Source organism: Dendropsophus ebraccatus, chromosome 3 (genome assembly GCF_027789765.1).
Source record: "Dendropsophus ebraccatus isolate aDenEbr1 chromosome 3, aDenEbr1.pat, whole genome shotgun sequence".
Lineage (NCBI taxonomy): Eukaryota > Metazoa > Chordata > Amphibia > Anura > Hylidae > Dendropsophus > Dendropsophus ebraccatus.
In genome coordinates, this window is record NC_091456.1 from 55,833,064 (window position 1) to 55,905,152 (window position 72,089).

A 72,089-nucleotide genomic window follows, 5' to 3' on the forward strand; every position below is an offset into this window, starting at 1 on the left:
AGACTACAGAACAGTACACAATGTCAGTCAGCTGCTTCTAAGGCCAGCAGGATATTGTCATGCATTAAAACAGGCATGGACTCTTGGGACAGGGATATATTATTACCGCTTTATAAAGCTTTGGTGCGGCCCCATCTGGAGTATGCTGTCCAGTTTTGGAACCCGATTCATAAAAAGGATGGAGAGGGTACAAAGACGGCCAACTAAACTAATAAGGGGAATGGAGCATCTTAGTTATGAGGAAAGATTAAAAGAATTACATTTGTTTAGTCTGGAGAAGAGACGTTTAAGGGGAGATATAATTAACTTATTTAAATATATAAATGGCCCCTACAAGAAATATGGGGAAAAGATGTTCCAGGTAAAACCCCCTCAAAGGACAAGAGGGCACTGCCTCCGCCTGGAGAAAAAAAGGTTCAATCTCCGGAGGCGACAAGCCTTCTTTACAATGAGAACTGTGAATCTGTGGAACAGTCTACCACAGGATCTGGTCACAGCAACAACAGTAGAGAGCTTCAAAACCGGCCTAGACAAGTTCTTAGAGCAAAATAATATAAATGCATATGTATAGAACCTATCACCCCTCCCCCTTCCCTGTATCCATCCCCTTCTTGGTTGAACTTGATGGACATGTGTCTTTTTTCAACCGTATTAACTATGTAACTATGTTTGAACCTAAATGAACGATCAGCCGATGACACGATCATCGGCTGATCATTCTCTCTATTCCACAGAGCAATGATCGGCCGAGTTATCGCTCCATTGAATAGGCCCCTGAGGGGGCCTTTGCACAGAGAGATTTATCTGACAGATTTTTGAAGCCAAAGCCAGGAATGGATTTGAAAAAAGGAAAAATCTCAGTCTTTCTGCCATGTTCTCTGTTTATAATTTTTTCCTGGCTTTGGCTACAAAAATCTGTCAGATAAATCTGTGGTGTCCCAGCACATGGTGCTGTTCCTTGGCACCTGTATAAAGTTTTCTCTCAGGTTAACCAGTGTGAGTTGTAGTAACTTATTTTCGCTGTGCATTTTTTTTTAATGCACAGCTAAAGAGTATAAGGGTTAACTGTGTTATACCATGAGTTGTATGCTGACCAGTCACAAGTGCTAATCTTTCCTATCCTATCCCATTGTTCCTTTCTCTAACACACACACACTCAGCTCCACCATTTACAGGAGAGTTTAGATTTACCCCTGTAGGAGGAGCTCTGGCCAGGACCCCTGACAGGGACCAGAGACAGTTACAGAGACTTTCTTCTATGCAAGCAACTACCAGAGTTATGCAGTACTAAGTTTACTTTTAGGGAAGAAAAGCCACCTAGGATAACCCTAGCCCACGCAAGGAACCCCTCTAAAACATGCAGGGCGGTCTCCTGAAACAAGAGGAACCAGACCCCTAGTAGGACAAAGCTTCCAGAGTAAAGGTCTACATATCCTATTGTGCATCGCAGGACGACTGGGTAATCTCAGAAGTCTGCTACACCTAGATGACCGACGACTGGGGCTTGTGCTACTAACCTAGGATGGGTTCTATGCAACTAAGTGGCAGAAGGCAGTCAGAATATAGTCTATACACGAGTACGAGAATCACTTACTACTTCTTATCTACACTTTATTTCTGGCTGAGTACAGATTATACATTGGGCAGGGCTCCTCTGGCAACTCCTCCTTCTCTTCACAAAGCACTTACTACTACAAGTACCTATTTCTACAAAGCACTGGTTTACTCTACTGTCAACAACAACATGTAACAGTTGACCTGCAACTTCATTTAGTAAAGTGTTCTATTTTTTCATTAAACTCACGGAACTCTGTCTTATCTTCCTGCACCTATACACACACACACCACCACCATCTACCTTGGGTTATTTTTTCCCTCTCTGCAAGGCACCAGAGCAAAGTTTCTAGACACATATTAGGTGTTTCTTGTATTACAGCTAGAGAATCGGGCCAAGGTTCAGGTTCATACAAACCAGAACCATCTGCATTTGATTCCCACTGTGTTCCTTTTTCTGTGGGGAAGGTGGAGACAGCCCAAGTCCCCCCTGGAAAACAGGGATAACAGCTTATGACGTAGGCTGTATTCCTGTTTTCTAGGGGGACTCAGGCTGTTTGCACCTTCCCCATGGAACAGGAAGACAGCAGGATTCAAATGCAAATGCCTATGGTTTGGGTTCATATGGTTTGCTCATCTATAATTACAATTCTTAGCATAAGAAAACCTCTATATAAACTTTCCGGTGATGCAGTTCATATATTAGCAATACTAACAACACAATGTGTGAAGGTTATTACATTGTTACTAATAGTTTAAAAAAAAAGTTTGATAAGTCATAGAGGCATGTCAAAAGTTTTGATCAGTTGGTATCTGGGTGTTCAGATCCCCACCAATTAGAACAAGTGGGGGAAGCGCTAGGCAGAGTGCAGACTCCGGCAATTCTCTAGACTGTGTTAAGGAACTGTCGTCCTCTCACTTTGTACAACATTGACAAAGGGACGTGAACCCTGTGATGTCATAGAACATGAGTGGGCACCATGTGATTTAATTACTTTTTATTATTTAATGATTACATTTTATTATTTAAAAAAATACATGTGATAATTTAATATAATTCTGTCTTAAGTGAAATAATAATATTACAATACATGGATATAATATAGTTTTAAGGTAGCTTCACACATACCAAATTCGCAGTGGATCTCACGCCGCGAGTTTGCAGCGGAATCCGCTGCAAATCCTAGTACTGTGAGGTTCAATGGGGTTACATACCCACAGCAGAATTTTCATTCCACTGCAAACATGTAACCCAGCCCCTTTAACCACCGCTACCCACAGCATACATTACCTGCTCAGCACCATGGCTGCATGTGAGGCTCCCGCCTTCCGTCTGTCCCGCTCAGCCAATCAGTGCTGCCATGTACTGATTGGTTGAACGGGACCGAAAAGAGCTGGGAGCAGGGCTGGCGTCAGCACAGGGCTTACCTGGGCAAGTGCCAGGGCCCACAGCGCCTCTAGGGGCCCAGAGAGGGAGAGGGGCCCGTGTTTTAATGTTAAGCCTGCTCACTGTACTGCAGGATGAGGGGCTGAATATCAGAAGACAGAGCAGGACCTGTCAGGAGACGGAGCAGGACCTGCACAGAGAGAAAGGGGTGAAGGACCTGATCAAATGACCTGAAGGTCCTCAATCTTACAATGTGGAGAGCACCCCGAGAGGAAGAGGGAGAAGACTGAGTTGTAAGTGCTGTGTGTCAGTGTCAGTCAGTCAGTGCTTTAGTGTCTGTCAGTCAGTGTCAGTTAGTTTGTGTATGTTAGTGGTATTTAAAGTAATTGTGCATAGTGTGTGGATGATGGTCCATAGTGGATGGATGAGGGGCCTGCTGAGGCTCTGTCACCCAAGGGTCCGCAAAAACCTGGAGCCAGCCCCGGCCGGGAGCCTTGCGTGCAGGCTGGGTAACATAATCGCAGCGAAATGAAAATTCTGCTATGGGTATGTAACCCCATCGAACTTCACAGTACAAGGATTCACAGCGGATTTTGCGGAACACACATCTCTGGGACACTCTGTCACGTATTAAGAGATGCAGATAGAGCCCACCATCTTTTTTTTGTCTGATTAGGTTAATTAGGTTGATTTCCAATTGTTTTCTTGCTTAGTCGCCTACTATGAATATTTGCTTTGATGTAGTATTAGGGGATAAGTATTACTTTAGGCAGCCAGCTATGAAGGTATAAATAAAACCCAATTGTTACTGATTACTAATGCTGATTACATGTGGAGTGGTGATTTATACAGGTTCCCCCCTTTGATTATACAGCATATAACACTGCAAGATACCATACAGAATGATGAAAGTCACTTTCACTAGCTGTACTTCTACTTTGAACACTAATAAAACTTTAAGAAAAAGTCTAAGTATTATTAATAACATCTAAAAGGTTTAAATGTAGAGGTTTCTCACCCGTACAGCCTCAACTTTGTATTGTAATCATTAATCATAGGAGGTAGATGCAATCATAGCGGTCTAATTCATGACATTGTTAAACTGAGATGTATGAAGAAAGAAAGTAAAGGGAATGTTTAAGACTAATCTCATATATCACTACTAATAATGAATTACTCCATATTTATTTGAAGAGATATATCACTTATCTGCCATTAACATAGTGCAATCTGTTTAATTCTCAAGAGTTTTTCAACAGTATGTCTGCAGAAAGTGTATTGCTATGCATACAAAACAAATGGAACTATGATGACAGTAGTAGTTAATGGAGAGATTCCAGATGATTTTGTTAAAGGTGGAATATTTATAGCAAACTTGGAATACAGTTTGGACTTGATAAAATACTTTGGGGGATATTTATCAAACATGGTGTAAAGTGAAACTGGCTCAGTTGCCCCTAGCAACCAATCAGATTCCACTTTACATTCCTCACAGACCCTGAAAAATGGTGTGGCCTTAGGCCTATGTTCACGCATAGTATTTCGGTCAGTCTTCTGTACAAGGGGTATTAATTCTAATTACAGAGAGTCCGTCATAAAGACTTGTGGAGACTAAGGGCCCTATTGAAGAGTAATCGCTCCATGTAATAGAAACTACGATCAGACGATCAGCTGATTGTTGGTTCAGGTTTAGACCTAAAATCTCCAGGCGCCGACTGCCCATTGCTATGTGTAATAGCGATGTATGGCCAATAGCTGAAGATTACCTAAACACCTGATACCTCCAGGAAGCTGCAGAGCACAGGAGAGAAGACCGGACAGTGTCCATGCAGCCGGACAGTATCCATGCAGTCCTTACTGTCCGATTATTGGGCCGTCTAATAGGTCCTGTAAACGGGCGCAGATCATATTTTCATCATTTCCATGATAAGGACATGTGCAGCATTTAGGTCAGTCTTTTTTTTAACCACAATCAGGAGTGGGACTGACAGGGCAAAATTATAATGGGAAGATTTACACAGCTTTTGTGTTTTCAACACACTCCTGGTTTTGGTTGAAAAAATACTTACCAAAAGACTGACTGAAATACTATGTGTGAACATAACCTAGAAGTGACACTGTATACAAAATAAAAAGCCAAATTCTGGAGACGTTTAAGCCAGGTCCTATTTACTGCAGTCATGCCCTCTTTTTAGGGTGCATATTTTATTTTATTTTATTTTTTGGCACAAATTGAATTTGGTTGCATTCGCAATACTAAATTGGGGGGTTGGGGGGACTGAGATAAATCTGATACATTCAAAAACTGTTTACATTTACACTGGATTAGGAAATCTGGGTTATTGCTTCAATGCATAGCAATATTTCAGGAATTATCTTATGTCAGTTAGCCAATCACTGACTTACTGAGAACGGACTGTGCCACGGCCAGTGATTGGCTAAGCGGGCTGTCACTCTTGTGTCTAGAGAGTGACAGCCCGCTTACTCAACCACTAGATGCAGAGCTGTCAGTCAGTTAACGATTGCCTGAGCGGGCTGGAGGCGGTTGAAGACATGAAAGATTACATCGTAGGAGCGCGGACAGGTGAATAACCCTTTTTTTGGTGAATATTATTAATGAGTTTAACAAAAATTTGCTTTGTCAACTAATCACATTTTTGCTACATTTGCTTTGTTGATTTGCTTTGCTCATCTCTGATTTTTCCTAGAATATTTGGCTTTGGACACCTTCAACATTGTACAGTAACCTGATAATACATGTTATTTATGCCACATGTTAGTAGTTATAATGTTATATGCTTTAGGTTACTCTTACACAGTGCAGTACATCATCAAATAAAGCTCAGAGGTGCAATGCCAGCAACAAAGTATGCTCCAGTAATTCTTCACAAGTAGAAGAACAGTAGTGGCACACCGATTCACTGTGTAGAGCCTTTATTCGTTACAATGTGTCAGTGAATTGAAGAAGGATACATAGCAGAAAGACCACTAATAATACTTCGGAAAATAACCTTTCCTATTCGCCATCCGGCAGCACAGAAGGGTTTATAGCTCCTCCTACTTTATCTCCTAGGATCGCCCACCTAAAAAAACTCAAGACAATTGATTAGCCAATAGCCATGGAGTAACCCCTATAATAAGGCATCAACACCAACAGACACTGTGTTTTTTTCTATCCTCCTTTCTCTGCAAGCTTGGACATAGTCCTTGCTTGTGGTTGCCCACCATTGTATTTTAATATATATATCTTTATTTTCCAGGATGGCCAGTTTTACTTGGCCACAGCACCGTTACCTTTGGGTAATTCATAGGGATACAGGCCCCATTGGTGCTGTCGGGACAAGAAGCCTGTATTCCTTAGGACATTGGCCTGTGGGGGACCCAGGTTATATTGTCTGTTCCCAGTAATGGGGATATTACAAGAAAGCACAGGTCTTGGGGGACCGGACCGAACTGCTGTGGATGTTACCCAGGTATGAGTCTACATATTCCTCATTAGATACTCACTGTCTGTGTGGACCGCCGTAAGACGGTAATCGTTACCGGATGTAGTGTCTGGCGTCCTGGCTACTACCGCGCGGCGTTTGAGCCGCAAACCGGATGTGACGTTCGCGGTGTTGAACCGCAAACCGGATATGACGTTCGCGGGTTGAACCGCAAACCGGATGTGACGTTCGTTGCGTTGAACCGCAAACCGGATGTGACGTTCGTTGCGGTGAACCGCAAAACCGGATGTGACGTCACGGCAGTCACCCGCGAACCGGAAGTGATGCCTCATTGCGGCCGGAAGTTCGGCAAGCGTGCGTCCCGCACGCCACAGGTGGCGTAGAGTCAGGTGTCCTGGGTTATGGGGTATTTAAGCAGGAGAGGTCCGGCGCTCTGCACCTTCTGAGCTGGGCAGCCGGACACCTTGTTTATTAAGGTATTCTTTAAAGGGCTTCTGGCGGGGCCTATTGGTTCATTTACCTATGCATATGTCTATATGGCTAGTAGTCATATATATATTACTTGTTGGCGCTGGCACTAATTTTTCTACACATCTTTTCAGATGTCAAGCCATTCTTCATCTGCACGAAAGAGAAGGGCCAAGACAAGGCATCGTATTTGTCCCTTATGTGAACAACCTATCCCTGAGGATATGGCAGGATCTATCTGTGAAACATGTATAAAACATGAGATTGCTAAGAAAAGAAAGAGAAGAAGAAATGCATGTGCGGAATGCTTTGAAACATTACCAGCTGATGCAGTAAGCAATCTATGTGAAGACTGTGATTCTCCTGCTAAAGAGGAACAATCTGGATTTATGAAAGATGCAAAGAAATTCTTTTCCTGGTTTAAAAACCAAACTAAGTCTTCAAAGGGGAAGCGTAAGAAACATAATAAAGGTCATAGACATGATGTCGCTTCTGATTCTTCAACTTCCAGTTCAGATTCGTTTTCTGATTCTTCTGATTCCGATGAGCCAATTTCAGAGGATTATTACCTGTTTAAAAAAGAACAAGCTGATAAGCTTATCAAGGCAGTAAAGGACATTATGGAAGTCAAGAAAGATAAATCATCCGCACAAGATAAAGGAAGTTTATATTACTTTCCCAAGAAGAAATCAAGAGTACTTCCAGGTCACCAAGTCCTAAGAGCAGTGATGGATAAAGAATGGAAAAGACCAGATAAGCGTATTGAGTTGGGATCTCGATTTAAGGCAGTTTATAAATTGGATCCTACAGAAGCAGAAGACTGGGAAAACCCCGGTGTAGTAGACCCAGCAGTTGCAAAATTGTCCAAAGATATGCTTCTTCCTTCAGATGATTCTTCATTATTAAAAGATGCAATGGACAGGAAGGCGGACATATTGCTCAAAAGAGCTTACAGTCATTCGGCAGATCTATCTAAGGCATCAATGTCTACTGTTCCAGTAGCCAGAGCATTGAGAGTTTGGCTCAGTCAACTGAGCAGGGACATTCAGGATAAAGTGCCTCGGGAAGAATTACTTGATCAAGTGTCAAACCTTAAACTTGCCTCTGACTACTTATGTGATTTTCCTGTGGACGCTTTGAAAATATCTGCGAAAAACCTGGCATTGGTGAACTCTATCCGTAGGTCTATCTGGTTAAAACCTTGGTCAGGAGACTCAGCTTCCAAAGGTAATTTCTGTGCTCTACCCTTTGAACCAGGACATCTTATAGGATCCAGATTGGACAAGATCCTGGAAGCCGGCAAGACTGGGAAAGGTCATAATTTTCCTCAATCGTTCAGACGGAAAGCATTCAAGTCCTTTCGAGGAAGAGGAAGAAATAATTTTCGAAGAAAAACATTTCAGGACAGATCTGAAAAGAATTTTCAAAAGAGAGGCCAAAACCGCAACAAGCCTAAACAGCCAGAGTCAAGTCACAATAAAACAGAATTCTGACGCCAGATGTTTTCCAGTTGGAGGAAGGCTGCAATTTTTTCTTCCCTTATGGCAGGAAGTCACAGGAGATTCATGGGTGTTAGACATCATAAAAGCAGGTTACAAGCTGAATTTTTTGAAAAGACCTCCTCAGAGGTTTCTTCTCAATCATCCGAACAGCCCTGTTGTTCCTCGTCTTCTACAAGAATTCGTAGAGAAAAAGGTACTAGAAGAAGTACCAAGAAGTCAACAAAGAAAAGGTGTTTACTCCCGTGTTTTTCCGGTGCCAAAGCCCGAGGGAAAATGGCGTCTTATAATCGATCTGAGATTTCTCAATCATCATTTGAGGAAAGAGAAATTCAAAATGGAGACCATCCGTTCGGCCATAAATCTGGTACAGTCAGAAGACTATATGATTACAATCGACCTCATGGACGCTTACTTACACATTCCAATTCACGAAGAGTCAAGGAAGTATCTAAGGGTGGCGGTGCAGTTGGGAGCCAAAGTAAAGCATTATCAGTTTCGCAGCCTGCCGTTTGGCCTGTCCCCGGCTCCAAGAATATTCACAAAAGTCACTGTAGTCTTGGTAGCTCATCTTCGTCTCCAAGGTATTGAGAGCAGTCCGTCTAGCGTTGACGCATTTTTCACAGATTCTGAGGAACAAGTCAGTATTGGTCCAGTCCGACAATGCTGTCACAGTGTACTACCTGAACAAATAGGGAGGCACAAGAAGTCCAAGTCTGCAACAGGAATGCAAGATACTCATGAAATGGGCGGAAGAAACAGTTTCCAACATCTCAGCATTGCATATAAAAGGTTGCTTGAATACCAAAGCGGATCTGCTGAGTCGGAAGAAGTTGAGCCCGAACGAATGGAGCCTGAACGACCAAGTGTTCCAACAGATATTGAGCAAGTGGGGTTGTCCCACCTGGGACATGATGGCCACTCGAGCCAACAGGAAATTAGAGAAATTCGCATCACTGAACCCAGCAGATCACCCAACCATACTGGATGCGTTCGCAACAACGTGGAGGGATCGTTACATTTACATCTTTCCCCCTCCAGTGATTCTTCCAAGAGTGCTAAGGAAGATAATGCTGGACAGGCCAAAAGTAATCTTAATAGCGCCTTACTGGCCACGCCGAGTGTGGTTCCCGCTATTGTTGCGGCTTTCGAAGGGCGAATATTGGAAACTGCCACAACGTCCAGATCTTCTGAACCAGAACGGGTTCTTCCATCCACATCTAGACCACATGCACTTGACTGCATGGAATTTGAAAGATCTAAATATAGAGCAAATGGACTCTCGGATGATGTAATAGATACCCTTATGTCTGCCCGCAAAGAATCTACTAATTTACTATATGCCAAGCTATGGAGAAAATTTACTTCCTGGAGGGAGCAAAACAATCATCCGGAAATTGAGCTTCCTGTTATACTTCAATTTCTTCAGGACGGTTTCAAAAAAGGCCTGAAAGCCAATACTCTCCGGGTACATATGACCGCTATAAATGCGTTCACGGACGGCAAGTTTGCGGGTCAGTCTATTATCACAAGATTTTTCAAAGCCTTAAAAAATTTGACACCTGTAATCAAACCTCCAGTTTCGGCCTGGGATCTGGTCACAGTACTAAGAGGTCTTACAATACCACCCTTTGAACCTCTTTCAGAAGTGGACTTGAGATGGTTGTCCTATAAAGTGGCATTCTTAGTGGCCATTACAACAGCCAAGCGTTTAGGAGAATTACAGGCCCTGTCTTCCAGAGATCCGTATATTAAATTCGTGCCGAATGGTGTTCTGTTAAGGACTGTACCATCCTTTCTTCCAAAAGTGGCTTCTGTGACTAATATTAATAAGGAAGTGTTACTTACCGCGTTTTTGCCAGATCCTGAAACCGATGAACAGCGGTCCTTACATACTCTGGATGTGACAAGGGCTTTGCGCTGTTATTTAGACAGAGTCAAAGACTTCAGACAAGATGAAAATCTGTTTGTACAGTTTGCAGGAGCCTCCAAAGGTAAAAGAGCATCTAAAGACACTCTGGCCAGATGGTTGAAATCAACAATCTGTGAAGCATATAAAGTTGCTGGTAAAGAACCACCTTTTTCCATCAAAGCGCATTCCACGCGATCGACTGCCACCTCATGGGCAGAAAGAGCTCAGGTTCCTCTACAAGATATCTGCAACGCTGCCTCCTGGACCTCCAGTTCCACGTTTATTCACCATTACAGGCTTGATATCCAAAACAAGGATCCAGCCTTTTGCTCAGGAGTCTTGAGTGCTGCAGTTTAATCCCCCCCTTATGTTGCTATTCAAATCCCTTCTGTGCTGCCGGATGGCGAATAGGAAAGCAAAAATTTTTTTACTTACGTAATTTTGCTTTCCTTGAGACAGAAGGCAGCACATATATACCCTCCCAATAAACTGTTTTTGTTAAGCATCAAAGGAGTCTAGTTATTACACAGTGTCTGTTGGTGTTGATGCCTTATTATAGGGGTTACTCCATGGCTATTGGCTAATCAATTGTCTTGAGTTTTTTTAGGTGGGCGATCCTAGGAGATAAAGTAGGAGGAGCTATAAACCCTTCTGTGCTGCCTTCTGTCTCAAGGAAAGCAAAATTACGTAAGTAAAAAAATTTTTGCTATTAATGTTCCGTACCAGTCCACTGTCCACAATTTTATGGTTCATGTTAATGCATACTGCTTTTATGGTTATTTTTACTCCTAGCTGTGTATTGTTATAGCTATAAGTTTTAGTTTATTTTCATTCAGTTGTGATTTTTCTACTACCACAAGCTCAGTTTTAGTTGTGAAGATTCCTCTAAGTGAACACAAGTAATCTGTATAGTAAAATATAACCTAGCATGATGTGTAATTGTATTGAAATGATGAGGTCGCTATATCTTGTGCACATGGGTAACATTTTCATGTTGTTTTCAAGTTTATTACAGTATATGCTTGAATCATGCTGTGATCAGTTCTGTCTCCTTAACACTGGCTCTAATTTAGGATGAGCAACTGCTCACATAAAGAAAAACTACAGCTGCCTCTGTTTATTAGGCTACAGAAAGGTCTCACTGACTAATGTCCCTGGATTAAATTAATATGAATAATAAGAGATGATTTATTGGTGCTCTGGTAGGATAAAACTGCCTCTGATTTCCAAAGAAACTATTCATCTGAGGTTTGTTGTAGCTTGTAAATTCTAGGCGGTGATAGAATTAGTCTTATGGCATCTAAGTAATAGGATGTAGAGTCAGAATAGCAAAGATGTACAAAACATTAAAACCATATAGTAGCCAACATAAAATGCAACCTGTACGGATAAACCACAATATATCTGTAAAGGCATGTTCACACTCACTACTTTTAGGCTATGTTCACACAACAGGAAAATGATGGCCCTGTTTCTAGACGGCCATTCTTTTTTTTTTCTACTAGGAAACGGTTGTCTATTGATGATGGCCGCAAACAATGATCATGATCATTATTTGTAGCCCTCATTATCAATAGTCGGCCACATTTTGCTGCTAAAAGGATGACCCCCAGAAAGATGACTGTCATATTCCTGTTGTGGGCACATAGCCTTTATGTGCTACTATGAGTATCTATAGTAGTGCAATGCATATTTTTGGCATATCTGCAAGTTTTAAATCAAGGTGCGGACCTTATGGACACATTTTTGCGAGCATTATGGACACTACTTCCGTAATGTCCATAAATTATGGCTGCTCCCTCAGACTTCTATGGGTAAACCTTTGTTGCAATTATGGCCTGTACTAGGGGTTGTCAGTAAATTCTGATGATCCTTAATGTTAATGTAACACTAGGTACATTGCTTTGTTTTTTTACATGAACAGACCAGCATGTTGGTGTCACTGGCCTTTGTTTTAAAATAAAGGCAATTATTTGCTATTAAATGATGGCCACCCACTATACTTCAACAGTGTGTGAACAGAGCCTTTCTGTGTTTTTAATCCATTCCTGGTTTTGGTTGAAAAATACTGACCAAAATACTGAGCAATAAAATTGTGTGAGAACACAGCCTAAAATTAGAACATGTAAGCAAACCACACCTTATATATTTTAGTTTTTTGTGCGTTTTTATTATTTCTTTTGATTTTCTTGAATTTCTTTTCACAGTTCAACATAAACTATTTTAATCATTACCTGTTGTATTAAGAAAAAAATAAAAATAGTGCCTACAAACGGTCCAAATAGCTTAAGTCCATAATACAAATAGCTCAAAGGGGTAGTGCAGCGCTCAGCAATTATTCACAGAATAACACACTTTACAAAGTTATACAACTTTGTAATGTATGTTATGTCTGTGAATCACCCCCTTCCCGTGTCCCCCCACCCCCGCATGTGTGGTGCCCTATACATTTACCTGACCCGTGTCGACCAACCCCGTCCGCCGTCTTCTTCAAAGATGTCATCATCTGCCGGCCCCCCTCTGCCGCGTCATAACTCTGCTCAGCCGCGATTGGCTGAGCACAGTTATGCTCAGCCAATCGCGGCTGAGCAGCGGATGGCGCTGCAGAGGGGGCCAGCATGCGGGACGGCTGCAGCGAATCAGCCGGCCTCCCGAAGATTGCATCGACAGAAGACGGGGGTCGACACGCGTTAGGTATGTATATCGCACCACACGTCCGGGTACACATGCGGGGGTTGGGGGACACAGGAAGGGGGCGATTCACAGACATAACATACATTACAAAATTGTATAACTTTGTAATGTGTGTTATTCTGTGAATAATTGCTGAGCGCCGCACTACCCCTATAAGTCCATGCTCATATAAACTACCTATAAAATAATATCAATGAACAGAGGGTTGGACAAATAATTTACCAATTATATGTAAAATAACAGATAATTTATTAATCCAAAATACAATTAAAATGAACGTAAAATCAGTTGGTTACAAGACAGAAGTGCAGAACAACTCATGTCAAGAACACATGTGACAGTATTTAATATATATGTATCTGGCACATATGGGTGGTCACAATACAAACATTATGCTATATAAAGGAATAAGTAACCCAATAACACTAGTCAAATAATGATTCTACTAAGTAAATACCAAACCAAAACATCCTTTGAACAACCTATATATGCAAGTTAAACTATAGTAAATACCCCATATAGCTATGTTCACACAGTATTTTTGCTCAGTATTTTGGCCAGTATTTTTCAACAAAAACCAGGAGTGGATTGAAAACACAGAGAAGCTACGTTCACACACTGCTGAAATTTAGTAGAAGGCCGTCATTTAACGGCATAGAATAATATAAAAATCACACCAGATGCACATATAGGCTATGTTCCAACAGTGTATGAGACCGGCCGGGTCACGGAACGACTGGTCTCTGAAAAGATCATCCCAGCTGGTACTGCAGTACCGGCCGGATGATTTTTCGGGCCGCAGAGTTTTGATGAGGGTGCATCCCTGCGTGCCCGCATCAGAACTTTCCACTGCACACTAGTGAGCGAGCGGCAGGAGCTGCTTGCTCCACAGAGTGCGCTGACATGGTTTTCTACAGCCACTATTCACTGAATAGCTGCCGCAGAAAACTGACATGTCAGTTGTTTGCGGCACCGCTAGGGATCGCGGCCGGAGCGTATACTATGTGTGTACGCTCCGGCCGGGATCCCATAGACTGAGAGGTAACGTATATTTTCATAACGTATATTTTACGTTACGAAAATGTTTTACGAAAATATACGTTGTGTGAACATAGCCATACGATGGCCTTGGGGACACCAAACTAAGACTAAAGTGAAAGAAGCACAGGTAAGTATAAGGCTATGTTTTCACATTTGGCACAGTATTTTTTTCTACCAAAACCAAGAGTGGATTGAAAACCACATTATAGTTTTTCTCTGTCTGTTCAACTCCAGATTTTGCCTACAAATGCTGACCAAAATACTGACAGAAACACTAGCCAAAATACTATGCGTGAACAAAGCCTAAAGGTGAAGTGAAAAAATGAAAACCACAAGTGAAAAACCACTGCCAATGAAAAAATGTGCAAAGTGCTAAGTGACATACTTACCTATAATTTAAAAAACACAAGGGTGGTGAAGAATACTTCATGTATCTAAATATAACTTGATCAACATGATTATAGAGACACCCGTGATAAATAATGCAAGAAATAACATATGAACATGATAATAAACATCCAAAGTATAACCACATAAAGAAGGTCCAAAATAATATCTAATTCTATTGAAACCATACACATGACATAATTAACATAATAAACAAATAAACATTTTTTTTTATTAATCAAACATATCACAAGAATTATAGTGTGACATATAAATATACACCATGTTAGTTAGGCATATATTAACTAATATCAATTCAAGAAAGAAGTACATACTGTATAGATGGACATGTACAAAAATTGCATGTATAAAATATAAAGAAAGAAAAGTGCATGTGTAGAATAATATTCCAGTGAAAATAAAATGAATTAGATCCGGTTATATTGATGTGCAAACATGGAGAGCTGGCTTCCTGATAAAAAGAAATCAAATCAACCAAAGGTAGGCTAAACATACATAGCCATCACTATATATAAATAAAAAAAAAAACCCTGAGGCTTCATTCACACATAGTATTTCTATGAGTCTTTTGGTCAGACTTCTTTCAACCAAAACCAGAAGTGGGTTGAAAACACAGAAGCTGTGCAAATCTTTCCAATATAATTTTCCCTGTCAGTTGCACTCCTAATTTTGGTTTTAAAAAAAGATTGACCAAAAGACCAATGGACATACCATGGGTCAACATAACTAAGTATAAAAAGCTTTTTAACAATTAAAAAAAAAAATCTAAAGCCAGATTAAAAACAAAATTGTTAAAGTCCAGGAACCTGGTACACACTAACTGTAACAAAAGTACAGAGTTATTAGAACAATTATATAGTTGGGTATTTTTCTAACAGCCCCCCCCCCAATATGGGGTACACTATATAAATCCCCCAAACCTTAAAGTGAATGTACAATTAGGTGCATTCACTTTAAGTAGTACCCATGTATAGAATGGTGCTGGTGTGGAGAAGCCGATGCCGCGGTCCTTTTTTAAAATTGCAGCACGGTTCCCATGTACGGCATCATTAGAATCAATGGAGCCGCGTCATAGAGGGGCAGGGGGTTACTCCCACTGGGGTTGGGCCAGACCGCCTCCAGTGTTTCACCCCCGGTACTCTTGAATAGAACGTCACCGTACACACGAACCGGGCCACAGTTCGAAAAAAGAACTGCAGCACCGACTGTTTTATACATGATGGTACATGATGTTTTGGACCTGATGGTACATTCACTTTAAGGGTACAAACCCACACACCGTATACGCAGCTTATATACTGCTGCGATACGCAGCAAATACGCAACGAATACGCAGCAGATTAGATCTAAATAACTGAACACAGCATCAAATCTACACCATCAAATCTGCTGCAGATCTGCTGCGTATCTGCTGCGTACACGGTGTGTGTGTTTGTACCCTGAGGGTATAAACACACACACCGTATACGCAACAGATATGCAGCAAATACGCAGCAGATCTGCAGCAGATTTTATGGTGCAGATTTGATGCTGTTTTCAGTTATTTAGATCTAATCTGCTGCGTATTTGTTGCGTATTTGTTGCGTATCGCAGCAGTAAATACGCTGCGTATACGGTGTGTGTGTTTGTACCCTAAGGAGTCAATCTTCCAATCATCAGAATTGTAAACCAACCGGAAATGTCTTGGAACAGCCTTCAAACTATCTATTTCCAAGGCTTCTTTTGCTGCTCTTATATCCAGTACATGTTCCTGTACCCTTCTTTGAGGTTGGTATGATGTCATCCCTACCTATATTTTCTCACACAGACAGGTAGCAAAATAGACAACCCCTTTTGTTTAGCAAGATATTGCATGGCAGATGTTAAAGGAGTACTCCACTTAAACATAACTTTTCATATGTAAACAAGGTTTTATCTGCAACTTTGTGGCAACTTTGTAATGTCGAGAAGATTAATCACAGTGAGATCATTAGCAACTTGACCTCAGATTAACCCTGCCAGCATTACAAAGAAGCAACAAAGTGGCAGATAATGCCTGCAGTTTACATCATCTGTCTCAGAAGGGAAGGGGAGGAGGAAGAGATGGAGAAAAAAGCTTGTACACAGTTTTTTGTGTTGTCAGCAGAAAGCAGCAGCAGCAGCTCAGAACTGGGAGAAGACAAAATAGATAATAATACGTATGGAATGAATTGTTAGTCTCACCATGGGCCTCAACATATAAATCATAATGTTTGAGTGGAATAACCCTTTGTCATAGTTGAATTATGAAAGGTGGATGACGTCTCCATGTTTGGACATGCATTTACTGCAAGGGCTTTGATGCTCACTTTGAACCTTTTGTGCCAAAGATGCCAATCGATTTCTTAGGGGAGTAATGGCTCTGTACCAATTGGTCCCTTAAGTTCTTCTGTATGTTATAGACGCTGTCAGGCTTAGAATACATCTCAATAAGTCATCTGTCAGCAAGATTGGCCAGTATTTATTCAAGGCTTCAATCATTTCTTGATTGTACGCGTTAGAGTCAAAGATAAATCTTACCTGGGTCTAACTCCAAATGTGGTCCTTTATTTCCTTTATTAGCTGTAATAATTCCTTGTGGTTGGCATTATTGGCTCTCTAAGGTGGATAATTTGTGGATTTTGGGAGAAAAGATTGGGAAATTGTACCTACTGTTGATTATTCAATATCCTGCTCTTGTTCTGATAGTAAATCCACCAAAGTCTGCACTGCTTCTCTCTCTTCTTTAGACACCACATCATCATGCATGTTTTTGTTAAACATTTTCTTAATAACCTTAGAAGAAACTTCACATCGTTCATCCCCCTCATTCTGTTTGGGGAACCTATAAGAATGGCTTTGTCGTTTAGAATTGTAATCTTCGCATTTTCACCACCTGGAAAAAAACGTACTGTATGCTGACCTATAACACATTGCAGTAACCCCCTACTGATGACATAGATGTTATAGAAGCTGTCCGAGTCAAATTGGGTCCCTGTTGTTTCCTGCAGTAGGCTTTGTTGGTTGTAAAGTCCGTCAAATCTTGTTGAAATTTTTTTTACCTTTACGTCTTTATTTCCTTCCCCCAGTCATTTAGCCTCTTACTCTTACTCTTCCTGTAGTTGATCTTTAACCCCTTAAAGAGGACCTGTCCCCCCCCCCTTGCCGGGGTGACAGGCTCCCGACCCCCTGTTTGATCCCCCTATACTTACCTCATCGCGCCGGGTCCTGCCAGGCTTCGGGTGCTGAAATCTCAGTCACCCGACCGGCTCAGGAAGCGGGACCCGGCGCGATGAGGTAAGTATAGGGGGATCTAACAGGGGGTCAGGAGCCTGTCACCCCGGCACGGGGGGTGACAGGTTTCCTGGACAGAGCAAATTTCGATTTTTGCGTTTTCGTTTTTTCCTCCTTGTGCTTAAAAGGCCAAAGCACTTGCAATTTTTCGCCTAGAAACCCACATGAGCCCTTATTTTTTGCGCCACTAACTCTACTTTCCAATGACAGGCTGAATTTTTTTATAAAGTACACTGCAAAAGCATAAAAAAATAAATATGTGGTGAAATTAAAAAAAACAAAAACACATTTTGTTTATTTAGGGGTTATTTGTTTTTACGCTGTTCGCCCTGGGGTAAAACTGACTTGTTATATATGTTTCTCAATGACATGTAACATGTATACGTTTTATATTATGAGATGGCTTGTAAAAAATTCAAACCATTGTTAATATATGTTCCTTAAAATCTCTCTATTCCCAGGCTTATAGCACTTTTATCCTTTGGTCTATGAGGCTGTGTGTCATTTTTTGCGCCATGATGTGTACTTTCTATCGGTACCTTGATTGCACATATGCGACTTTTTGATCGCTTTTTATTACAATTTTTCTGGATTTGATGCGACAAAAAATGCGCAATTTTCCACTTTTGTATTTTTTTGCGCTTATTCTGTTTACCGTGCGAGATCAGGAATGTGATAAATTAATAGTTCAGGCGATTTTTATTTTTTTATTTTTATTTATATCATGGGAAAAAGGGGGTGATTCAAACTTTTATTAGTTGAGGGGGCTCTTTTATTAACACTTTTTTTTACATTTATACTAGAAGCCCCCCTGGGGGACTTCTAGTATAAGCACACTGATCTCTCATTGAGATCTATGCTATATAGTTATAGCTGGAAGCAATCCAGTGCCGAGCCGGGATCAGCGCGATTACGGCGCAGACACCCGACTGGTAGAGACGTGTGGATCGCTCCTCCGGGACAACGTCCCGGGGGGTCGATCCACCCCACTAGACACCAGAGATCAGCTGCAACTAGTAATCAGATTCAGCTGTCAACTTTGACAGCTGCATCTGATTACTTGATTAGCGGGCACGGCGATTGGACTAATAGCCCGCTAATAGCCATGGTTCCGGGCTAAATTTATGCCCTGTGTCGTTAAAGTGACACTGTCACCTTCTTTTTGCATTCTGACATCTCTACACAGGTGTAAAGGGTAAATTTAGCGTTTTTCATACCTTATTTTATATCATACGTCATGGTGCTTGTTCTAGTAAAAAGTCATCTTTTATCAACTGCAGCTTGTGTTAAGTGGGTGGGGCCTCGCGGCATTAGCGCCACTTAGCCCCGCCCACAACGCCACAGTTGGCCCCGCCCCCTCACCGACCATTGGAACAGGCTGGCCGAAAGGTCTAGACCCCACCCCCTTTACATCGACAAACCAATGGGCGTCAAGGGGGCGTGGCCAATGTTGCTGTTGTGGGAGGGACTAAGTGCCACTAATGCCGCAAGGTCACGCCCACTTAATACAATCTGCAGTTGATAAAAGGACACTTTTTACTTGAACAAACACCATGATGTATGATATGAAATAAGGTATGAAAAACGCTAAATTTACCCTTTACACCAGTGTAGTGTTTTTAGAATGCACAAAGGGGGTGACAGTGTCACTTTAAGGGGTTAAAAAATTCAATTTTAACATTGTCAATTTCTTCAACCACTTTTTGGGCGAATAATCAGATCCACCCCCGGCCAGCCCACCGCTTCTAATGAATATGAACAAAGTGGGTGGATTGGTGCCTTGGGGTGTTGTAACCCCTCTCCCCCACTGTGCACTAAAATGCCTAAATAGCATAGTGATGAAACTCCTTTTATCATGAAAACGGTTCTAACCTTCTGATAGTTTACCTTTAAGAGCCAAAGCGAAGGTCTACTTTTATTCAGGATTACCTTTATAGGGTCAATGAACTCTGGCTGCTCCTAAAAGGCCAAGAGGAATCGTGGATGGAAGAGAAGTTACTGTATAACATATTCATAGCAATTTGTTACTGTCCCTTCATATTGTGCTGGCTCTCTTAAAGTTTAGAAATGGAACACGATGGGGGACATTTATTAAGACCGGTGCCCTGCCCTCTTTTCACCTGCCAAATTCACTAAGTGGCACACGCCTCTTACTGAATCTGGCTGGCCATGTACTCGAGCCTGTGCCTGGTGTACTAAATCTGCCCCTGCTTTCAGCAGATTTGAGGTGCAGGATAAAGCCATGCCTCCTCCCTTCCTTGCTGAGCCCCCCAGAGGACACCCACCCATCGAGAAAGAGGGGGATATGACAGACGTACAATAAGAAGGGGTGAACATCCTGGCCGTAAGTTTCATAAATGTCCACCTATATACAAAGGAAGCATTAAAGTGTAAATCGTACTGGGATAAGGACTGATATTTAGAGAATTAATTTTCTGTACAGTGCTATATATAGGTAATGCAAAATGTTAACACATTATAAATAATGGGAGATAAAATAATGACAAATATTATGTCTCAATTTTCATGGTGTCTTTATAATTCATAAGAATAGAAAATTGGAAAGCTGGAAATATAATGGCATGTAATTACTTAATTTACTATATTCATCCAGGAATACCCCACAGCATTTTTCCACTTAGTAGTGATATACTTAGAAAAGAATCTCATGCTAACATTAGAGAATTTACTACATATATGTCAGCTCTATAACTATATATCACATTAGGGTTAGAAAAGATATCATTAGATATGAACAAACTTTTTTAAACACTTTCCTAATGGATTCTCCTTCCCTGTGAATTTTGAACCTTGCAAATTATTTCTACCATCTTTAGACACAAGACTATGGGAGAAGTTATCAAAACCCGCATACCTGCTTGCATAAATAAGATTTCACACTGCTTTTGCTAGGGTTTGCCAAAGGTATATGTCAGAGGGACTCCCTGAAAAATACTTCTGGTGTATACCCATTACTACAATTTAACTAAAACAAATTCCCCAAAAATCAAATTCCGACTAATCTGTTATTTTAGTTAATTCAGAAAATTGTGTTTAGTGCCAAATCAGGCTATAGAGTCATCTCTATAAAATACAGTTATCATTATTATTATTATTATTATTATTATTATTATTATTAGTTATTTTTAAAGAGCCCTTGATTCCAACGTGCTGTACATATGATAGGGGGTTAAAATATAGGATGAACACTTACAGAATGTAACACAAAATCAAGAAAAAGAAGCATGAGTAAAAAAAATCACAGAATCGTAGGGGTATTTTTTTTTTTTTTTACTGTATTCAACTTAATGTAATAGCAGGAAAGTCTCTGCTATTCCATCCAGCAAACCTCGTAACAGAGACCAAAATTCACACTATTAGCCTTCACTAGGTAATGGGGGTGATTGAATCCATCTACATATGCCATCTAGGCTGGGTTCACACTACGTATATTTCAGTCAGTATTGTGGTCCTCACATTGCAACCAGAACCAGGAGTGGATTGAAAACACAGAAAGGATCTGTCCACACAATGTTGATATTGAGTGGATGACGCCATATAACAGTAAATAACGGCCATTATTTCAATATAACAGCTGTTGTTTTAAAATAACAGCAAATATTTGCCATTAAATGGCGGCCATCCACTCAATTTCAACATTGTGTGAACAGAGCCTTTCTGTGTTTTTAATCCACTCCTGGTTTTGGTTGCAATATGAGGACCACAATACTGACTGAAATATACGTAGTGTGAACCAAGTTAATGTTGATGTGTAGAGATATGGGGGAATTATAAACGGATTTTTTTGTGTGTAGGATTTGGTGTTAAATTGTTGAAAATTTTTGTGACTTTTTATGTATTATATGCATATAAAGTTTAGAGCATTGCACAAAAACTTACAAGGTTGTGCCTTTTTAGATGATTTTCAGGTGAAAGCATTGATACATTTTGTTATAGGCTATGTTCCAACACAGACTTTTTTGTCATTTCACAGTCGCATTTTAAGGCCAAGTAACAGACAATCTATATCATAAAAATCAAAGTCTGTCTGTCTGTCTGTCCCAAATAGACTTCCAAACGCCTGAACCGTTTGACCCCAAATTTGGCACACAGATACATTGGGTGCCCGGGAAGGTTTTAGCAAAGGTCCCGTCCCCGCCAGATGTACAGGAGGGGAGGGGGAGGGGAAAGAGCGGCGCCCCATAGAGATGAATGGGAAAATCTCCACACTGCACACATAGGTGATATAATTAGCTGCAGCAGAAACTGCAGTTGGGAGCCTTAGCAACCAATAGGATTACTGCTTTCATTTTCACAGGGAGTTGTGGTTGCTAGGGCAGCTGCCTCACAACATCCACAGTAATAACTGGTAGACACCCCTACTCCATCTATACAGTACATGTATACAGGACCCCCTACTCCATCTATACAGTACATGTATATACAGGACCCTCTACTCCATCTATACAGTACATGTATATACAGGACCCCCTACTCCATCTATACTGTACATGTATATACAGGGCACTACAGGTATACCAAACTGTGACTGGGTAACACTGCCACACCAGACCTGACCAATACCACCATACTTTGCTGGATAACACTGTCATACCAGACCTGACCAATACCGCCAAACTGTGACTGGATAACACTGCCATACCAGACCTGACCAATACCGCCATACTGTGACTGGATAACACTGCCATACCAGACCTGACCAATACCGCCATACTGTGACTGGATAACACCGCCACACCAGACCTGACCAATACTACCATACTGTGACTGGGTAACACTGTCATAACACACCTAACCAATACCACCATACTATGACTGGAAAAAACTGCTATACCAGACCTGACCAATACTGCCATACTGTAGCTGGATAACACTGTCATACCACACCTGACCAAAACCGCCACACTGTGACTGGATAACACTGCCAGACCTGACCAATACCGCCATACTATGACTGGATAACACTGCCATACCAGACCTGACCAATACCACCATACTGTGACTGGATAACACCACTATACCAGACCTTACCAATACCGCCACATTGTGACTGGAGAACACCGCCACACCAGACCTGACCAATAACGCCATACTGTGACTGGATATACAGGACCCCAAAACTTTACACTACAGGTGCACGGGACCTCCACCAACTATATACTACTGGTATACAGGACCCCAAACTTTACACTACAGGTATACAGGACCCCAAAACTATACACTACAGGTATACAGGACCTCCACTAACTATACACTACAGGTTTACAGGACCTCCACCAACTATATACTACAGGTTTACAGGACCCCAAACTATACACTACAGGTATACAGGACCCCAAAACTATACCCTACAGGTATACAGGAACTACACCAACTATATACTACAGGTATACAGCACCTTCACCAACTCTATACTACAGGTATACAGGACCCCAAAGCTACAGTATATACTACAGGTATACAGGAACTCCACCAACTATATACTACAGGTATATAGGACCCCAAACTATACACTACAGGTATACAGGACCTCCACCAACTCTATACTACAGTTATACAGGACCTTCAAACTATGCACTACAGGTATACAGGACCCCGAACTATATACTACAGGTATACAAGACCTCCACCAATTATACACTACAGGTATCCAGGACCCTCAAACTATAAACTACAGGTATACAAGACCTCCACCAACTATACATTACAGGTATACAGCACCAACTATATACTACAGGTATGCAGGACCCCCGAACTATACAGTACAGGTATACAGGACCTTCACCAACTGTACACTGCAGGTATACAGGACCTCCCTCAACTATACACTACAGGTATACAGCCCCCCCAACTACACATTACATGTATACAGGACCCCCCAACTATACACTATAGGTATACAGCCCCCCCAACTATGCACTACAGGTATGCAAGACCCCTAAAAACTATACATTGTGGGTATACAGAACCCCTCCAACTATGCACTACAGGTATACACTAATTTCACTGATTGACTCAAACAATACCTTTAGCTTGGCCTCCTGGGCACCTTAGAACAAATCTAATTAACACACTGATACTTTATACCCGGGCAGCGCCGGGTACATTTTCTAGTATTTCATAAAGGTGTCTGTTATTTGTAGTGATGAGCAAACATCCCAATGTTCAGTTTGGGTCCTGAACACAAACAGAAAAAAAAAATTATCATGATCGGTTCGTGTTCACCGAACATTCGTTGAACATTATGCACATGCGTAGAGATTGCAAAACATAAAATATGTAAACCTAAAAAGGACTGTTGGGTTTTTGAGTTTTTTTCATGGAGGAGAGGGTTAAGAAATAAATTCTGTCACCCTCCCTACACTGACTAAATACCACTGTGAATATTGCTGCTTAACTAAATTCAGATACAGTCCCTGCTCATTTCACTCTCCCTACTGAACCACACAAGAATCAGGAATGCGTGAGAAAATTTGCCTCAGCATCATGTTTTTATCACATGTACGTAAGTTACATGTCAGGTAGGGGTCTGGGAAGACAAAAGAGTGCAGCCCTAGAACTGACACCCACCCCAGCTGACCCTACCTACTTGACACAACAGCTCTAAACAGCTGTGGACAACTTGGCGGCATTCCCTATACTGTAGAAGGTGTAAACATAAAACAAGACAAGACAAAAACTCACATAATAATAGAATGGTCAGCAGTCAAAGTCGGCAACGTACAGGAAGCTAAAGTACAAAATCAGAATCCAGAAGCGGGGTCGAGGTCACAAAAGCCAAAGGTCAGAATTCACAGAGTACACACAGTCAGGGAAAGCTAGGTCAAGGCACTATTAACTAGACGCTATCACAGGCAGAGAACTAGAGACAAAGTGAAAGACTTATAGGACTAGAAGTCCCAGCCCAACCCAGATACTGACAGCTAACTGGGCGAGTCAGCTGTCAGTCAAATCACTGTGATTGCAAACAGCTAATGCTGATCAACAGGTGGAGTGTAACACTGGACACTGCTACAGCCAGGAGCAGCAGAGCAAAGCATAGCAAAAACAAGAAGCATTCTGGTTGCTATGGACGCCGAGCCAAACGCACAGCCCGAGTCCTAACAGTAAGTAATGACGCTAATCGTACAGCCAATCACAGTAATGCTAGTAGTGAACATGGCTACTACATAACCTGATGTGCCCTTCCTTCCCCACACATTCATTGGCTCTTTCAAATTGGTGGGAGAAAACTTAAGCAGTTGCGTACATTCGCATGTTAGAAAATGATCATTATAAGGCTATGTTCACACAACGTTTTTTTCAGCTCCGTTTAAAATGATGTCCGTTATTTTGAGTCTAAAATAACGGACGTTTTTCGAAGCCTGGCATTATCTTAGTTTGTGGTTACTAATTGCCCTTTGGTTGTGGCTTAATTTAAAAATCCATTGAATTTAATAGTAAAGACAGAGAAAGAACGGTGACAATGAAAGAACTGTGTGTGAACAACTAATACAAAACGTCCGCTATTTGCAAAAAACGTCCGAAAATAATGTTCATGTTAATTATTTTGACGTCCGCGGCAAAAATGTCAGTTTTTCAATGCATTGTGTGCATAGGACGTCCGTCTTATCATTGACTTCAATGCAATTACATTGAAGTCAGTTAAATTGCTGCAAAAACGGACGTTTTTTTTAAAATAGCGACGTTTTGACGTTGTGTGAACATAGCCTAACCATTCAATAATTGAACAAATTGTTCGTGATTGGCAAACATAATTAGTGGCATGTTAGTATAAACTAGCTCACTCATCACTAGTTATTTGTACAATAACAGCTGTCATTTGAAATTATGGCCGTTATTTGGCCTCAAAATTACAGCCATCCTAGAAGACAGCCAGAAAAAGATGGTATGGGAACAAAGCCATATACTGATTATTAGTGATGAGCGAATAGTGAAGTATTTGAATATTCGATATTCGTACGAATATCTCCCAAGTGTTCGAATATTCGATCCCATTACAGTCAATGGGAGTATTCGATGACTGAAAAACATCTATTCGACCACTTAGAGGCAAAAACCTGAAGCCGGGGGATCTGAACGCTTATCGAATATGTTCCGAATATTCAGCGAACTATTCAATAATATTCGATAGATCGAATACCTTACTATTCGATCGAACAATATTCGCTCATCACTACTGATTATATGATATATATTATATATTAAATATAAATATGTATACCATAGCTATATATACACCAGCCAGACTACTACTTTTGAACAGAGCAATGGTCTGCAACCAAGGGAGGAAAGTTTGCTAAATAAATGTACAGTATTTGCATAAATACTTAACTTAAACAAATTTAACTATATTAGTTAAGATGGGAATACCCCTTTGATGTTCAATGTTCTTTGATAACCACATTTTTCATAAATAAATTTAAGTGTTTATGTTGGAGAATCGTTTATTAAATAAACCTTATCATGTCAAATGCTACAGCAACAGCATATTCTAAATCAGGTGAAAGTCTAAAAATAAAATGATATTAACATTACCAGTTGTCCTGGAAATGAATTCAAAGAGCTTAGTTGGCAGGATGTGCCTATTCATAGAAACTAATTTTAAATTGTACCTCATGCTTTTTATTCATGACGCATGTAAAATAATGGGAAAAGAATATTCTTTTTAATAGGCTAATGTCAAGAGTCTTCTATCTGAATTCCTGCCGTTTGTAGGTCAGGTGTTACTTTAAGGCTTTACTATAATAGGTGATGTAAAGCTTATTAAATACTTAGTCCTAGGGCTAAACTCCATTTATTAGATAATTTCTTTTCTAAACAGTGGAAATATTGGTAATAATAGGCCTGTGAATTAATATAGCTAAACTTACTCTTGAAGGGAAACTAATGGCAGGTTCATACACACAAACCGGCTGCTATTTACCTGGTGGTGATGTGATTGATGCAGATTCTTTCCTAGATGCAGTTGTTTCCTCTCGATCCATTGTGCAGTTTTTCGGTTAAAGATAAAAAAAACAATAGTGATGAGCGAGCATGCTCGTCCGAGCTTGGTACTCGAGAAAATCTCATCATCCATTTCCTGTAAGTTTGGACGCTATTTCTCAGCCAATAAACATCCAGGAGACTCTTTGGTACATCCTGCGATCACGTGGGACCCATACATGTCGATAGCAGCGATTGGTTGGCCAGATCAGATGACTCTGCCATATAAAACGTGAAGCCGGCAGTACTCGCTTAAGACGCATGCTGTGAGAGATTAGGGACAGAGCTGCTGCATCTCAGGGAGAGTGTCAGTGTAGGATTTAGCGATCCAGTAGGCAGGGAATACTAGCAAAACAAACAGCCCTCAAATTGTTTTTTAATAGTAATACTACAGACTGCTGGCTGGGACTTGCAGTGCTGCCACACTGTGGTGATCGGCTGCTGGCAGAAAGGGGACATTAGGTGTTACATACAGACCCCTAAGAAGTGCTCAGTGTACTCTTTTTTTATTTTGGGGCTGGGGGTCCTGCTATACTACATTGGATTGCTGGGATTTGTAGCACATCTGCATAGAACTTCACCGCTCATTGGATGGGGGTATCACAGCGTGTATCTAGGTCCAGCCACTACCAGATTGCACTGTACAGCCCCCCTAAACTAGTGGGTACTACACTGTATTGCTGGGATTTGTAGTACACCTTTGTAAAACTTCATTGCTCATTGTAAGGGGGTATCACAGTGTGTATCTAGGTCCAGTCACTACCAGATTATACCGTACAGCCCCCCCTAAACTAGTGGGTACTACACTGTATTGCTGGGATTTGTAGTATACCTTTATAAAAGGCTACTGCTGGGCCTTAACTGGCATCCATGTTGACTACTGCTGGGCCTGCCCTTGCATCCATGTTGACTACTGCTGGGCCTTCCCTTGCCTCCATGTTGGCTACTGCTGGGCCTTAACTGGCATCCATGTTGACTACTGCTCACTACTGCTGTTCCTGCCCTTGCCTCCATGTTGGCTACTGCTGGGCCTTAACTGTCATCCATGTTGACTACTGCTGGGCCTTTACTGGCATCCATGTTGACTACTGCTGTGCCTGCCCTTGCCTCCATGTTGGCTACTGCTTGGCCTTAAATGGCATCCATGTTGACTTCTGCTGTTCTTGCCCTTGCCTCCATGTTGGCTACTGCTGGGCCTTAACTGGCATCCATGTTGACTACTGCTGACTACTGCTGTTCCTGCCCTTGCCTCCATGTTGGCTACTGCTGGGCCTTAACTGGCATCCATGTTGACTACTGCTGGGCCTTTACTGGCATCCATGTTGACTACTGCTGGGCCTGCCCTTGCCTCCATGTTCTCTACTGCTGGGCCTTAACTGGCATCCATGTTGACTACTGCTGGGCATTCACTGGCATCCATGTTGGCTACTGCTGCTCCCAGGAGTTCTCTGTGTGCTCAATGCCATGCAGTGTCTGGCATAATTTTGGGAAGGCTCACTTGCTTGCTCACTCATTTAATGGTTCTCTGTGTGCTCACTGCCATGCTAGGTCTGGTATAATTTTTGGAAGGCTGACTGGCTACCGCTTCTACCTTGTTCACTCTGTCCTCACCGCCATGCTGTGTCAGGCTGAAATTTTTGGCTGGTTCATGATATGCTACCTGTGTTTTAATGGTTTCCTGTGTTCTCACTGCCATGCTGCGTCAGGCTGAGTTTTTGGGTGGTCCATATGCCTACCTCTGTTTTAACCAGGCAGTTGCACAGAATTAGGCATAATGGTGCCATTGGGCAGCCTCAGAGGCATGCATACATGCTGCCCCTGCTGTTTCCTGTCCATTTCCGTGGTGTTTCCATCATTTTCTGAGGTTGACAGGTTTTCACACGACCTTCCCCCTACCGAACTTGGGTCCCCTGCAAAAATACTCGAGTCTCCGATTGACTTCAATGGGGTTCGTTACTCAAAACGAGCACCCGAGTATCGGGAGATATTCGTCTCGAGTAACAAGCACCCGAGCATTTTAGTACTCGCTCATCACTAAAAACCAAAATGTAAATGAGCTGTTTTGGTGCATTGATGGGGTTTCTTGGCCCCTCAGTGCTCCGGCACATTTGCCTGCTGGATTGTTCTTCACTAGAGATGAGCGAACCGGGTTTGGGTTAGAGTCCATCCGAACCCGAACAATCAGCATTTGATTAGTGGTGGCTGCTGAACTTGGATGAAGCTCTAAGGTTGTCTGGAAAACATGGATACAGCCAATGACTATATCCATGTTTTCCACATAGCCTTAGGGCTTTATCCAACTTCAGCAGCCACCGCTAATCAAATGCCAAAAGTTCAGGTTCGGATTGACTCGAGCATGCTCGAGGTTCGCTCATCTCTATTCTTCACCATCTACTTATGCATATGCACAAAGTATTGATGTCTTCTTCTCCGGCTAGATCCCACACTTGTTTAGTAATAGCGCCCAGGATCTGGGCCAGGGAAGAAAACTTTAGTACTTTATGCATCACAGATCAGACAACCCCTTTAATCATTTTATTCAGGGGTGCAGTGAACTTCTTAACCCCACAAGTGTTATCCGGAATTAGAAGCACAGGCACAGTAGATGCAGAGTAAAAATTACTATTTGGCAATTCAATGTACAATATTATTAATGCAGCTTGTGCTGCTGGAGACACCCATCCCTTAAATTGTTTAACAGGTGTTACCATAGTGGTACCACAATTATGGCCATAGTCCGCTGCCTGGATATATGTCTGGGCTCAGGAGGGAGAGAGCACAATGATAAATCTGAAAATGTAAAACCTACTTCAGTGATATCAATAGCACGATTAAAGGGTTATTAAAAGGACAGTGGGACAGAGGTATTGAAATATTAAAACTAGAGATGAGCGAACCGGGTTCGGGTTCGTGTCGATCCAAATCTGAACATTTGGTATTTGATTAGCTGGGGCTTCTGAACTTGGATAAAGCTCTAAGGTTGTCTGGAAAACATGGATACATCCAATGACTATATCCATGTTTTCCACATAGCCTTAGGGCTTTATCAAACTTCAGCAGCCACCGCTAATCAAATGCCGAAAGTTCGGGTTCGGATCAACTCGAGCATGCTCGAGGTTCGCTCATCTCTAATTGAAACCTTGGAAAAAAATAATTTTCTTTTTTTTTCTAAAGATATGCCATTTTAGAATAAAGAAAGATTTGTTTTATGTTTTTGGTAAGCTGCACACTTTGATTTCACCACAAAAACGCCATCTCTCTCTTGGGAGAGGGGGCCTAACTGCCTTGAAGTCCTGCCTAGGTGACACTGTTCATAGATGCGATATTAAAGCAGAAAGAAGAGACAGACAAGTTTTATATTGAACATGCAGCATCTAAACTTGTGTATGTTGTGTAGAATCGCACATAGAGTAAAGGGGGGGGGGAGAGATTTCACTTTAACTTGCATTTTCGCTTTCTCAACAAAAAAAAACCTATAACTTGATTCCACTCACTTATACTTAAATGGGTTTTCCAAGTTATTTTAATATTTGTCTAATAAACTTGTCTTGCTATATAATTAATATGTGGCTTCTGTAGCCAATTTTGGCTCCTTCTCGTTTTCTAGATTCATTACATGGTGCGGTGGCATCACCGACTCAGCTGGCCTCTATCTAAGTATGGGCTTTCAGAGCCTGACAAACAGCTTTCTGGATGGCCCACCCCGAGCACAAGGCATCACAGTGATGCCCCAGTGTGGGGTTGACCTACACTGTTAGTGGAAAGGAGGTTTCTCCCTGAACATAGAATGTACCGCTGAATATATAATCTAGCTCTTTATTCATGTTGAGCACAAATTCCTCCTCCACTCCCACTCTGGTCTATTCACTCATAAATATAACCCCCATCCCCTGTCCTCCCAGTGTGGCACTGATATACAGAAAACTCACAGCTGTGATCATCTGACAGACGCTCTGTGTGCAGGACAGGAGTTAAATCTCCTGTCCTGCACTCAGAGCCATTGTCAGGGGTGCTGCAGGGTGCTTGGGATTCACTCATCCCCATCCCAAACACCCTCCACCATAACCCAGCTCCTTCCTCAGTCCCACCCCAGGTCACAGACTCTCGTTGCCTCTTCTGGCATCTGTGCTCAGCTGACAGGCGCTCTGTGTGTAGTACAGGAGATTCAATTCCTGTCCTGAATACACCATAGTGGGAGGGGGAATTTTGTGCTCAACATAATTAATTATATATTCACACCCCAGAGCGGGGCATCAGCAATACATTCTATGTTCAGGAAGAAACCTCCTCCCACTAACAGTGTAGGCTTGCTTCAGACCGAGGTGTCCCTGTGATCCCTCTTGTTTGGGGCGGGCCATCTAGAGAGCCATTTGTCAGGCTCTGAAAGCCCATAATTAGATAGAGGCCAGCTGAGTCGGTGACGTAACAACACCATGTAAATAATCTAGATAACAAGAGAAAGAGACAAATTTAGCTATAGAAGCTAATGGCACATATTAATTATATGGCAAGACAAGTTTATTAGGCAAATATTAAAATAACTTGGAAAACCCCTTTAAGATGACCCAGCTTTCTTGTTTACAATGTATTTTACTTACAATATCATACACATAAATATATTAAACACAGGTCCCATGCTAGGCCCAGCGTGGCACCCTTACCTTAATATTTGGATGCACACCCTTTGGAAGAAACAACTGAAATCAAGCTTTTTATTCCTCCCAACTGGAAATTTGGACCACTTTCCTTTTGTAAACTGTTCCAGGTCTTCAGATATTTGAATGGTGCCTTCTCCCAATAGCAATTTTAATATCTCTCTACAAGTGTTCAATGGGATTTTGATCCAGACTCATTACTGGCCACTTCAGAACTCTCCAGCGATTTGTCCGCATCCATTTTTGGGTGCTTTTTGTAGCATGTTTGGTGCCATTGTCCTGCTAGAAGACCCATGATCTGGGATGTAAATCAAGCTTTTTAACATTGGACCCTACATTGCCCCAAAATCTTTTGGTAAGGTTCAGATTTCATGATGTCTTGCACACAGTCAAAGCACCCAGTACTAAAGACGGGAAAACAACCCAAAACACATTTAAAACTCCACCATATTTGACTGTAGGTACTGTGTTCTATTACATGTAGGCTTTATTTTGTTTTCGGTAAACAGTAGTATTATGTGAATTATCCGAAAAGCTCTAATTTGTTCTCATCTGTCCACAAGACATTTTCCCATAAGGACTTTGGCTTACTCATGTACAGTGTGGAAAACAGCAGTCTAGTTTTCTTAGTGTCTCAATGGTGTCCTTTAGGGTCTCCTGTCATAGGCTTTGTTCAAAAGCTGTACAAACAATGGCCATTCCTCATGAACCGCCATTGTTTAAAGCAACCCATGGGCAGAAGAAATGATTGTGTTAATTAATTACAACCGTAGGTAGTGTTAAACAATGGCTGTTCACATGGAATGGACGTTGTTTATACAACATGAGAACATAGCATTTCATTTTACGCAAATGTTGACGGAGAGTTGGCACTGACACTGATGCACCCATGTGCTTGCAGAACAGCTTGAATTTATTTGGAAATTGATTGAGGCTGCTTATCCATCATCCAGACAATCCTGCATTCAACTTCCTTCCTCTTCCGTCCATGTCCTCTTCCCTTTTCCTTTCTCTGTTCTACATGCTTGGCGTGGCACACACAAACAAAAATTTATGAAATCTCCTTTTTATGCAGTTTCAGGTGTAATTTTTATGTTGCCCACATCTGTTTCTTGCCACAGTTGAGTGGCATGGCATGACATGCTTGAAAAAAAAGTTGTTTAACCACAGTATTGAAAAAGGGCAACAATTGTGTTTAGCCCAATTTTGGAGTTTTACATGAAATTATGTACTGTTTGTGTCAGGAATGTGCAGTAACCTGGTGTCAACTGGGCCTGTTGTTGCTTTTGTGTGACACACCCGCTTGCTTCTCAGCTTCCTGGCAATGCAGGAGTTAAGTTGAGAAGCTGCTGGGCTTGATTATTGCAGCTGATTAATCTGTGTGATGGACTGGTTTCTCTGCCTGTCTGGGGCCTAGGAGATCCGAGCACCGGTCCAATGAGGATTCGGACCAGGCTCTTGGTCAGCAAGAAAAAAGAAAAGCTGAAGCCAGTTTTTTACTGCTAGCTATTTAGGCTCATACCCTGATCCCGGCTCCCCTTGTCTATTCCTGCGATCCCCGTACCTAATCCCTCTGCTTGCTCGACTTTGTTACCTGACTTCTTGCTTGACTTTTTGACTATCTGATTGTTGCCTGATTTTGTACTCCGCTATCAGTTTGGTTCCGACCTTGCTTGTTTGACTATCCGCAATTGTGTTTGTTTGTCTGTCTTGTTCTGTGTGCACTTAACTAGTACAGGGAATGTCTTTGTGGTTTTCCCTAGCCACCTAGGTCCATTTGGGGCAAGTAGGTAGGGACAGTTGGTGGGTTCAGCATCAGGGCTCACTGTTGTGTCTTGTCCCTGCCTCCCCTGTCCTGACAGTTTGGCTTTTTTTCTCTATTTTTTGTGTTGTTCCAATACACACAAAGTAAATAAAAATGTGTATAACAAAATATGTGTAACCACAATAATCCAGTAAATTTTTGGGAGAAATACCTATCTCAAATTTCAAGGGTGCAAACACTTGCAATGACTGTATCTAAGTTGTACACATCTGATTTTACATTTTGCTGCACTCTTCTTTGCTGCACATCCCTTTTAAATGCATTTATTCATATGCTGAGGACTAGACACAGATATATGTATATCAACCTAATTAGCTGGGGAGAGGGACAAAGTACCATCCCTAAATGACTTAACCACTCAAAAAGTCATTGCTCTTTCACTTAACACATATAATTATCTGGGCTTATTTGTATTTAGCTTGTAATTAGTTTTTTTTTTCTTTTCTTCTTCATAAATTTGCAGTTTCCCAGTATTAAATCCTCCCATATATATGATTACCAGACTCCCTGTTGTTTGTTTTCCTTGCAAATATAACACTGTGTTACAGAGTACAGAAAAGCTTGTGTTCATTACCATCAACCAAATGAATTATGAGACAATCAATTTGAGGGCTCTACAATTTCCCCTGAAGTACCCTACTGCTGGTAACCTCTTTCAAGGACTGCATGTCTTATAATTCTACTATCCCTTCTGCCACAGCAAGTACTTGAAAATTTGCTATCTCGTTCTTCTGTCCCTTTTCTTTCGGAGCACTAGTACAGAAATATAAGCGTTTGGAAGTATGCTCATCACAATACAAGAAAACTGGTCATAACAAAATAGAAGCAATGGCTCATCATAGTCACAAAAGCAAAATTCTTTCTAACGCCAAACGATAAAAAAAAGAGCATAAAATGTTATCAAGTACAACATTGTTATTACTTCCATCACACATGCCAAAGACAAAGGTTCAGTTTCTTACCTGTTTAAGCAGCAGTTTATTTTGGCTTAGACTATAGGGGGGGTGGCATTTATCAACATGTGCCCCTAGCGTATGGCATGGAAAAGAGTCACATTTTCCCAGCGTATTCCCTGCTCACCTAATGGGCGGGCAAGGAGGAGGTGCAGCAAGACAGGGAGGCCTCCTACCATGCCTGATTTATCATGATTTACATCCTCTTGCAGGCATAGATCATGACACAAATCTACACCTACTCCTAAGGAGGTGTAGATCTGCTGCGCAATGCCAGCGCCGAGCACAGGGCCGGCTGGCTTTACTAGGAGTCATGTGCCTCTTAGGAAATCCGTCCAGAAAAAAGTGGCAGTGCTTTATCTAAGACTGTTATACGCCAGTTTTGATAAATGTCCCTCCGGGTGTACATTTAAAGTAGGTGTGTAGTTGAGGGAAATGACATGAGGCATGAAGCTAAGTTGTGGCTCATAGGGGAAGGGGACAAGGAAACCTAGCTGTGTCTACATGCAAATTTTAGATCACACATATGTCCAAAAAATAACAGATCTGGTTGAGACATCAATAGTCCTCATTTGCATTAATTTTCCTAATGTGCCCAGAGAAACCTTAAAGGGGTTGGCCACTTTATAGTAAAATTGCTCAGTGTACAGTATTAGTAAGTGTACTCACTGTTTATACTGACAGCAGCTCCCTGTGTACCTCAGACTCCCCTCCACCAGGCTGGGCTGCTCTGCTCTGTGGTGTTTTGGTCCATAAGATTGCTGACATGGAGGAGCATGTGACCAGGCGCCACCCCCCAGTGTCCACCACTGAGCCTGTATATGTCTATGGAGGACACAGGGGACAGGGCATGGTCACATGCTCCTCCATGTCAGCCATTTTATGGACTGAAACAAAACAGAGCAGGGCAGCCAAGTCTGGTAAAGAGGAGTCTGATTTTTAGCTCTATGAGGTACACAGGGAGCCCCTGTCAGTATATACATTGAGCAGACTTACTAGTACTTTGCACTGACCTTTTTTACTATAAAGTGGCCAACCCCTTTAATGTTGTATGTCCTATGTCCTAATTTTACTTTTTCCCACTGGCATGTAACGCTCGTATGGGAAAAACATCTGAAAAATCTTGAGGAAAGCTAAATTACAAAGATTACAAAGAAAACAAATGGTTAGAAAAGAACTTCCTTCACAGAAAAATATGAAACACCAAAAGAGAGACCAGCAGAAACTAGTCAGCCCCACAGATTGGCCAATGGCTAAAAGCTACAGAGCATACACATGACGTGGTAAAGCAGAAAGTGCCCCCATAAAAATTGATGGTGCCTTTTACACACACATCCAATAATGTTATCTTTAAATTGATAAAAGTGGACTTGGCACACAATGTCTCCTGGCCTGGCAGGGTCAGTGCTGGGAGGATCCAGGGTGCAATGCACTGATTAATCTCAAACTGTTTGGTTGGTGGCTTTTCAAGTAAGGTTTTGAAAAGTCCTTGTATAGTAAGTATGATGTTACGGCAATTGTAGTTTTATGCATCCTATAATTTGTCTCAAAATACTGAGCATGGAGGTTCAGCTTTTGGCAATTATACAAATGACCATGTTTCTGGTCAGCAGTGGATTTTAAGAGCTGCATTAACTTGCTGTTAACATGCTGTTTCCAGAATAAAGCGGCCATGTTTTTCTAAGCCTAGATCACCCCTTCATTTATTTTAGGTAATGAAATATAGAAAAGAAAGAAAAAAACTTGGGAGCGTTAACGTCTTCTGTGTGAACTAGTCCTTAGAAATGGTGAACTTACACTTGGTGAGTGGTGAGGATTTCACCACTCCTAAAAGCAACACCCCCAAAGATAATTATGCAAGGCTTGCTGTGATCCTCCCGGTGTGAACTCCCAGTTCACCGGTCTCCGAAATACCAAACAAAAAAATATAAAAATAGGAGATATTACTTAATGATACATATTTATGATTTCATCAGGTAATGAAATATGTAAGTTGTCAATTGTACACGTACATAAAGATAGGGTAGGAATGAAATAAATGAAAGTAAATAAGGTACTACTGTATATTTGGAGCAAACATATGGAGTACATTATGATATAACTACAGAAACGGTATATAAGGAAAATGGTCGAAGAAATTAACTATGTAGGAACGGAAAGATTCCACATAACTATATAGATAAAAAGTAACTAGAATTCGGTAAATCTAGAATCTGCGTGGTTGAAACTGCTGTAACTGCATCCTCTATTGCTAAAGGCCCTATTACAATTACCCAAAGTGATTATCGGCCGCATTCGGCCCATAATCTTCTTGTGTAATAGAAGACAATAATAGGCCGACACGCACAATGGTTGTCTCTTAACATGTCGAAAAATCAATGATCACAATAGCAGCGATCTGCTGCAGTCTGATGCAATAGGAGCGGCGGCAACAGACCGCGGACGATCTAGCGATCACCTGGCAGTGCGTGGGGAACGAGGAGCAAGCGAGCGCTGACCTGACAGGTCGGTGCCTGTTTGCTCCTCTGAATCGCCTCGTGTAATAGGGGCTTAAGCCCTTGTGTGGATGACATAAAAAGGGGTACCCTACTTAGGATGTCAATGTTGAGCAACTTCTACTTGCTTGCTAACCCATTTATTCTAACTGGCATAATTTAACGAAAGATAATAATAATTTTTATTTATATAGCGCCAACAGATTCTGCAGCACTTTAAGAATTCCACTAGAGTGACTACAGAGGCTACTGGCAGCTTCATTCTAAACAGGGGCTCTCCAGATGGGACAATACCTTTAAATGTAATAGAAAATGTAGGGATGTGAACGACGCATGGGATAAAAATAAGGGAATTAGAAGAAGAAAACATTCTTCAGCACTATTTTAAAATTGTTCTTTACAAGTAGATGAGCACTAAAAGTAAGGCAGGGATAATATACTTTTCTGTGCTGGCAGGAAAGTTCAGGATTGAGTATAAAAATACATTTTACTCTCACTTTAGGCAATCATAGTTTTTGAAATGCAGTAGATTCATGAAAATGCACATCAGCAATGTTCTTTTGACAAGAACATAGTCCACTTATTAACTTTTAGGTATTTTCTGAGCACTGAGTCACATTTCCTTCTTTTAAACTTAGAATTTCAATCCCTGTAGGTGGAATCGGTGTACCCTGCATATATTATTTGTGTCCTTGGTTATATGCAGAGATGTAAATTTACAGTACATGCCAGGTGAGTGAATGATAACTCAGCAAGCATTTTTTTTTTTTTTACATGTCAAAAGTTTTTAAGGTAAATTTAGTTAAGCTGTATTTTTTCTTATAGAAGAATTGAATTTTGTGTTAGGTTAAGTTATGGAATGCAATTACAATTTAAGAGAATATTTATGTACATTAGTTAACATCATTGGAACACAGCACTCGCATATCAGCACTTAATTGCTATAAGCATAAGTGACATAATTGCTACAAGGCATGCATTTCCCATAATATGAGGTAATTTCATGCACTATGAACATTCTAAATATCCACTGTGTGTGTTAGAGCAGAAGGAAATTTTTAATCATTGGATGTCTTGATACATTTTAAAGTTGGTTAATTTCTGTTGTGATGCATATGCATAATATTTTACTTTAATTAAGTCAAACTTAGGTATGGTGCTGTAATATCCCAGGAAAGCTTAGCTGTGATTTTTATTTTTAATAAATGTAATCAAGTTTTTCAATGTTAATCAGAAAAGATGTGTCTAGTTATGATAGTTAGAAACTTCTTTTAAATGAAAATCGATGGAGTGTGCCAGCCTTCAAAACCCATTAGGTACATAGAGCTTCTTGAGAACATTAAAAGGATAACAACCAAACAACTAAAAACTGATTGTCGAATTGAATAATTTTACAAATGGTGTGCATTCAGGTGATCTTTAAATATTTTACTGACTGGTAGCCGTGCAGTTAGAACATTGCCAAAAAAAAAAAAAAAGGCGTATAGGTGAAGCAGAGCTATATTGTTAACATACACAGTTCAATCAGATACCATAATTATCTAGTTATTATTACTAGAGCTGCAAAATGGGAAACATTTTTCAATCCTTAAGAATGCATTAATTTATGAGGTGACACTAATTATGCTAACCTTAGCATTTAATAATATTGTCATGTATCATTGCACATACAAAAATGCAAATGCAAAAAAACATTCATTAGTATGGTTACTAGTAAACATGTTAAGGCTGGGTTCACACTATGTATATTTGAGGCTGTATTTGTGAGGCTGTATAGCAACCAAAACCAGGAGTGGATTGAAAACACAGAAAGGCTATGTTCACATAATGTTGTAATTGAGTGGATGGCCGTCATTTAATGGCAAATTTTTGCTGTTATTTTAAAACAACGGCTGTTATATTGAAATAATGGCAGTTATTTACCGTTATATGACGGCCATCCACTCAATTTCAACATTGTGTGAACAGATCCTTTCTGTGTTTTCAATCCACTCCTGGTTTTGGTTGCTATGAGGACCTGACTTGAGGACCAAATACTGCCTGAAGTATACAGTGTGTGAACCCAGCCTATAAATATAATAAAACAAACTCTGAATGGAAAAATACCTGTAGGAAAAGTTTTAATAATTATATTAACCCCTTCCCCCAATATGACGTCCAGGGACGTCATGAAAAGCAGTGGCAGAACGCATCATGACGTCCCTGGACGTCATGGTTTCCCTGCCTCCCCCCTCTGTCTCTATCTAAGATCGAGCAGCAAGAGGAGGATGTGTGACACAGCCTCCTCCTGCTGCCACTGCCCGGAGGGGAGCCATGCTTCCACTCCCCCGTGCTTGTGCTCCCCCGTGCTTCTGCTCCCCTGTGCTCCCCCTTGCTCGGGCTCCCCCTCCCCCCGTGCTCTGCTCCGGTCCCTCTCCCTCCACTTGGCCCCCCTCTCCGGATTCGGCTCCCCCCTTTCTGAACGATCAAGTCCCTGCACTGATCGGTTCAATCAGCTGCTCGTTTGATCGTTTGAATGAGTGTCAGTGTGTAACACTGACACTCATTCTCTACATAATGCATTACAGCACAACTTATGTGCTGTAATGCATTATATACACCTGCAAAAGTAAAAAAAAAAACACACACAAGTACATAAATACATAAATAAAACAAATAAATTAAATAATTAAATAAATAAATACATAAATAAATAATGAAAAAACACATTCCCTATCCCCCTTTATAAATGATCCCCTATAAATAAGATACACATATTTGGTATCGCCTTTTCCGTAATGACCCCATCTATTAACCCGTTACATTAATTACACCGCCAGATTAACGCCATTTAAATAAATAAATAAAATAAATAAAAAACTAACCAAAATGGCAATTTTTTTGTTAATCCCGCCCCCTAAAAAATATAGAAAAAAGATCAAAATGTCACATGTACCCAAAAGGTGTACCACTAAGAACGTCAGCTTATGCTGCAAAAAAAAAAAGCCCTCACATAACTCCATTGGTGAAAAAATTAAAATATTACTGCTCTTTTAATATGCAAGACACAAACAGTTTTTATAGTATAAATGCCATAAATTATAGCAAAAGCTATATAATATGGATATCACTGTAATCGTACCGACCTGACGAATAAAAATAATGTCATATGTGACGTATAGTAAACAGCATACAAAAATATGGTGAAAAACAGCTGCTAAATTGTGTTTTTTATTCATACCACCTCATAAAAAATGTTATAAAAAATGATCAGGGTGTCACATGTCCCCCTGAATGGTACCGATGGAAACGTCAACTTGTCTTACACAAATATTTTGGCACCGCAAGACCCTGTGACATGGTGTAATGGCTCTAAAAAAACCTTATACAAAAAGACCTCAAAATTCCCCAGGTCTCTGTCATGTCTGCTGCCTGTGGTTGAGTCAGGGGACGCACTGCGGCCACATATGGGGGATTTCTAGAAACATTGGAATATGGGGAATAAATACTGAGTTCCATTTCTCAGTTAGTATTTGTTGTGTTAGAGGAAAAAAAATGGATTAAAATGGAATATCTGCCAAAAAAATGAAAATTTCAAATTCCCCCTCCAACTTGCTTAAATTTCTGCTAAACACCCAAAGGGTGAACAAACTTATAAATTGTTACTTTGAATACTTTGAGGGCTGCAGTTTTTACAGTGGAGAGATTTATGGTGGTAACTAACTTACAGGGTCCACAAATCCACTTCAGAACTGGACTGGTCCCTAAAAAAATCAGAATTTGACATTTTCCTGATATTTGAAAAATCGGTGCAGAATTTCGAAGCCCTCTAACATCCTAACAAAGTAAAAGGACGTTCACCAAATGACGTCACCATAAAGTAGACATGATGTAGATGTTGCAGTAATAATTAGTTCATGCAGCATGACTATCTTTCTCAGAAAAAGAGAATTTTGAATATAAAGGATAGTAAATTTTTCAAATTTTTGCGCAAATGTTGTGTTTTTTTTTTACAAAAAATACTTACTGTATCAACCAAAGTATACCACAAACATAAAGAGGAATATGTCAACATAAAGTAGACATGATGTAGATGTTGCAGTAATAATTAGTTCATGCAGCATAACTATCTTTCTCAGAAAAAGAGAATTTTGAATATAAAGGATAGTAAATTTTTCTAATTTTTGCGCAAATGTTGTGTTTTTTTTTACAAAAAAATACTTAGTGTATCAACCAAAGTATACCACAAACATAAAGAGGAATATGTCACAAAAAAACAATCTCAGAATAACCGCGATAGGTAAAAGCATCGCAAAGTTATAACTACATAAAGAGAGACCGGTCAGATTTGAAAAATAGATTGGAAATAGTTTGGAATACTGTTAAGGCAACAATTGAAACATATAGAATAGCATAAAAACACACTGTCAAAATTGTTATTGGAAAGCCATCATTTACCAGCAAATAATGGCCGATGTTCCTATAATATATAATGGCCATTATGTGTCATTAATTGATGTTTGTCTAATAAAAAAGTATGTTATTGTGATGGTTTGTGAGTATAGCCTAAGGCTACGTTCACACAACGTACTTTTTATGAATAGAACAGCTGTTGTTTTAAGTGACAAATCACGGCCGTTGTTTATACGTTGTGTGAACATAGCCTAAATCTGCTTAGTCACAAATAGTGATGAGCGAACATGTTCATAAATGTTCGCATGTCCATATGAACATGATGCTAATTGTTTGTGTTCCCGTTAATGAACAATTTGTTTGATGAGCGGAAAGGTTATAACAATAATTTTCAAACATATTCAAACTTGCAAATGTACGCAATTTTGTAATTTTGTAATTTTGTAATTTTGTACGCAATACTCTGAGGCTATGTTTCCACAATATTGTTTTTGATAATGACGTCTTCAAATAATGTTCATGAACATTATTTGCAGCAGTCATTATAAAAGACCGTTACTTGCCTAAAAAGATATTATGGAAACATGTCCTTATTGTGTATTTATCGGTTTTTGGGAAGAAGCACAAATACAAAATTATGCCTTTTTTCACAAAGCTCATTGACCAATATTTGTAAATTAATAATTTTGAAGTTTGGCTGTTATGAATATGGCAATACCAATTATGTGCTTTTTTTTCCTTTTTATTTTTTCAACAATAAAGCAATTTAATGAGAAAAAATTTTTTCCTCTTATGTTCAATTTACAATCATTTGATGTCATCTATACTCTGCAATACTCCATTGTTAAGCAATTTATGTGCTGCATTCACTGGTAAACATGGCATTCAAGTGGAGTAACATCTGCTCTGGGCTTGTTTCAAAACACCATAAAAATATGTACTAGGTGCAAAAAGCTCCGTCAATGACAACATAAAAATATGTATCGGTGGGCCACTAAAAGGATTAACCCTTTAAGGACCAGGCCCAAAATGACCCAGTGGACCGCACAGATTTTGATCTTTGCACTTTCGTTTTTCCCTCCTCCCCTTCTAAGAGCTCTAGCACTTTCAGTTTTCTATCTACAGGGCCATGTAAGGGCTTGTTTGTTACAGGAATAGTTGTCCTATGTAATGGCTTCTTTCAGTTTACCATAACATGTATGACAGAATCCCAAATATATTATTTATGAAGATATAAATAGGTAAAATCGTAAAAAGAATGCAATATGGTAATGTTTGGGGGGTTCCTGTGTCTACGTAATGCACTATATGGTAGAAGCGACATCATACCATTATTCTATAGGTCAGTCCGATTTAATGAAATCCTTTTTTTTTTTTTTTTGGCAATTAAATATTACTAAAATGGGCCTATTGTGACGCTTATAACAGTTTTATTTTTTCACCTACGGGGCTGTATGGGGTGTCATTTTTTCCGCCATGATCTCTAGTTTTTATTAATACCATATTTGTGAAGATCGGACGTTTTGATCACTTTTTATTAATTTTTTTTATATATAATGTAACATAAAATCGGTAATCCGCGCACTTTTTTCCCTCTTTTCGTGTACGCCGTTCACCATTCGCAATGACGCTTGTTATATTTTAATAGATTGGACAAATAAGCACGCTACGGTATATTATGTGTTTATTTATTTATTTTTATATGTTTTATTTATATAATGGGAAATGGGGGTGATTTAAACTTTTATTGGGGAAGGGGTTTTCGGGCAATGTGTTAGTGATTTTAACTTTTTTTTATGCATTTTAAGTCCCTTTGGGGGACTTGTACATACATTACTTTTATTATTCAAACTGATCATTGCTATGCCATAGGCATAGCATTGATCAGTGTTATCGGTGCTCTGCTCATTGAGCCTGCCTGTGCAGGCTCAGTGACCAGAGCGCTGATCGGACCGCACGGAGGCAGGTGAGAGACCTCTGGTGGTCCGTTTTAACGATCGGGGCGCCCGCAGTCATTTAATCATTTAAAAAAAAATGATGCAGTAACACAAGTAAATGATGCAAAACGGCAGAGAGGATCAGAGCCAGCACTGCCAATCCCACCTGGACAAAAAACAGGCATAAACAGTATATCCCATGTAAGATAATATGGGATAAAGTCCTTATTGTGGGGCTCAACTTCAAAGATAAAAGATAAAAAGATCATAATACAGTATGTGCGTGGAGATGAAAAGAAAAAAAATGTAATTCTAAAAGTTCTTTATTCCAATATCAGCGTTACAGGTAGAGAATGCAGTGTGCTGTGTGGTGTTACAGGTAGATAATACAGCATACAGGTAGTTGTGTGCTGTGTGGGTGGGACCACAATGAAATGATAAAGTACTGCAAATAATTCAGTAACACAATAAAACTGCAATGTGTGAACATGCCTACATGTTCTGCGACAGATTTGGGCGGGGAATGGCCAAGGTGGAGGACTGTGATGAACAGCTGGGGAATAGCATTGCATTCAGGAACCAGTACTGCATTCTGGGAAATGCTCAACCAGGAGGTACAGAATAAAACACTAAGGCCAGACCTAAAAGATTGCAACTAGAAAGCCCTGCAGGAAAATTATGGGCAGGGGAAACATTTAAAAAAAATTGTTCTGTTGCCTAGACTCAATTTCTAAAGCACAGAATAATGTTTGTCAGTAAGAGCCCAAACTATCCATGATTTATTTCCATCAGCATTATGACTGCTGTTTAAAAAGCTTTTTAGCTCTACAAAACTGATACCCTACCTTTAGAATAGGCCATAAATATCAGATAATTGGTGGATCAACTCTTGACTAGTGTTGAGTAAGCATTTAAATGCTTGAGTGCTCATTGCTTCAGTCAAGCATTTTCAATGCTCGAGTGCTCAACTTATGAAATGAACCCGATTAAAATCTGTGGGAGACTCGATCATTTAACAAGGTGCCTCCAGTAAAGTGGAGGGTGGCTAGTTAACTTTGTATAAAAATTAGAACAGAAAAACTATATAGATTTCTGCAACACATTGGTAATAGGTTTTTGCAATTTTACAGCATACCAATAGAGTTCTAGTATATCTAATGTGACCCAGAATATCATGCACCAGTGAGGTGCAGTCTAGCCTTGGGAATCAGTACATCAGAGGAGATTGTGCTTCAAGACTTTATATACCCCTTTTTCTGTATGAGTATTTCTCTACTTATCTGTAAAGCCTAAATTCTGCAGTTTTCATACCTTACTTTATAATAGATTTCTTGGCGCTTGGTCCATTGAAAAATACTTTTTATTGTTGGTGGTTTGTGCCACCTGGGCGGGGCTTGACAGCCTCAGTGACACTTAGCTCCAACCACATCTGCACTGTAGCTCACGCCCCTGTGTGACGTAATTGTTGTCTAGGCCCTGTCCCCTCAGTTGCCATTGGAATGGGCAGACCTAGATGGGGTGGGGCCTAGACCTCTGACGTCGCGGAGGTGGCACAAACCACCAACAACAGAAAGCCTTTTTCACTGGACCAAGCACCAAGAAATCTATTACAAAGTAAGGTATGAAAACTGCAGAATTTAGGCTTTACAGCTGTGTAGAGGAATCCTCATACAGAAAGGGAGTGACAGTATCACTTTAAAGTCTTAACGCACAATCTCCTCTGATGTACTGATTCCCAAGTGTAATGGGTAGCTACAGCACAACACAGAGGAACATAGAGCAGCACTCTACATAACCTGGTCCCAGGAGCGGCTAGCATTGATTACCTTTGTGGCTAGAATTTTTTATATCTATCTGCAATTTTTGTGGCTTTAGCTAAAAGGTTTACCCTTATTTTTATGCTATTGAGGGAGTTCTGCTATTTCTATTAAATCTGCTAAATCTGCTAGTGCATATTGTACATATATATCTCCTAAAGAATTTTGTTAATCTGCTAGTCTTACTATCTCTGCAAATTATATACCATCTAGGGAACACTGATAACATATATTAACTCTCCCAGAAGTGTATACACAAGCACTATGTACATAAGTGATTAAACCAACTTGAATATATCATCATCAGCCATACAGTGCACTCTATTATATTAAGTAATATTCATTCTGCATTTATCTATATACATAACAGTCTTCTTCTGAAAGTTACTGTAATTTTGATATCCATGTTATTCCCACATCCATTTTGCTATTTTTCTATACTGTTTATTATGGATCAACTATGGAGTAAATTTAACTAATAGATTTTGGTATATACTATGAAATAATTTTGTTAGAATGCATTGTGGTATAGTTTAGGAATAAACTTGTAAAAATGACCTTTTCTTTTAGTTTTGTTTGCACTTTTTAATCTCTAAAGATGGATACATAATATTTTTACATTATTCTTTCATAATGGATGTACATTATCCTTAAATATATTTTTCCCCCAGTCCTTTATAATATATGTATTTTAATGATCAATTAACAGTGATAACTTTTTTTAACATTGTCAGTTAAGGGCACCTTGAGAGTCAACACCTTTATACAGGGCCGCCATCAGGAATTTCGGGGCCCCATACAACCAAAGTGTCTGGGCCCCCCACATTAACCTCTTAAGGACATAGGACGTACCGGTACGTCCTATGTCCTCACTTGCACTTCAAAGCGGGGCCGCGCGGCGGCCCCGCTTTGAAGTGCCGCGATCCCGGGTGCCGCGTGTAGCCCGGGACCGCTGCTATTAGCGGGCACGGTCTGATCGCCGTGCCCGCTAATCAGCTAATCGGAGGCAGCTGTCAAAGTTGACAGCTGCCTCCGATTACCGGAGGCAACGTTTCCCTGGTGTCTAGTGGGGGAGATCGCTCCTCCGGGACCTTGTCCCGGAGGAGCGATCTCCGTTACTGATGCCGGCCGGGGACGCGTCCAAGATGGCGCCGTCCTCGGCTCGGCACTCGTTCGTTTTCGGCTGCAGCAGCCGAAAGCAAACGAGTGCCGATCTCATGGATCTCTGCAGCATATCTATGCTGCAGAGATCTCAATGAGAGATCACAGTGTATATACTAGAAGTCCCCTAGGGGGGCTTCTAGTATATGTGTAAAAAAAAAAAATAAAGTGTTGTTAATAGTAAAAAGCCCACTCCCCTAATAAAAGTCTGAATCACCCCCCTTTTCCCAGGTTTTAAATAAAAGTAAACAAATAAATAAATAAATAAACATGTTTGCTATTGCCGCGTGCGTAATCGCCCGAACTATTAATTAATCACATTCCTGATCTCGTACGGTAAACGGCGTCAGCGCAAAAAAATCCCAAAGTGCAAAATTGCGCATTTTTGGTCGCATCAAATCCAGAAAAAATTTTATAAAAAGCGATCAAAAAGACGTATATGGGCAATCAAGGTACCGATAGAAAGATCACATCATGGCGCAAAAAATGACACCTCGCACAGCCCCATAGACCAAAGGATAAAAGCGCTATAAGCCTGGGAATGGAGCGATTTTAAGGAACGTATATTGGTTAACAACGGTTTGAATTTTTTACAGGCCATCAGATACAATATAAGTTATACATGTTATATATCGTTTTAATCGTAACGACTTGAGGAACATGCATAACAAGTCAGTTTTACCCCAGGGTGAATGGCGTAAAAACACATTTCCCCCAAATAAAAGAAATGCGTTTTTTTTTTCAATTTCACCACACTTTGAATTTTTTTCTGGTTTCGCAGTGTACTTTATGCAAAAATTCAGCCTGTAATTGCAAAGTACAATTAGTGACGCAAAAAATAAGGGGTCATGTGGGTTTCTAGGTGGAAAAATGCAAGTGCTATGACCTTTTAAACACAAGGAGGAAAAACCGAAAACGTAAAAACGAAAATGGGCCATGTCCTTAAAGGGTTAATTAAAAAAAAAAAAAAAATTGTGTGTTGGCCCCACGCCTTGCTGGGAGGTATAATTTGGTTCAGATTAATTCTAGAGAACTGGCTCATATACCCCATTTTTCCCAGTGGCTTAAAATGTAACCTCTGTTATACAGTTATAAAATTGTAGAAACTAAATGTGAACAAGGTGCAATGTAAATGTCACCATACAGACACTTACTTGTATAGCTGCCTCTTGTGCTCTGTATGCAGTGCATTATATTCACCCTTGCAACGTACAATTTATAGCGTGTCTAGAAGCCCAGCGGGGCTCATTATGATGGAGACTAAAACTTATACAAGAGTGGGGTAGGGGTTCCCCTGTATTCAGAATGCTGTTGAGTACTAGGCAATGCCCCGTTTGGGGTTATTGAATTTTGAGGGTCTGGGGGGGGGGGCTGTTTGATTTGTATATGTTCACCAATATCCCCTCCCCGGTATGCTCACTAACATAGAATGTTGATAAGGCTAATATAATGAGGCTGTTCCATGTTAGTGAGCATATACAAATCACCCCCCCCCCCCAGGCAGACTAGTTTAGCTCACCCAAGCCAGTGATAGCGAATACATGGCGGTGAGCAGGTCTGTATTTAGAGTTCATGCTGCCCTAGGCACTTTGCACGCAGAGGTGCCCCCCCCCCCCACGTTGCTGTACATGCATGGTATATACCCTGGCACTTGGGTGCCGCTCTGTTTGATGCCCGCTGTTCTCATCAAACAGACGTGATGGAGGAAGGAAGGAGGCCGGGGACATCTTAGTTTGGGGACTGGTTCTGTCCAGTGTTGGACTGGGGTACCTGGAGCCACCAATATACAACCAGTGAGACACGACATGCTGACCCGCTTCTTTCCTGAATTCATCTGTATCTGTGACAAATCTCAGAACACCCTCCATTTATACAGCTCTCAGGGTATGCTGGGAGTTGTAGTCTCTGAGAGGACAACCCTTTAATAAATCACTGTGTGCAGAGTCTCCTGGTGGCTGCAATCTGTGGGTGACAACCATCAGCCCTGAAGGTCCAGCAAAACATCTGTCTACGCTGTACTACAACTCCCAGCATATCCTGAGGGCTGCAGACTGTCAGTACATGCTGGGAGTTGTAGTGCCTGCAGCTGTTGTAGTTGGATCCTAGGTGCATCATACACTGGATGCTTTGTGGCACATAAGAATACATAGATCTGTGGGGGCTCAGTGCAGGGAAGTGACCCCAGAACAGCACTAATAGGGGATAGAACAAAAACATCTCCCCCTATATCTTATTAGTGATGTTCTGGGGTCACTTCCCTGCACTGAGCCCCCACAGATCTATGTATTCTGATATGCCACAAAGCATCCAGTGTATGATGCACCCAGGACCCAACTACAGCAGCTGCAGGCACTACAACTCCCAGCATATCCTGAGGGCTGCAGACTGTTCTGGGAGTTGTAGTGCCTGCAGCTGTTGTAGTTGGATCCTAGGTGCATCATACACTGGAGGCTTTGTGGCATATAAGAATACATAGATCTGTGGGGGCTCAGTGCAGGGAAGTGACCCCCAGAACAGCACTAATAGGGGATAGAACAAAAACATCTCCCCCAATATCTTATTAGTGATGTTCTGGGGTCACTTCCCTGCACTGAGCCCCCACAGATCTATGTATTCTGATATGCCACAAAGCATCCAGTGTATGATGCACCTAGGACCCAACTACAGCAGCTGCAGGCACTACAACTCCCAGCATATCCTGAGGGCTGCAGACTGTTCTGGGAGTTGTAGTGCCTGCAGCTGTTGTAGTTGGGTCCTGGAGGCGTTGTGGGAAATCAGAATACATAGATCTGTGGGGGCTCAGTGCAGGGACGTGACCCCTGAGCCCCCACAGATCTCTGTATTCTGATCTCCCACAAAGCCTCCAGTGTATAATGCACCTAGGACCCAACTACAACAGCTGCAGGCACTACAACTCCCAGCATTTACTGACAGTCTACAGCCCTCAGGATATGCTGGGAGTTGTAGTGCCTGCAGCTCTTGTAGTTGGGTCCTAGTTTAAAAGTTTGGGTTAGTGTACTGTAGTGACCGCAGGGCTGTGTCAGTACACTACCGCAAACAATACACTGACCCATTGAGACCCCAATGGTACACAGGCTCTGCACACTATAGAAGTGATTACAGTGCAGTTACTAATGACTCACAGGTGACGTCTTCTCGAATTGCTGTCGCTAACTTTTTGCTCTCTTCTCCATCTGGCGCAGCATCATGAAGACTTCTCTGACCATAACTCGTCTGCAGGCGGGCAGCTGGGGGTGACTGGGGCAGGAGGGCAGCTGGGGGTGACTGGGGCAGGAGGGTAGCTGGGGGTGACTGGGGCAGGAGGGCAGCTGGGGGTGACTGGGGCAGGAGGGCAGCTGGGGGTGACTGGGGAAGGGAGGCAGCTGGGGGTGACTGGGGAAGGGAGGCAGCTGGGGGTGACTGGGGAAGGGAGGCAGCTGGGGGGAGACTGAGGAAGGGAGGCAGCTGGGGGTGACTGGGGAAGGGAGGCAGCTGGGGGGAGACTGAGGAAGGGAGGCAGCTGGGGTGACTGGGGAAGGGAGGCAGCTGGGGGTGACTGGGGAAAGGAGGCAGCTGGGGGTGACTGGGGAAGGGAGGCAGCTGGGGGGGGGACTGAGGAAGGGAGGCAGCTGGGGGGGGACTGAGGAAGGGAGGCAGCTGGGGGGGGCTGAGGAAGGGAGGCAGCTGGGGGGGGGACTGAGGAAGGGAGGCAGCTGGGGGGGGACTGAGGAAGGGAGGCAGCTGGGGGTGACTGGGGAAGGGAGGCAGCTGGGGGTGACTGGGGAAGGGAGGCAGCTGGGGGAGCCAGGGAGAGCAGCTGGGGGAAAGGGAGAGCAGCTGGGGGGCAGAGGAGCAGCAGGGAGGGGCAGCTAGGGTGGCAGGGGAGAAGCTGGGGTTCAGGGGGAGCGGTAGGGAGGCAGTGGAGAAGCTGGGATTCAGGGGGAGAGGCTGGGGGTCAGAGGGAGAAGCTAGGGGTCAGGGGGAGGGGCTGGGAGGCAGGGGAGCAGCTGAGAATGCAGGGGGGAGAGGCTGGGGTCAGGGGGGAGAGGCTGGGGGGGCAGGGGGAGAGGCTGGGGGCAGGGGAGAGGCTGAGGGTTAGGGGAAGAGGCTGGGGGGTCAGGGGAGAGGCTGGGGGGTCAGGGGAGAGGCTGGGGGGTCAGGGGAGAGGCTGAGAATGCAGGGGGAGAGGCTGGGGTCAGGGGAGACGCTGGGGGGCAGGGGAGAGGCTGAGGGTTAGGTGGAGAGGTTGGGGGGGCAGGGGAGACGCTGGGGTCAGGGAAGATGCTGGGGGGCCGGGGAGAGGCTGGGGGGGCAGGGGGAGAGTCTGGGGGGCAGGGGGAGAGTCTGGGGGGCAGGGGAGATGCTGGGGGGCAGGGGAGAGGCTGAGGGTTAGGTGGAGAGGTTGGGGGGGCAGGGGAGAGGCTGAGGGTTAGGGGGAGAGGCTGAGGGTTAGGGGGAGAGGCTGGGGGGCAGGGGAGAGGCTGGGGGTTAGGGGGAGAGGCTGAGGGTTAGGGGGAGAGGCTGGGGGGGGCAGGGGAGAGGCTGGGGGCAGGGGAGAGGCTGGGGGGCAAGGTAGAGGCTGGGGGTCAGGGGAGAGGCTGGGGGGTCAGGGGAGAGGCTGAGAATGCAGGGGGGAGAGGCTGGGGGGGCAGGGGAGAGGCTGGGGGGGCAGGGGAGAGGCTGAGGTCAGGGGAGACGCTGGGGGGCAGGGGAGAGGCTGAGGGTTAGGGGGAGAGGCTGGGGGGGCAGGGGAGAGGCTGAGAATGCAGGGAGGAGAGGCTGGGGGGCAGGGGGAGAGGCTGAGGGTTAGGTGGAGAGGCTGAGGGATCAGGGGAGACGCTGGGGGGCAGGGGAGAGGCTGGGGGGGCAGGGGGAGGGGCAGGGGGGAGTCTGGGGGGCAGGGGGAGAGTCTGGGGGACAGGGGGAGAGTCTGGGGGTCAGGGGAGATGCTGGGGGGCAGGGGAGAGGCTGAGGGTTAGGTGGAGAGGCTGTGGGGTAGGGGAGAGGCTTAGGGTTAGGGGAGAGGCTGGGGGGGCAGGGGAGAGGCTGGGGGTTAGGGGGAGAGGCTGGGGGTTAGGGGGAGAGGCTGGGGGGGCAGGGGAGAGGCTGGGGGGGCAGGGGAGAGGCTGAGGGTTAGGGGAGAGGCTGGGGGGTCAGGGGAGAGGCTGGGGGTCAGGGGAGAGGCTGAGAATGCAGGGGGGAGAGGCTGGGGACCGGGGGAGAGGCTGGGGGGCAGGGGGAGAGGCTGGGGGGCAGGGGGAGAGGCTGGGGGGCAGGGGGAGAGGCTGAGGGTTAGGTGGAGAGGCTGAGGGGTCAGGGGAGACGCTGGGGGGGGCAGGGGAGACGCTGGGGGGGCAGGGGAGAGGCTGGGGGGGCAGGGGAGACGCTGGCGGGGCAGGGGAGACGCTGGGGGGGCAGGGGGAGACGCTGGGGGGGCAGGGGGAGAGGCTGGGGGGGCAGGGGAGAGGCTGGGGGCAGGGGAGAGGCTGAGGGTTAGGGGGAGAGGCTGAGGGTTAGGGGGAGAGGCTGGGGGGGCAGGGGAGAGGCTGGAGGGGGCAGGGGAGAGGCTGGGGGGTCAGGGGAGAGGCTGGGGGTTAGGTGGAGAGGCTGAGGGATCAGGGGAGACGCTGGGGGGCAGGGGAGAGGCTGGGGGGACAGGGGAGAGGCTGGGGGGGGCAGGGGAGAGGCTGGGGGGGGCAGGGGAGACGCTGAGGTCAGGGGAGAGGCTGGGGGGGGGAAGGGGAGAGGCTGGGGGGGGGGCAGGGGAGAGGCTGGGGGGCTGGGGGAGAGGCTGCCCCCCAGCAGGGGAGCAGCTGAGGATGCAGGGGGGCGGGCGGCCGGGAGAAGGATAGGCAGGCAGGCTGGTTCCCTCCCCCCATGCAGCGCCGGGGTCCGGGGCAGGTGTTGAGCTTCCGGCACACACAATGACAGAGGCCGGAAGCTCACAGCTGCAGCCCCGCGTTCCCGGATCTTCTCTCCTGCTCGGCGATGACGTCACATCACGTGAGCGCCGCCGAGCAGGAGACAAGATCCGGGAGCGCGGGGCTGCAGCTGGGAGCTTCCGGCCTCTGTCATTGTGTGTGCCGGAAGCTCAACACCTGCCCCGGACCCCGGCGCTGCATGGGGGGAGGGAACCAGCCTGTCTGCCCATCCTTCTCCCGGCCGCTCCGTCACCCCCCCTCCCCCCCCCCCCCCTCCCGGCGCGGACTAGGCACCCGTGGGCCGGTGCTCACCCCCATCAAAAACAGGTGGCAAGGGGGGCCGTGCGGGCCCCCCTAGCGTAGCGGACGGGGGGCAGCGGCCGGCGGGCCCCCCCCCCATGTCTCTTAGGGTCCGGGCCCCGTACGGCAGTACCAGTTGTACTGCCTTATCGGCGGCCCTGCCTTTATATTTTCCATAGAAACAAATACTACTTTTCTATATAGATCTGGTCTCACAATATAATACTTCCAACTTGTAATAATTATCTTTGAAGCAATTTTTACTTACGGGATCACTGTTCTTTTTTATTATTCATAATCCTTTCTTTTGGATGCACTACATCATCTGTTAGTGTGGTCAAAAGGGGTCTGCAGGGGTTAAAGTCGGGGGTCATCTTATAGATCCGGATATGGTCGCCCCATACGGTGGGGGGGCTCAAAAAAGGCCCCATCCCCACTGAATGGGGCGACCACTATAAAAAAACAAACAAACCTTTAACTCATCTAGGGCCCATTCCCAGCCTCCACGTGCCTCCCGTACCGTTCCCGACGCAGGCAGTGTGACGTACAATACCTACGCTAGGGACGGAGATCGCCGAACCTCTCCCGGGCAGCCGAGTGTCTCATCTGAGAGACTCGGAGACACTTGGCTGCAGAGAGAGCTTTGGGAGAATGAGAGAGGCACCGAAAGTTCCCGAAGCCTCTCTCATTCTCCCGAAGCTCTCCCGGCAGCCGAACGTCCCACTGCCTGTACCAGGAACAGTACAGGAGGCGCGCAGAGGCCGGGACGGGCCCTAGGTGAGTTAAAGGTTTTTTTTTTTATTTAGCTGCAGTTAACCCCTGCAGTTTATTTAACTGCAGCTAAATTAAAAACATTTTCTGGCGTATAAGGTGAACCCCTGACAATCTGCTTAAAAGTCAGCGGTCGTTTTATACGCCCAGTCGCCTTACACCCCGAAAAATACGGTACTTAAAATGTAAAAACATTTAAAACTTGTTCAACCTAACCATTTACTATATATACAGTATGCTGAGAATCCGAGAGGAACATCAACATTCCTAGTGATTTTTTAATCATCAATTCAATATGCAAATATTACCATACAAATGATTTTGGATAGTCAACCAGCTGTTCAGGAACCGTGTCATTAAAGCTAATATCAAGAAACAATTAAAGGGGTTGGCCACTTTATAGTAAAATTGCTCAGTGTAAAGTATTAGTAACTGTACTTACTGACAGCAGTTCCCTGTGTACCTCATAGAGCTAAAATCAGACACCCCTCCTCCAGGCTGTGCTGTCCTGCACTGTGGTGAGTCTGCCACTGAGCCTGTATATGTCTATGGAGGACACAGGGGTACGGGGCATGGTCACATGCTCCTCCATGTCGGCCATCTTATGAACAAACTCCCCACAGAGCAGGGCACAGCCTGGAGGAGGGGGGTCTGATTTTAGCTCTATGAGGTACACGAGGAGCTGTCAGTAAATTCAGTGAGTACACTACTTATACTGTACACTGAACAATTTTACTATAAAGTGGCCAACCTTTTTAGGCTGGGGTCACACTGCGTTTTTCGTATCCATTCAACGTATCTGTTTTTAATTGGTTACTTTTAACGAACAGAAAAACGTAGTCAACCCTATTTTGTGTACGTTAAAAAAACGCATCCTTTTTTATCTTTTTTTTTTTTTATGGATGTCAATAGAAAAATGGATCCAAATGGATGGCACACAATTGCATCCATTTTTTCATCTTTTTTTTTTCATAAAACGTTTATGTTAAACCGATTGGAAAAATGCAGTGTGAACCTAGCCTTTAAGTTGGTTTAAGTATTTAACAGGCAAAAAAAAAAAAGTCTATCTGGATATTTTGCAATTTAATTGCTAATTGTTGCATCTACTCTACTATCACTATTGATATTATGACAATGCCTATTGGCTGTCCACATTGTATTCCCACTAAAAATGGAAATCCATCTCTTCTTTCTTGTACATGTATAATGGAGAGCAACAGTCTTCTATGTCTTCATCCCATAATTTGGCTTTTTCCCCTATAAATTTAGTAGGTCTATTTTGTCTGCTTTTATAGATTACTGTTCTTTGAGAAGCACATTGCATTCAAGATTTCTTCCATCTGTTTTTTAAAAAGAAAAAAATAATAATGTCTTTATTGCATTTGCCTGTTACAGCCTACAGACAAGTAAAGCTGAAGAGACCTTTGTCCTCAGCTCACCCTCTTCTGGAACAGATCTTGATAAGTAAGTGAAAATTTAGTTAGCAATTGATCTAAGCAGCTGTGCTATTTTTTTCTCTCTTTGTTTCCAACATCAAAATATTAGTTTATATTTTTTAACCAACATCTTAGGAAATGCATAGAGATCTAACAGTGACTACTTTTCATGCAACCGCAATCTCTTTTAAAAGGAGAAGTTCAGCGTTTTCTAAAACCTAGAATCCTGCAGGGGGAGGGGGGAAATTGATCACAATTACTAACTTACCACTTCTCGTGTCCGCAGCGAGCGGCGGCAGCATCACTGTCAGGTCTTGATGTGGACACCACAGAGATCTCGGAGCCGGGGTCTCGCAGCCAGTCCCACCGAGGGCACAAGGAGAGGTAAATTAGTAATTGTGATCAATTTTCCCCCTCCCCTTGTAGGATTGCGGGTTTTAGAAAACACTATACTTCATTGCTTCTTAACCCTTTCAGGACCAGGCTAATTTTTAAATGAATGTGATTAATTAATAGTTTAGGCGATTACGTACGCAGCGATACCAAACATGTTTGTTTGTTTGTTTATTTATTTATTTTTATTCATAACATGGGAAAAGGGGGGTGATTCAAACTTTTATTAGTGGAGGGGCCTTTTTATTAATGACAGGAGGAGCGATCTCCGCCACTAGACACCATGGAAGTGCTGCATCCGGTAATCGGATGCAGCTGTCATCTTTGACAGCTACATCTGATTACCTTATTAGCGGGCACGGCGATCGGACAGTGCCCGCTAATAGTCGCGGCCCCGGGCTACATGAGGCACCCGGGACCGCGGCGGTTCTGAACGCCCGCACCCGTTACGTCCTTGTGCGGGAAAGGGTTAAATTGTGAGAAGAGCTGCACAGTCCTTTGTCTGCTTGCAACAGTCTCCTTCAGTTTAGCGACATTATTGACTTATTATTGACTTTATGTTCATTTTAATGGTTTTTGAAACAATTGGCATAACTCAGTGGGCAGTCCCTGCCCCAACACCATGTTTTAGCATTTCAGAAGCAGGGAGAAGAGACGAGCAGCGAGGGGGGCCAGAAGGAGCTGCAATGGGACCTGCAGGAGACTAGTGTGGGTATGTCTGTACATTTTTTTCCCCAGTCCCAATATATTATATTTAAGAAATGTTCTTATACTAGAATACCCCTTTAATATAACACATGTTCTGCTAATGAATCTGCGGCCTGTTCATGAATCTGGTATTGTTTCCCGGCACTTTTTAACCAGGCTAAAGCAACGTCCCCAACAAGAAAGTGATTGGGCCTATGCAATGTACATTAAATGTAAGGAATCAACATCAAACATTTTGGCAATATACTTACTTAATTTTTTTTATTTTTTTTTAAGTTTTCTATATGTAAAGACATTATGGATTCTGGCCTTAAAGGGGTTGTTCACCAAAAACTTTTTCTTTCAAATCAACTGGTGCCAAAAATGTACTTCTTTTAAAAAATCCTAAGTCGTATAGTACTTATTAGCTCCTATATGTCGTGCAGGATGTGGTGTATTCTTTAAAAACATTGTGTAACCAAAACATTGTAGAAACCCTATAAGTAGGCTCTAAGTTGACGGCCATAGCCCCGTCCCATTGGGCAAAACGCTAATTAACTTGTATGATGGTAGATATGGATATGTAAAAAATATAAAAAGTATGGAGATAAATAAAGAATATACCAGGGGACGTAAAAGAAAATGTGCCCATTAGAGTGGAAGATACAATAACAGCAACAGACCGCACTCCCTTGTCGAAGATGTTGGGTGCCAGTGCAAAAGGATTCCTCAATCCCACGATATATATGAAGACAAAAGCACTGCACTTCCAATTTTATAATGTTCGTGAAAAGAAATTTATTTACATGAAAATAAGTGGTTTGCCACAATCCAACCAGATCAGGATACAAAGCAATTATGCGGGTAAGTAGCCAGTAGCATATCTTACCCGCATAATTGCTTTGTATCCTGATCTGGTTAGATTGTGGCAAACCACTTATTTTCATGTAAATAAATTTCTTTTCACGAACATTATAAAATTGGAAGTGCAGTGCTTTTGTCTTCATATATTAGAGTGAAAGAGGCACAACACATATTGCCACATCACTAGAGAGTTAAGAGCACTTAACCCCATTTTATCTTGTGAAAAGTGGTAATTAAAAGTTATATTATTATATATATATAACTTATATTTATATATATATATATATATATTATTGTATATATTATTTGCAAAAATAAAAACATCTATTTTTACGGTCTACTGCCAAAAAATGTCATCAGATATATATATATGCTCTGCTACTAGATCAATTCTCTGAGGGTTGTATTTACCAAAATAGGGTCACTTCTGGGGAGGTTTCATTGTACTAGTACCATGAGGGACAAGTTAACCCCTTCCCACACGAGGACGTAACTGTACGTCCTCAAGCGGGTGGGAGAGTTCAGAGCCGGGCTGCGCGGCGACCCCGCTCTGAACCGCCGCGGTCCCGGTTGTGGCATGTAGCACGGGACCACGGCTATTAGCGGGTACGGTCCGATCGACGTGCCCGCTAATTAAGTCTTCAGATGCAGCTGTCAAAGTTGACAGCTGCATCTGAAGACTTACTGCAGCCGATACCCTGGTGTCTAGTGGGGGGAATCGCTCCCCTGTGATGTCACGGAGGAGCAATCTCCGTGTCTGGTGCCGGCCGGGGTCTGGGCCGTAATGGCGCTGATCCCGGCTCGGCATTCTATTGCCTTTGGCTGCAGCAGCCAGAAGCAATAGAACACTTTACAGCATAGATCTCTATGAGAGATCAGTGTGCATATACTAAAAGTCCCCCAGGGGGGCTTCTAGTATATGAGTAAAAAAAAAGTGTCAATAATAAAAAGCCCCCTCCCCTAATAAAAGTCAGAATCACCCCCCTTTTCCCATTTTATAAAAAAAAAAAAAAAAATAAACAAACTAACGAACAAACATGTTTGGTATCACCACGTGCATAATTGCCCAAAATATAAATTTATCACATTCCAGATCTCATACGCTAAATGGCGTAAGCGGAAAAAAATCCCAAAGTGCAAAATTGCGCATCTTTGATCGCATCAAACCCAGAAAAATTGTAATAAAAAGCGTTAAAAAAGCATTTGAGCCATCAAGGTACCAATAGAAAGAACACATCATGGCACAAAAAATGACACCTCACACAGCCCCAGAGACCAAAGGATAAAAGTGCTATAAGCATGGGATTAGAGCGATTTTAAGGAACATATATTTGTTAACAATGGTTTGAATTTTTTACAAGCCATCACATGAAATAAAAGTTACACATGTTACATATCGTTGTAATCTTTACGACTTGAGGAACATATATAACATGTCAGTTGTTCCATAAGACGCACGGCATAAAAACGAAGCCCCCCCAAAGAAAAAGAATTGCGTTTTTTTGTTTTTTAAAAAAATTTCGTTGGGCGTATAGTTTTTTTCGGGTTTTGCAGCATATTTTATGCAAAAGTTCAGCCTGTCATTGCAAAGTAAAATTAGTGACGCAAAAAATAAGGGCTCATGTGGGTCTGTAGGTGTAAAAATGCAAGTGCTATGGCCTTTTAAGCACAAGGAGGAAAAAACGAAAACGCAAAAACAAAAATTAGCCCGGTCCAGAAAGGGTTAAAATGCGACTGTTTGCCAAAAATGGTTCCAGCAAAATGTGTGCAAATATGTCAATTACTACTCCTTTTCTTCTATGCCCTGCTGGTTGCCCAAATAATAGTTTATGAGCCCATATAGAGTGCTCTTGTATTTAAAAAAAATTGCGCAGCAATTTTTTCAGTACTTATTCTCTTATGTTCCTTTTAAAAAGGAATTTAAATTTCTAATACATGTGAGATCAAAAGATCTATAAGAATTTATTGGGGTGCAGTCATCAAAATGGGTATGTTGAGGGGAGGTATTTTTTATGTTTTGGCTCTTGCTCTTCTTTGCAAACCCAATATGGTGCATAAAAAATCCAAGGTGCTTTGTTAGTTCTCAGGCCTATATGGGAGGCAAGGAGAACACAAGGGTCACACAAATTTTAATGTGAAAACCCAGGGTCGGACTGGACCACTGGGGGGCCGGGGGATCCCCCGGTGGGCCCACCCCCCTTTGAAGGACCCTGTGCTGGAGGTGGGCCTCCTGTTCAGCCTCTCCCTGTGATCTGGAGATCAGGGGGCCCTCAGCTGCCTTCCATGGTGCTCTAGTGATTTAAGAACGGCAGCAGGGCCCCTTCTTTTACTCCACCACTGTAAAGCAATGGACCCCCCCTCCCCCTGCACTGTAAGTGGTACAGTCCGTTCTAATCAGCTCCTGATTGGCTCTCTTCCTGCCTGTCACTAGAGGCTCCCTCCTCCCTGCAGTAAACAAACCGTGTGGCAGCAGGGACATGCTGAAAGCTGCACAGAGAAGCAGCAGCCCCCTCCATCCCCCCTGCCCCTGCAGTGATGTCTCCCCCCTCCTGCTGCTTTGTGCTGTCGGTGCGAAGAGAAGAGGGAGAGGCTGCAGGCTGCACAAAAGAAGATGGTGGATATGAAGACTAATGGAGGCCCTGGAGCTTCCTGCATAAAGCAGTCAGTGTGTCAGTAAGTGCATAAGTAGGTCAGTGTGTGTGAGTGTCTGTGTATTTGTGTATCCTTGTCATCTGTGTGTGTGTGTAGTGTGGCTATCTGTGTGTAGTGTGGCTATCTGTGTGTGTAGTGTGGCTATCTGTGTGTAGTGTGACTATCTGTCTATGTAGTGTGGCTGCGTGTGTAGTGTGACTATCTGCGTGTAGTGTGACTATCTATGTGTGTAGTGTGGCTATCTGTGTGTGTAGTGTGGCTATCTTTGTGTAGTGTGACTGTCTGAGTAGTGTGGCTGTGTGTGTAGTGTGACTATCTGTGTGTGTAGTGTGACTATCTGTGTGTGTGTCTGTGTAGTGTGGCTGTGTGTGTGTAGTGTGGCTATCTGTGTGTAGTGTGGATATCTGTGTAGTGTGACTATCTGTGTGTGTAGTGTGGCTATCTGTGTGTAGTGTGGCTATCTGTGTGTAATGTGGCTATCTGTGTGTGTAGTGCGGCAATCTGTGTGTGTAGTGCAGCTATCTGTGTCTGGGCAGTGTGACTATATGTGTGTAGTGTGGCTATCTGTGTGTGTAGTGTGGCTATCTGTGTGTGTAGTGTGGATATCTGTGTGTCTAGTGTGACTGTGTGTGTAGTGTGGCTATCTGTGTGTGTAGTGTGGCTATCTGTGTGTGTATCTGTGTGTGTAGTGTGACTGTGTGTGTGTAGTGTGGCTATCTGTGTGTGTAGTGTGGCTATCTGTGTGTGTAGTGTGGCTGTGTGTGTAGTGTGACTGTGTGTGTAGTGTGGCTATCTGTGTGTGTAGTGTGGCTGTGTGTGTAGTGTGACTATCTGTGTGTGTAGTGTGACTATCTGTGTGTGTGTAGTGTGACTATCTGTGTGTGTAGTGTGGCTGTGTGTGTGTCTGTGTAGTGTGGCTGTGTGTATAGTGTGACTGTGTGTGTAGTGTAGGGTAAATCAGTGTTGCACACCTCTAGTTTCTAGGTTGGTGCTCAGTGGGTTATGGTTCTTCAACCATGTACATCCATAAGAAGTAAAATCCACGGCACTCAAAATAATGCAGAAGTGATAGTTTATTTTACAGTGATACAGAAAGGTTGTATACTCCGACCAGTATGAAATATATAGTAGAAATAGTAGAGATCGTGACTATAAAGCGAGCTTTCGGCCCATCCCGGGCCTTCCTCAGGCTAGTAGATCTCTGTAATGGATGAACATGGTATCAATCCAAAGTGTACATGACATAGGGGGTATACACAAATAAATCGAATAAAATATGAACCAAAATGAAGTAATACAATGCATAAGACAAAGACAAATATATATATACATGTATTTACAGTGGGATGCAGAGGAGCTAATGATAGGCAGTTAACATAATGCATCCAGGTCAGCAGTCCTACTAATGACTAATGATACTAATGAATCAGCGCATAGGATAGAGCGAATATGAGGTAAGTATATAGGAGGACCACGCAGGGTAGGTGGTAGCTTAGTACATATAGAGGAGGAGGTGTACAAACCTGGGAGAGAAGACAAGGGTAAGGGTGGGTAGGACATAAGTGGCAGTAGAGGCTCTAGCAGCATGGGAGTCAGGGTGGAATAAAGGTTGGAGTGGGATAGAGATAGGGAGATAATGGCAGGGATGGAGAGAATCAGAAGATGTAATATGAGAGGTCCGATGTCTTACCACTTGTAGTGCATGGGTCCAGGATCTCGGTGGAGTGTGGGCCAGAGCGACTGTGCGCGCTATAAGAGCCGCACTTCCGGGGCCACGTGATCGCGCGTCATGGTCACATGGGCGCGTGCGTCTGACGTCATCGCGACCGTGCGCGCCGTAAGGGCTGCCCTACCTGGGTCACATGATCAGGCGTTGTGGTCACATGTGCGCGTGCGTATGACGTCATCGCGCATAGGAGGCGGAACTGGAGTCCATGGTGTTGTGAATAGTGGAACTGAGGGCAAGAAGTGTGGGCAGCAGCAGCCCGAAGATTGTAATAGAAGAGAGAGTGTTGTAGAAGAAGTGTATAGGAGCCAATAACGCAAAGATAATGAAATGAGAGCACAGTATGTGTGTATGGCATGGACCAATGAATAGAGAAAAATAGAAAATAGAAAGAAACGGAAAAAGAGAAGGGGATAGATAGAAAGGCTAGAGTGAGTGAAAAGGGGCAAAAGGAGAGGAGAGAAAGGGGGGAGGGAAGGAAAAAAGGAGGAGGGAGGGGGGGGGAAGGAAAAGGGGTGGAAAGGGGGGAAGAAAAAGGAAACGAAGGAGGGGAGAGCCGGGGATACGATAATACATCACATGGGGGAAGGACAAATGGGAGAAAACACTAGGGAATAGTAATTACAGGCAGAGACTGGACATGGACGGTTACCATAGTTACCATATCAGTGAAAAGGATGCTATCATGGGAATATATTCTAACCCTGGAAGGATGTAATAAAGATAAAGTCAGTACATGGTAAATGCAGGTAAGGTACGTCAATCAGTCAAGCCTGAAAATTAGCATAAGACGGCATAAAACATGGGGAATCTATGTTCAGATGTTATAAACCCTATCATACGCCCGATTTAATCCATGTGGTTCAATGGTGTTGAGCGTATGTATCCAGAAGGCTTCTCTACGTTTAAGGAGTTCCACCCTATTGCCCCCTCTCCTAGGTTGCTCCACTTCTTCGAGGACCTGAAACCGTAGTTGTGCTATCGTGTGGCCCATTGTATGAAAATGGGCGGGGATGGGAAGCAGTAGGTTTTTACAACGTATGGTGGATTTGTGTTTGGAAATGCGGTCTCGGACACGCTGGGTAGTTTCCCCAACGTATCCGAGACCGCATGGACATTTGACCAGATAAACCACGAAGCTGGAGTCACAGGTATAAAAGCCTTGGATGGGAAATTGCTTGCCTGTATGGGGATGTGTGAAATGTTCTCCCCTAGTAACGGCTGAGCACTGAGCGCAATGGAGGCAAGGAAATGTACCTTTCTTGGGAGGACCCAAAAAAACGTTGTCTCTTCGAGGTAAAACTACCAATGTCAGCCCGTACTAGATGGTCACGCAGGTTTTTCTCTCGCTTATGGCAAACCATAGGGAGAGATTGGAATACGTCTATCTTGGGGAAAGAGTTTTTCAGTATAGGCCAGTGTTTGCGGACAATACCCACAATTCTAGGGCTGCTTGGATGGTATTTGTGTACAAAGGGCAGACGTGGTAAGCTGTGGGTCTCTGGTCTAGGGGTGGTTGCAGTGTTGGAGAGGATCCTGTTCGGATAGCCGCGTTCTCGAAATTTTAAGGACATTTCTTCTAGTCTATTTTGTCGTATAAGAGGATCACTAACAATACGGTTAACTCGGCTGTATTGTGAGATAGGTAAGGATTTTTTCACATTAGGTGGGTGATTGCTGGAGAAGTGTAGGAGGTTGTTCCTATCAGTGGGTTTGCGGTATAAGTCTATATGGAGAAAGCCTGACGGGTCTTTGTTTATTGTTGTGTCCAAAAAATCTATGGAGGTGGGATTATGGTGTAGTGTGAATTGAAGTTCCGGGTAGATGGAGTTGATGTGTGTATGGAAAGCCAGGAGGGAGTCGGTGTTTCCACGCCATATGCAAAAGATGTCATCTATATAGCGGTGCCAAGTGTGTGCATGTTTCTGGAAGGATGGAAGGTTGTATATGTGATCGTTTTCAAAACGGTCCATGTAGATGTTGGCATAAGGCGGGGCAACATTCGACCCCATTGCTGTACCTTGGGTCTGTAGGTACAGCTGATCACCAAACATGAAGAAATTGTTATGTAGTATCAAGTGTAATAGTTCGAGACAAAATTCCTGTTCACTAGGGGAGAATTGGTTGTCCAGTAGAAGATGTTGGACAGCTGTGAGGCCTTTCTTGTGTTGAATGGATGTATATAGGCTGGAGACGTCCCAGGTGACCAGTAGGCTGTCTGGGGGAATAGGTGAAATGCGTCTGATAGAGGAGAGAAATTGGGAAGTGTCGAGGAGAAAAGAGCGAATTTGTTTGACTAGTCAAACGCCTTTTCTCGGGCGTATGATAGGGTTTATAACATCTGAACATAGATTCCCCATGTTTTATGCCGTCTTATGCTAATTTTCAGGCTTGACTGATTGACGTACCTTACCTGCATTTACCATGTACTGACTTTATCTTTATTACATCCTTCCAGGGTTAGAATATATTCCCATGATAGCATCCTTTTCACTGATATGGTAACTATGGTAACCGTCCATGTCCAGTCTCTGCCTGTAATTACTATTCCCTAGTGTTTTCTCCCATTTGTCCTTCCCCCATGTGATGTATTATCGTATCCCCGGCTCTCCCCTCCTTCGTTTCCTTTTTCTTCCCCCCTTTCCACCCCTTTTCCTTCCCCCCCCCCCTCCCTCCTCCTTTTTTCCTTCCCTCCCCCCTTTCTCGCCTCGCCTGTTGCCCCTTTTCACTCACTCTAGCCTTTCTATCTATCCCCTTCTCTTTTTCCGTTTCTTTCTATTTTCTATTTTTCTCTATTCATTGGTCCATGCCATACACACATACTGTGCTCTCATTTCATTATCTTTGCGTTATTGGCTCCTATACACTTCTTCTACAACACTCTCTCTTCTATTACAATCTTCGGGCTGCTGCTGCCCACACTTCTTGCCCTCAGTTCCACTATTCACAACACCATGGACTCCAGTTCCGCCTCCTATGCGCGATGACGTCATACGCACGCGCACATGTGACCACAACGCCTGATCATGTGACCCAGGTAGGGCAGCCCTTACGGCGCGCACGGTCGTGATGACGTCAGACGCACGCGCCCATGTGACCATGACGCGCGATCACGTGGCCCCGGAAGTGCGGCTCTTATAGCGCGCACAGTCGCTCTGGCCCACACTCCACCGAGATCCTGGACCCATGCACTACAAGTGGTAAGACATCGGACCTCTCATATTACATCTTCTGATTCTCTCCATCCCTGCCATTATCTCCCTATCTCTATCCCACTCCAACCTTTATTCCACTCTGACTCCCATGCTGCTAGAGCCTCTACTGCCACTTATGTCCTACCCACCCTTACCCTTGTCTTCTCTCCCAGGTTTGTACACCTCCTCCTCTATATGTACTAAGCTACCACCTACCCTGCGTGGTCCTCCTATATACTTACCTCATATTCGCTCTATCCTATGCGCTGATTCATTAGTATCATTAGTCATTAGTAGGACTGCTGACCTGGATGCATTATGTTAACTGCCTATCATTAGCTCCTCTGCATCCCACTGTAAATACATGTATATATATATTTGTCTTTGTCTTATGCATTGTATTACTTCATTTTGGTTCATATTTTATTCGATTTATTTGTGTATACCCCCTATGTCATGTACACTTTGGATTGATACCATGTTCATCCATTACAGAGATCTACTAGCCTGAGGAAGGCCCGGGATGGGCCGAAAGCTCGCTTTATAGTCACGATCTCTACTATTTCTACTATATATTTCATACTGGTCGGAGTATACAACCTTTCTGTATCACTGTAAAATAAACTATCACTTCTGCATTATTTTGAGTGCCGTGGATTTTACTTCTTATGTGTGTGTAGTGTGGCTATCTGTGTGTGTAGTGTGGCTGTGTGTGTAGTGTGACTGTGTGTGTAGTGTGGCTATCTGTGTGTGTAGTGTGACTATCTGTGTGTGTAGTGTGACTATCTGTGTGTGTAGTGTGACTATCTGTGTGTGTGTAGTGTGACTATCTGTGTGTGTAGTGTGGCTGTGTGTGTGTCTGTAGTGTGGCTGTGTGTCTGTAGTGTGGCTATCTGTGTGTGTAGTGCGGCTGTGTGTGTCTGTGTAGTGCAGCTATCTGTGTGTGTCTGTGTAGTGTGGCTATCTGTGTGTCTGTGTAGTGTGGCTATCTGTGTGTGTGTCTGTGTAGTGTGGCTATCTGTGTGTGTGTCTGTGTAGTGTGGCTATCTGTGTGTGTGTCTGTGTGTCTGTGTAGTGTGGCTATCTGTGTGTGTGTGTGTGTGTGTAGTTTGGCTATCTGTGTGTGTGTGTGTGGCTATCTGTGTGTGTGTGTGTAGTGTGGCTATCTGTGTGTGTAGTGTGGCTGTGTGTGTAGTGAGGCTATCTGTGTGTAGTGTGACTATCTGTGTGTGAAGTGTGACTATCTGTGTCTGTGTAGTGCGGCTATCTGTGTGTGTCTGTGTAGTGTGGCTATCTGTGTGTCTGTGTAGTGTGGCTATCTGTGTGTCTGTGTAGTGTGGCTATCTGTGTGTGTGTGTCTGTGTAGTGTGTTTATCTGTGTGTCTGTGTAGTGTGGCTATCTGTGTGTGTGTGTAGTGTGGCTATTCCACGGGCGACGGCAGCAGATCGCTGCTATATTTGTCATTTGTCAACATGTTGAAAGACAAACGACTGCAACCATCAGGTGACATGGTTCATGTCGGCAGATCGTTGTCTTCTATTACACAAGACGATTGTCGGCTGTAACGGCGATATGGCCGATAATCGTTCTGTTCAATAGGGCCTTAAGAGACGAGTAGTGCCCTTAAAGTATGTGTCTGTGTGTGTGATTAGATGTATGTATGGAAGGTGTGTGTGTGTTTGTGTGTCTGTGTTTATCTGTGTATGATTAGATGTATGCATGTAAGGTGTGTGTATCTGTGTGTATCTCAGTATGTGTACATGTGTACAATGTCAGATTATTCCTTAATCCAAATGTACTATTAGATTTATGTAAAAAAGAATTAGCACACTGTACTAACATGAGAGGTTTGGCATCGGTTATGTTCTGTATATGTAGGCAGGGTGGGCCCCTAGAATCAATTTCCCTGGTGGGCCCAGGGACCCCAGTCCGACACTGTGAAAACCTTTGTGGCAGAAAAAAAATATTCCAAATTACCTTTTAAATTTCATCTGCACTTTGCTTTCATGTGAACCACCTAAAAAGTTTAAAATGTGCCCAAATCTTGAATTGTCTCAGCGGTACAGTTTCTAAAATGGTGTGATTTATGCTGATTTCTAGCATGCATGTCACTTAAATTCTCTTCAGAAATTAATTTGTCCCTTAAAAAAAAAAAAAAAAAAAAATCTTTTTGAAATTTTCAAAATGTGCTGCTAAAGGCTATGTTCACACAACGTCAAAAATATTAAAAAGGCGGCCGATTTTCATATTTAAAATAACGTCAGTTTTTGCAGAGATTTAACCGACTGCAATGTAATGCATTGAAGTCAATGGGAAGACGGACTTCCAATGCACACAGCGTATTGAATAACGGACGTTTTTGCCGCGGGCTTCAAAATAATGAACATGATCATTATTTTCAGATGTCTTTTGCAAACAGCGGATGTTTTTGATTTGTAGTTCACACACAGTTTTTCTTTTGTCACCGCTCTGTCTCCGTTTTTACTATTAAATTCAATGGACTTTTCAATTAAGCCGCATTCAAAGTCAAAACTAGAATAATGTACAAACACCTGTCAGTGCACTAAGGGGGGGTCAGGCAGCTAAATTCTGTTATTTTAGACTCAAAATGACGGACGTCATTTTAAACGGAGATGAAAAAACGTTGTGTGAACTTAGCAAAACCACTAAGTTTAGTTATGAAAGAACTTTTTCGGAAACATGTTTTCTAGGACTGACTGACTGAGTCAAATGTTGATTTTTTCGACTTCGAATGAATGTTGTCTTACGCAAACGTTCGGCAAGTTTACAATTCACTGCCTTTGATTTCTAATGTTCTAAAAAAAAGGGGATGCTTACCAAATGATGCCAACATAAAGTATGCATATTGTATATTTCAATTATTAACTTATGTATGTAGAATGAATATCTTTCAAATTTTGTGGTAATTGTGGTATTTTTCACAAGTAATCGCTGAATGTATTAACCAAAATTTACCATAGAATAAAGTACAATGTGTCATATACGCCCAAACTGGCTGCCTCCTTAAGAGGTTAATATAAAAAATTATATATATATATATATATATATATATATATATATATATATACGCCTAAAGACATCTGGTGTGAAATTAAGTTTAGTCAACAAAAATCTATTAAGCTATTAGAGTCACTGAATGTATTAACCAAAATTCACCATAGAATAAAGTACAATGTGTCATATACGCCCAAAGGCTATGTTTACACAACGTCAAAATTAATGAAAAGGCGTTTGATTGTCATATTTAAAAAAGACGGACGTCCAATGCACACAGTGTATTGAATAATGGACGTTTTTGCAGCGGACGTCAAAATAATGAACGATCATTATTTTCGGGCGTCTTTTGCAAACAGTGGCTGTTTTTTATTAGTAGTTCCCACACAGTTCTTCTTTTTTGAATGTTCTTTCTCCGTTTTTACTACTAAATTCAATGGACTTTTCAATTAAGCCACATCCAAAGGCCAATTAGTAGGCCAGGCTGCTAAATAACATCTGTTATTTTAGCCTCAAAATAACAGACATCATTTTAAACGGAGATGAAAAAACGTTGTGTGAACAGCCAAACTGGCTGCCTCCTTAAGAGGTTAATTAAAAAATAAATAAATATATATATATATATATATATATATATATATATATATATATATATATATATATATATATATATAAAACGCCTAAAGACATCTGGTGTAAAATGAAGTTAAGTCAACAAAAATCTATTAGGTTATTAGAGTCACTAGCAGTTTTATTTCTTATGTTCATTTTCAATTCATCCCCCATCATAGCCTAAATGATTGATTGCATAATTAGAATATCATATTTGTACAGTAATGCTTCATGCCTAAGTGATCCCCTCCTTAAAAAGTTATTCGTTCACAAACCTATAATTTCTCTCTAACTAGTATTTAAAATGGCTCTATGTTTACCTCCCTTATCAATTGATATTACTCCAAGACCTATTCTAGTTTATAATTGAATAAACCTTTCGTGTTTGGTTAGACAGTTGGTAATCTAAATATGTAACATGGTAATCTTAGAGCTGATCTCTTAATTAATAGGATGTGGCTCACAAACCAGTAATTCATATTAAAATTAGCCTTATTAGACATGACACCATATTACATAACAGCTTTGAAGTTGACAGCTCCTCTTCCGATGAAATGATAAATTGGGAAATAAATAGAAAGCAGGGAAATTAAAGAGAAATCTAAATATAGTTATTCTTCCTTCCACTGTGGTACTAATCAACTTATCTTTACAGATCAGAAGCTTCACAAATGTCTTTATATAAATATATAAATGTTATATTATATAAATATACACATACAGGCAATTTGATAATAAAGCTAAAAATTAGAGATGAGTTAAGCGAGTCTGTAAAATTCTAATTGGGTATTAAATTCACTTCATGGCGATTCGAGAATTTTTTAGATTCGTTTCGCAAATTCACTAAACATTTTACGTTACAGTACTGTCTTTTGGCAGGAGCAAGGGATTTTCCATGATTCCTAGCGCCCATCCAATCAGCTGCAAACCCCACTGTGATGTCAGTAATCCCCCTCGTCCTTTATATAAGGTGATTGACCTCCCGGAGGCGGCCAGTCGGCTGTGTATAGTGGAGAGCAGGTTGCAACAGGCAGTTAGAACAGAGAGAGAAATATAGAAAAATAGGGACCGAGAGGAGAGGAGGGTAGATTGTGGGTGGGTTTCTGTGGGAGCAGTGAAGCTACTGTCCAGTATAGCAAGTAACTGGGTGGATATGGTCTACTAAGACCTTCCCTAACTACCTTACCTACTTCCTCATATTACCAGATCCAGTTAAGGTCACAATAGACCAAATCCTAGATGCATTAACACTGTAGATGACCAGTGTTTATTAGCTTTAGTAGCCTTCTACAAGGTCTTTTAATGGAAAAACATTACATTTTACATAAAAATCAAGGGATCAATGTAGGTCAGACCATTGTAGGTCACCATTTAAAGGGATTATCTCAGCCGAAATTATTGATGGTCTATTCTCAAGATAGGGCGTCAATAGGTGATCAGCAGGCTGCTGACACCTGGCAACTCTATTGATCAATTGATTGGAGAAGCTACATTTCACACATGGGTTTATGTGCAAAAAGGGAGTCAATTTCTCTATGAAACTCTATAAGTACAGTATGACACATATATATTTTTTTTTATTTTCTTTTTAGTTAGCATGCTTTATAACAAAGCATGTACTTGTATCCAGGTCCTGTCTCCTCAAGGCAGCTTTTTAGTCTTGTGTTGGTTGAAAAAAGAGACACACATGAAATCCAGGTAATCTGCACGCTCCCAGAGAAGGCAGTCATTTATTGACGGACACATTGAGCCATGACACTCTGTCATGGATGGACTAGATTCCTGCGTTTCTTTTCTTTCTTTCAAGCCACAAAAGCTGCCTTCAGGAGACTGGACCTGGATTTCAAGTGAGTATAGCTTTTCTTTAAAGCATGATAACTAAAAAAAAATAATTAATGTAAATTACAAACATACTTTATTTTACATTGCCTGTTGATTAGGTATGGTCCAGACCGAGTTTGGTTCGGGTTCGTACAAACCCCAACTTTTGGAAATGATTCCCACTGTCTGCCCTCTCCGTGGAGAGGGTGGATACAGCGGGAGGACCGCCTGGAAAACTGGGATACAGCCATGGCCATAGGCTGTATCCCAGTTTTCCAGGCGGTCCTCCCGCTGTATCCACCCGCTGCACGGAGCAGGCAGGCAGCGGGAATCTGATGCCGAGCGTTTAGGTTCATACGAACCCGAATCTCGGCAGTTTCGGACCATCCCTACTGTTGATTTAAAAAGTTATAATGACAGGCACTCTTTTTATAGCTTACATGATGAAGTAATTCTTACCCGCCCAGAACCTTTGTTATTACAACTTTCAGATCATGCGGGGCTGCACATGCATGGAATAATTCTAAGACAGGATAAACATTAAGTATACAGCAAGGTGGCTTGCCAATGGAAAGTCAAGGCCGTTAGTGCAAATCCCTGGTGGGCCAACTGAGATGCGGGGGACACAGCTAGTGCTTTTGGCCGGCAGCCATCATGGATGGGCTCAGCTGCAGAGAATGGCAGCTGCAGGTGTGCTCCAGGTTAGCATGTTGCAATTTGCTATAAGGTATAAACTCAGATCCTAGTTGTTATTGGAGTCCAAGAAATAGAAAGCATTTACTTATGTGCCCTATGTATACAAGTGAATAACTGATTTAGCCAGAAACTATATTTTATTTTAAAATTATCCTTCCGGAAATAAACTCCATCTCTCCTGCCGTGTTTTTTAATGTTTCTGCTCCCGCACTGAATATCATGTATAGCCACATGAGCTAAATTTCTTGCTTGCAGAACCAAGTTTTTTTTTTGTGTGTGTGTGTGTGTGTGCCTGTTATTCATACACATCATAGGCGATATCATTACGGCAAGATGACTAGAGAAATAATGGAGGATAAAGGAGATGGATTATAACAGCCAAAGCCAGAATGATTTATAAGTATTGCGAAAATTAAGCTGTTCTCTTAAAGTGACCATCTTCAGTGCAGCTATGATATTGTAGCATCCCTAATAACCTTCATCTGCACTTGTGAGCCAAGTGAGCAGAGCACGTATCCCATTACCTGTCAAGCGAGTACGTAGAGTTCTCCTGGCCCTGCTGTAATAGCAGGCTGCTGGTGAACAGAGTAATAAACACCTACTGAGAGGGATGTAGCGTGAAAAGATCTCATCACCTGCCATTAGAACGCTGATGAATAATGCAGCATTTTCTGTGGCAGATGTCAGGGGTGGGAGGAAGAATCACTTCAGTAAATGCTCTGGTGAGCACTTCAGCTCAAAGTGAGAGCTGATAGCAACAGATGCATGTGACAAAATTACACTCTGTATTGTATTTTAGAAAGAAATTGGAACATTTACTTCACAAATAGCTGGCTGGCAGGTCTGGCTTCTACTTTTTGGGGCTTTCAAGTGAGAGTGAATGTAAGGGATGCTGGGCATTAAATCTTGTCTACAGTTCCTATTGTTTAGAGGATTACTTTGTCTTTCCATCTCATTTTTATACCTGAATATATAAGCTTTTGGAAATTGAAAAGACAATTTTATTCACGACCTGGAATTTAATATCCTGACTTAATAAAATTGTCACTCAGTTTCTATTGAGAACATTCAAAATGTCTTCCTTGCTAGGAATGTTTACCTAAAAGGTATAATTTGTACATTTCCACCGAGGGACTTTTAATATTATGTATACAATGTATTACTCCTCCACACATAAAGAAGAAGGGTTGTCTGCTCTGATTTACCTGTCGTCGTCAAAATGTGTTATGTAGCGAAAACACAAAGATGGTAGAAAGAAAAGAATTCTCAAGACTCCATGAAAAATTAGTGCTGGACTGAGTATTATTTAGAACTGGTATCATAAGTAACAATTTATGAGTTGTATAATGAGTACACTGCCATATATTATATATATATAGTTTGTAATGTACAGATATTAAAGTGGTTATTGGGTTTGAATTACCAATCAGCTCTTATCTCTGTACTTGTTGTAATATATTATTGCACGTGCCTTTCTGATTTAAAGGAACAATTTACAGAAAATCCTGGTAAACTGACCAATAATCCTAGGCACCTTTATTTATTCTGAGTCAGGAACTCTCCTAATGTCAGAGCAATAACCTCCCTACTGCTCCTTACTATTTACCAAAGTTATGTTATGTTTTTCTCGACATTACTAGTTGTCTCCTCCTGCTTTGGCCTGGGACAGTTTACTTGCCTATGAACCTATGAGCTTGGCAGACAATACTTAGCACCCTATCACCAGGGGCGTAACTACCATCGTAGCAGCCATGGTGGCTGCTATGGAGCCCACTGCTTCAGGGGGCCCATCCCTGCAATACACTGGTCCTCCTGAACTGTCATCATACCACCAAGGGAGATGCCTACCATGGGGGACACTATATACTAGGGGGGTAGGATACTAGCCTACCATGGAAGACACATGGAGGCAATATCTACTGGGTTATACCAGGGGAGAAACATATGCTATCTACTAGGCGAAGGAGAGCCCAATGAAAAGTTTGCTATGGGGCCCAGCCCTTTCTAGTTACGCCCCTGCCTATTACACCAACAGATTATCTGACAGATTTTTTTGAGC